The sequence below is a fragment of the Phoenix dactylifera genome, chromosome 2 (genome assembly GCF_009389715.1).
Source record: "Phoenix dactylifera cultivar Barhee BC4 chromosome 2, palm_55x_up_171113_PBpolish2nd_filt_p, whole genome shotgun sequence".
In the NCBI taxonomy this organism is placed as follows: Eukaryota; Viridiplantae; Streptophyta; class Magnoliopsida; order Arecales; family Arecaceae; genus Phoenix; species Phoenix dactylifera.
This window is the reverse complement of record NC_052393.1, coordinates 26,759,984-26,831,106: the sequence shown is the minus strand read 5'-3', so window position 1 is coordinate 26,831,106 and position 71,123 is coordinate 26,759,984. Positions and strand designations below refer to the sequence as shown.

Below are 71,123 nucleotides of genomic sequence, written 5' to 3'. Positions count from 1 at the left end.
CTAATGATGAACCATGTGAAAATCAAGGACTTAGGTACGGGTCCATATCATACAGCATTTTTTGTGAGGGTCCCTATCATCCAGTTGCATGCATGAACTGAAACATGCCATGGCACATGGTTTCTGGCATGATAGAAAGGGAGTGTATCACCACTGGTCCATATCAGAACGTACCAGCTTGTGTCTGTCACAATATCATAGAGACAGTACACTATGTTCTGATAGTAAAAGTTGAGAGATAAGACTACAAAAAGGAAAAATCAGATGTACCATACTTGGTTATTTTTCATTTTTAACCCCCTCAACTTCTTACTCTTCTTTGTTTATTCACTGTAATAATGTCAATTCACATTAAAGTATCTGTTAGAATCTTAGATATCTATGAAATGCATAGGCAATCAGCATTCATCTTCAATATGACCTAGGGTGTTAGACTCATTTCACCAGCCTTCCACCAGAGAACAAACTGTTGCCCAAATAAAGTAAATAAGTAAACTAAATCCCTGACGTGTTCTAGCATGTCAATACATATCTTTCAAGCTGGAAGTGCCTCTGTTCATGCTTATGCATGCTTAGCATTGATGCCATGCAACATGACTAACATGGCTGTGCATAACAGCTGAGACAAAATATATCATATGTTATTCCTTGGGAGAAACAACTCATTGAGCTCAAAGAAAGATAAGATTCACATGCGAAACATTTTCCAATTGTTGAGAGCATTTTATTACAACACTTAGTTGAGATCATCAAAAAATAAAAAAAAATAAATGCAACATAAGAACTAAATGATTTTTAATTTTCCTTCTTGAAGATTAGATCATCCATATTGACACCAACAATAAGGAAGTAAAAAAGAAGCCTAGCTATGAAGCTATGATAGTATAAATTATTGAAAAAAAGAGCAACCCCATAAAAAAAAAAGAGAACAAACCCATGTGCAATCATATTTTCAGAAGTGCTTAGAGAGAAATGCAACTCCAAAAGTTGCAACGGTATTTATCAATTTACAAGAGATCAGGACTCCAACTCTTTTATACAACTCCATTCCAACACCTTAGTTTCCAACTTCATACTTTCTTATATGTGTTTCCCAACACAGCATTATAATGGAAACACTTGGAATTGGGTTATGTATAGTTCAACTCCAATACCTGAAGCCACTAGGACACCATTTTTACATCTATATTTCACTTGGGGCTAAGGATTCCACCATGGGCCTCACCCCATGGTTTTACCTCTTACCTTTCCCCTAAGTTGGGAAGCCTTTCTTTTCCAACCTACTCCATCCCGCAAGACTCCAACTCTTGCCTTTTCCTTTATATTCGTCTTATAGAGTCTCTAAGACTATTATTTCCATACCCACAATTTTCGTTTGTTCCCTCCAGTAACCTCCCACACGCATTGCACGTATACAGTTTCCATTGTACTCTTTGAACCCCACAATTTAGTTGAAAATGAAAAACAAGTAAAAGGAACCATGCGGCATTGAGGTCGATAAAATGTAAAGGTGAATTTTAAGTGCTTGAGAAATATTTGCATGAACAATGAAGTATTAAAATCAGAAATTTGTAGCTTAAGATAAAATAAAAATAAACTGCGAGATTCTTTCTTTTCTGCACAACCCCAATATGAAAGACAACTGATACAGAATGTCCAAAAAGATCCACATTTTCAATAGATATTTATTACGAAATAAAGAGAACAATCTTTTTATTGATATCTCGAATGAATGGAAAAACAAGTGAAATTTTCTTTTCTTATTTTCTACAACTTGTGCATGAAATTTCAAGGTGAAGTAATTCCTTAATTACTTTGCATTGGTAAATTACTTAAAACAGGCATGATTTAGATGGAGATGTTCAAAGAACAAAAAAAGAATCTAAAGGGATTACAAATAAGAGCTGTTGGAAACAGTGCTTAAACCATTAATTTTAATTGCAAAAGTTTGGTTATTACATATGTTATACTGAGGGTAATAATATCATATACCAATACAAGCACCAATTCTAACACTTTTCTAAGTGAACAATTACAATCAAGGTCTTAAATACCACAAGATGGGGTTGTTCTGGTTTTTCTATAGAACAGGATGTCCACATCCCGATACTCAAGACGATGATCCTATCTCATCTCAATACCTTCCTGACTTGCTTGTCCCACACTCAAGATGGTGCTATGTCCCGACACTCACAAAGGTGCAAAACCATGTTATCATACCAGTATTTAGAACCTTGCTTTAAATTATACAAGATAGGAATCCAAAAGTTCTACTAACCACAACCAAAATACTCTAAGACATCCATATTTCCTAACTCTGATCCACAAGATCATGAATATTGGGAACAATGTTATGGGGATAGATGGTATTATCTATTATGTCTTGATATACGACTGCAAATATACATAATCTTGCATCAATGACATTTTTAGGATATTGTGAATTAACTCGTGTTTTCTCTTAGTTCTAGGTGACTGCTACTTAAGAGTATACAGGTCTCTGATTTATATTTTTGTAAGAAACATATAAACAGTTAATTTGGAATATAGAATTTGTGAATAAAGCCGCATACATACATATCCAGATATAATCAGTTGTCATTAGATACTATATATGAAGTTTTCAGATATAACCCCTCATACCAATATGTAACATTAACATCCTTAATAGTGTCCATGCAACATATATGAAGATGAAAGATATATCAACATATTAATATTATATAAATATGCCTTCTAATATAAATTCAATATTGTTAACTAGGCCACATGAGTTCATTGAATCCCCTATCCAACATAAATCTCAGCAGTAACAAAAACCATAATGAACCATAGTGTATCTCAAATCTCAGCAACTTGATAGTATAATTGAACAATGTGAATAAAAAGGGCCAACCCAATTTGAGCAATTGTACAGGGAAAATTATAAAAAGCGATAAGAGTAAATGGTGTTCACATTTCAGACCTATGAACTTCTATAATTCCATCAGTTCTTCATTATATTGGTGGTGAATCCTTTGTTGTCCTGTTACCTTATACAAGGACATGTTGGGAGACAAAAGTTTTTTTGGTGTCTTTGAGAGAAAGAGGTGATGATGGGAAAATAAGGAGACTAGAGAAGCTGGAATTACTCTCTTTATAAAACATCAATAAGCCCATTATTATAAATGCAAAAAATGTCCCTAAATCTCTCCAGCATGTGAAAATTATACAACATAAATATCTTTGTTCTGTCTATCTGGTTCATACATTTACTCTTAGTCAATTCTAATGTACATTGAATTCAAAATAATAGAATTAGGCATTTTCCAATTAAATTTTTACTAGGTTTTCATCATCCAATTTTTTCCACTATAACTGCAGTTTACTCCTTTGATTTAACTAGTTATTACGACTATCAAAAGTTGTCCTTCCAAATAGTATTTTTCATTTAATTGCAAAAAATAAACAGGAAATATAGGACCTGATATAAAAGAGGTCAATATAGACCCTAGTAGGACCTACCAACGTGCAGATAATTAAAACTGAAAGAACCTAGCATCCACCTCTAAAAGTCATGAAATAGTCAAAAAAATTGAAAAGAAATCTTTTACAATATAGCTTTTATGTTGTGCATGAGATACATATTTATCAAAGAGATGCAAGGTCGAATTTTTTTATGCATAAATTATGTTGGGGCTTTTGCAAGGCCTCCGCATCTACCATCCAACAGAATGTTTTCTTCAGTTTTTCGCTAACCAATTGGTGCATTAAGTTTAAAAAAATAGTACGCGTTAAAAAAAGAGCAAAAAAATATTGAAAGCGGAAAAGAAACTTGAGATATTAAATTACCGGTTTATACATCATAGAACTTATGGCAGTTGATATAATCTCATTAGTGAGGCCAACTCGCTAAATCTATATAAAGATTGCATTTGCAAACAGAAAATGACATGATTGTATACCTAAAGCAAGATTCTTGGTACCCAACCCTACACTGATGTCACTCTGTCATTATATCGGTATGCTCGGTATGAGGGTCAGTTCGGCATACTGAATATCGGTACAACTTCCGTACCGTGAACCAATACCGAACTAGTACAGTACGGTATTTTGCCGTACCGCCCAGTTCAGTACGGTACACGCCGTACCACCCAGTTCAGTACGGCGTACCTTGATCTAGAGAATACAACATGATATGGATTTCTAAAACATCTAACTACTAAGAACACAATAGTAAGCCTCTATAGATTAGATCACTTTACATACTCGAGCATCTTTGAAAGAAGATCGTATGCAGGACTCTTCTGTGCTAGATGGACATAGCTATGGAGAGCAGGGTTGTCACTGTACATGGCAAAATTGAAGTTAAAGAAACACCAATCAGCAAATTTACATAAATATTAACATTAAATTTTCTTTTAAGTCGATGATAAGACTTACTACTTATGTCCCTGTATATGTTGTTGATCATTTTGCCAATATGGAAGATTCACTAAAGTAGGCCACTTCTCAGGTGTAGGGTGCCCTGTGAAGAATGATATCTAGTAACAAATTTCTGCAAGAAGCATAGTAGAGAATATTCAAAAACTGATAGTGCATTCTTACCTAAGACCTTGAATATCTTGTCCAATTGATCAAGCTGGGAAAAAACATTTAAATTTTTGAAACAACAGTGGGCAAAATTAGATAACAATCCTTTCTGATGTCTGAGATGTTATATCAGTGAAAAACAATAAAACAAGAAAACAGCAAAATGTATGTCACTTGCAACAAAAATTACTCCTACCTGAAATGGGTTAGGGGTAGCTTTGACTTCCACCCCTTGAAACAATGGTTTCAGAGTCAGTAGCTCAGCAAAAATGCATCCAACAGCCCACATATCTATGTGTTATTAAGGTGGCATTTTTTACTAATAAGCATTGATAGGTCATAGTTGGAGAGAATTGATGAAAGGTACTAAATATTTAATCAATTAGCAATGCTAAATCAGCTTTATCTGAAGTGTCAGGATACCAACAGCACTTGTATAGTGTTTTGCTCCAAGTAGCAGCTCAGGAGCACGATACCAAATAGTTACCACAACCTGTCAATTATCAAACCCCATATATATAAGTTTGGGAGAGAGTGAACACTAACCATTACAAACCTGTGAAAAACCAGCAAATACAGAACTGAATTCCATCATACAACAAGGAAGAAGTTTGTGAATGACAACAAAAACATCAACTACAAACTCTTTAAAACGAAATCCTTAGATATTCATGCACAAAAAGCAAACAAGTACTACCTAGCTACATTCAGGAGAACAGGTTTTGCTACAAACCCCAAAATCTACATATTTGGCCTCGATTGTATTTTCTCATCTAAGAAAGCTTTTGATTATGAATTGTAACTTGTTCAACATATGATTTTTTACATCTTATTTATCAGATTTTGAACTTCTTACATCTGGTAATCCATGTAACGACACAGTTAACTTATAACTCGACCCAACAATATCTTTGTTGGGCAATATGAATTTTGATTCATCACAAACAGAAGCAATGCAGTAATTTGTTGATAACTCTTCCAAGGAGCATTGTAGTGTCTTCTGTTTCTACCAAAAGGACATCGTATATGGTTTGATTAAGGATGATACAACAAGATAAATCCAGATATTGGTGCACAAACTTTATCAAGCAACTAACGGCATATTCTACCTTTCAATCCATGATCAAAACATTATGGATCCACATTTACTCATTCAGTAGATCTAAAGAAATCAACAAGTAAGGAAAAAATATTTAAGATCTTAGGACCCAACCCAGGTTGTAATGAATTGGTGATCAAAGATCATATGCTCACCATATCGATTAATTCTACTCTGTTTGAATACCTAATGAAGGTAATATTAAAATTGCTGAGTGTCTTTGGGATGCACTCCATGATTATTGCTCTCGATACTCCAAGATGCAACATATGCAACTCATGTTTGAGTTTCACAACAGCAAGAAGCATCTCAGCAAACCTGGGACAGAGTATCTCAGCAAACTCATGAATTTCTGATCAATAAACTATAACATCCATGGTTTTCATCTCAGGCAAGATATCACTTTGCATCAGTATCAGGCACTCACTGATACAAGATAAAATATCTGCCTTTTTATTATAACAGCCATTGAAAAGGAGAGATTATGATACCAGCAGATCTGATATCAGTAAATCAGCTGCAATTTGCTAATCCTCTTTCCTCATATTATGGTCTTTTAATCACAGCCAATGACATGAGACCAATGCCTGACGGAGATCTGGCCCACAATAGGAGGGGAAAGCATGGTTAGGACCAACAGGTGGAAAAGGCAGTGGTTCTGCAATATATACGCCAGGATCAAACTCTGCTAGACACTATTAGTTGTTGTGGGGGAGGGCAGCAGATAGGCCACGGCCAGCAAGGAGAGCTTGGGCAAGGTGGGGAGATAAGCGGTTAGTGCTAGCAACAGCGAAAACCGACAAATTCGGATGACAGTGTTGGCAATTGAGACAGTGGACAACAAGTTTGCCATGGTTGGGCAGGAGAAGTCAGGTGGAGGAGAAATGGGAAAGCATAGAAGTTTGTAATCGATAATATTGCAATTAATCCTATTTTACCAAAAGGGCTGAAATTTCCTTATCTCAGTGCTAGTTTATTGATCAAGATATCCAGTAGCTTTCATATTTTGAGAACCCTTTAAATCTCCCATCATGTTCAAGACATGCCGATATCTTGGTTCATCTCTGTATTTGTCACCCACCAAGATGACTGATATCAGTAACACCTTGGTCACATCTAATTGGTAATGATAGCACAGGTCATTATGCATTTAGCATCCTCAATGAGGATTGCCATAAGTTTGTGACCTATCTGATTTTTAGCACTTCTACTTTGTGATTCACTGCCCTCAAACTATGGCCCCTTGTAATTTAGTTTCACCCTTCTGACATGAAGCCATAACCTAATATGGAAGGCATGTAATTAATTGATAAGTGAGACTTCCCATTACTTCAAAAATGATATAACTAACACATTACCTCAACTAGTTTGGTTTGTGGTTATCTTCTTCTACAAATAGAGCAGTCTATGACCAAGTTTATGAATAAATTAATTTAATTAGAAGAGACATCTTTTGAGTTCTCTCAGTTCTTAGTGTCAATCTTCTTCGACTCTCTCATGTAGTTCTTGTTCCCCTTTTTCCTTTATCAAAAGGTTCTCTATCTTTTCATTGATTTTATCTCACGGTTTCTCGTTATTTTCTTTTCTCACCCTTATTTCTTCCCCGCTAACAAGCAGGTTCCCTTCCTCCATGTCCCACAGGTTTGTCCATTTTTCACTTTCTTTCCCTCTTTCTGGGCCCTCCTCTTTCTTTTTTCTATGACTCACAACCCTCCTTTCTTTACTTCTTCACTTCAATAGCATGCCTTGTTTTTTAAATTATTCTAATCGTTGACTCATTTCTCTATCCTTCTCTTTATCAGCTAACTCTAACTTTTCCTTTGCCTTCTTCTATTCTTCACTCTTACCTCTTCCTTCTTTCTACTGTTCTTTTTCTTATACTTCATTCCCCTCTCGCCTATTCTTTTTCCCCCCACAATCCTTCCCTTCAGCTGAAGCAACAGACAAAAGTAGTTGGTAATGGTGGTGAAAACATCTATCAAAAATTCTGACAACTAATCAATCTCATACATCAAACTCTAGACCCTTTCCATGTCATGTAATGCCATAAAACCCAGCATTGCTAGTCCCTAAGTTTCTTCCACAACTGATTGGCGCTTTTACTTGGTTGCATATATTTTCATCATATTTTGAGACTGATCTAACTTGAATTTTTTATTTGCTACCTAAAATAAGTTGGACTTCTACTAACCGGCATATACATGCAAAAGTCACATCAGGAATTATAGTTAAATTCTTAAAATACATGATCTAGATCTTACAACCCGGATCAAAACAGCTCTAAATGAACCAGATCCCATCATTGGATAAGGATCACAAACTTTAGATCCATGTGATGGACTATAAATTTTTTGAATCTTAGGATATAATTTGACTATGTTATTTACATGTTAAATGAAGGTGGTAATCTGGTCAAGTTAGGTTAGATGCAGGTCAGGTCAAATGTGAGTCAAGTCAAAATTTTGTCGACCCGACCCAACCCATTTGTTAAACAGGTCAAAAATCCAAAAACATGAACATGATCTTTTTATTAAATAGGTAAACCGACCCCAAACCCACATAACTTGTTTGATAAACAGATTGAAACAGTTTAAACAGGTTAAGCGGGTCTTGAACGGATTAAATCAGTTTTAAGTGGGTTAATTGGGTCTTAAATGAATTAAATGGCTCACATCATGACCTGACTCAACTATTAAACAATCAAAACAAGTTAAACAAGTTTGAGTCAACCTGTCTAAACATGACTCAGACCCATTTTTTCAAATCTTGAACCTGCTTAATGCAGGTCAGTTGTGGATCAATTGGCAAGTCAGGTCATTACTTGCCACCCCTCATGTTAAATCATGTGTTGGCCCATTTTCTACAATTTCTTTCACTATCCGGTTCTTAACTTACATACCACTAATAAACCTCAATTAGTAAAGTAGCAAGTTTGCTACTGGAGTTCACAGAGTTAGCAATAGATGCATATATTTGTATTGTCATAGCCATATGTTAAAGTCTTGTTTATTCTAATGCATTTGACATAAAAAGACAATTAATTGATAGATAGTAAATTAACATCTTGAATAACCAAACAAAATGTTCGTTTCATTAGAAATACTATATATGCGCCTGAATTGGTCAAAACTAGATGTGTTGTATGTATGCTTTTTATTCTGATTCATCCGCTTGTGTTTATTAATTTTCACATTTCTTTTGTGTTTAGGAATCTTTGAGAGAAATCAAAAAAAAAATCTTAGGATCTATGATCTGATTCATGATCCAATCCGCTCTAGCTGTTTCTACAATTTATGACTTGATAACACAACAAAAGCACTCAGAGAGAACAAAATAGAAATAAGCTTTTGTATAAGGAGTCAACCCATGTATATAGAAACATGTTAGGTGAGAAAAGACAAGGAAATGTCCCATCCACTAGTAACATCTTTGATTTGAATGATAGAGTTTCTACCCCATTTTCATATAAAGGTTTCAATGGAGCTTGATATATTCTAGCAAGTCCAAAATCAGCAATTTTCACAACTCCATGCTCCTCGCCCTCACCCATAACCTGATTCATATCAAACTTCAACATGGAGAAAGATAAAGGCATATTTATCTTAAAACACAAGATCATTAACTTCGTTGATAATTGTACCAGAATGTTGGATGGCTTGAGGTCTCGATGTATAATCCAATTACTGCAACCAAAAAAATTCAAGGCAATTTAAGTAAGCTTATTAGAATTAATGCTAATAATGTGTATAATTGCAATGATAGCCCTAAAGCACATCAAGTTGAAAGGGAATCACAGGATACAATAGAACCATGAAACATGAAATCTAATTATCATTCATTACTATTATCTTATATATGAACCAACCTGTGAAGATAATTGAGCCCATTGAGCAGTTGCCAAAGAAGTGATTTCACCGTGTATTGATTGATCTGATGGTTAAGCTTTTCTCTATGATGTCTGATGATTTCCTACAGCGCATAAGAAATAAAGTGAAAAAGTGTTATGACTTATGACACTATAAATAACAAAAATAAATAGTGTAAACTGAAATACTGACATAGTAGACAGTAATATAGAAATTTATTTTGCCCCTCAACTGACATTTGAGCATACCTGTTGGATGCCCTTGCATTGACAAATTACACCCTAGAGCACAACCATTTTATGAGTGCCTAACAAAGAAGCTTGAACCAATATGCTTATCAGTAGCTTAAATAGTCTATTTAGGGCATCAAGCCTACTCCGGAATCTTGTTCCAACTCATTCACCAATTTTTGGCCTTTATGCCTCCTCATTGTCAAATTTAATTAATACGATGTAATATGAAGCAACCAGCTCTATGAAATTTGTAACATATGCTTTTCTTGTCATGTCTCTGAAACACAAGCAAGCAAGAAGAATTGGCTTAAACCAGTGAGAAGATCCTTAAATCAAGTAAGCCTTAATCCAAACTACTTGGGGTCAGCTACAAAAATCTTTTTCCTCCATTCTGCTAGGTTTAGGAGCCATACTTTCTGAAAGAGTTGAGAAGACTCTCCAGATACTTTTAGGTATACACATAGTTTGCAGGAAAGTTTCTTCAAGAATAAAGACAAATTCCCTTGCACACACTGCTGGTTTAGATCACTAAGATTTGTCTAACTTCATTAATATGTAAATTGAGGCCTTTATTTTGTTTGCAAAGCAAAATTCATGGATTTCAAATTTCAGCTAACTCTATTTGATAAATATGCATGAAAAAAATGTAAAAAGCCAATGGAACTGAAATTGCATGCTTATTAGAGCGAAAATGACATGCAAACAACCATTAGAAATTTGCTTCCATGCCAATGCCACCAGATAGAGAATAGTAAAATCAAGCACTCGTAAAAAATAGTCTAACTCTTAAACTTCTTTTGGCATCAGTAGATATGCATTTGCTTATGCTTCATATACTAATGAATTATTTTTTTCTGAAGCATCAAAAAAGATTCAAGATTATGAGTCGTAAGATTAGAAGTAGTAAAATAGAAACTGAACTGAAATTTGAGAGTTTCAATTGGGGATTCAAAGTACACTGACCAACAAGGAATGTCAGATTTCATGAGGTGAATCAAGTTCTACTGGCCTGAAGTTATATATTTGCTCCACTTCAGCCTACAAATAATCTTTTAGAAGCAATATGCAAATAAGCATATAGTATGGGAAGGAACCAAAGTGAGCTAGAAGGGGCCATTACTATCTTAGAAATAAAAAGTCCTATCATATTGTACAGTTATCAGTAAGAGACCACAAGAACTTATTTACAAGTAAGCATATAGCATGAGTCGGAACCAAAGTGAGCTAGAAGGGACTGTTACTATCTTAGAAATACAAAATCCTGTCATATTTCATGGCTATCAGTAAGACACCACAAGAATTTATTTTCCAAATCAAGGCAATTTCTCTATTCCACATTGAATTCAAAGTATTTATTATTATACAAATCCTATGCTTAAGAAGACAGATCTTATCAAATAAGAAAAACCATAACACCATAGGGATGGAATGCATACATCTCTTTTTTTTTGGTACAAGAATGCATACATCTTTAGAGCAAAACTATTTAGGCACAATAACTACATTTGAAGTTTGATTTTCCAGGCTCAAGATTTGACATTCAGTTTTTTTTCCTGAAAACTACACTAGCACATACAATGCACATAACAGCTATTTGAATTAAGGTTCACCGAACTGGGACCCTAGAAGGTACCAGTCGGCAACCGGTTCAGCATGATACAGGTCCGTACCATGTCATTCCAGACGCACCATCACAAGAAGAGCCAGAGAGGAAGGGGAGAGGGAGAAGGAGAGAGAAGAAAAGAAAAAAAGGGAGGGAGAGAGGGAGAGGGACGGGGAGAGAGGCCGAAAGCGGGTTGCCCCTGTTTCATTTCGAAATAGGGGACAAGCCGTATTTTTTTTCAAAATTCCAAACAATTTGCCAGCTTCAGTTCAGAATTTTAAGAAACAAATTAGCGAAGTTAGCAAAATGTTTACTAACTTCAGTTCAGAATTTTGAAAAGAAAATTAAGGCTCATCCCCTTGGCAACGAAATAAGGGCGACCCCCTACCAACGAGATAAGGGCTTTCGAGCCCTCTTTCTGGCTCTATCTTGGCCTCCCTCCCTTCCTCCCTCTTCCTCTCCCTCCCTCCCTCTTTCTCTCTTTTCATCTATCCTCTCTCCCTCCTTTTCGAATCAATAGACTGAATCATTTCGGTCCCTGGCCTCTTCGACATGATTCCACCATCCATGATTTAAATAGTTGTGACTTCCTGGTTGGAGAAACACTAATTGAGTGTGAATATTGTGATTCTGTATTTTCATTACCAATAATAGTGCATGCGCAAATCCATGTGACTACTAAAAATTTGGGATATAAAGTAATTTAATTTAATTATAAATAAAAATTTCGGATTTAAATATTAATTTTTGAAAGAAGGAATAATGGCGAACAAAGGATCATGGGTTGCTAGACCGATAAAATGAACAATTTTTAATATTAGGGTTTGTGTCCAGCGGAGAGCAATTACAAATGCCAAGCAAGAAGATTTGCAAAGAACCCTCGTAATAAAAGGTCCAGTATGAGGAAAAGTGTGAGGAGAGACCGTGTTCAATGAAGATATTTTATTGATCATTATAGCAATTGAAAAGTTGGGAATAAACAGATCTTGTATTCTCCCATTCGTCTCCACTTTTCTTCTCACAAATACACCAAGCATTCTGTCCAATTATCCCCTCTTCTTACACATTTTCCACCGAGCTATTGTACCTAACTTCTGCAGAATAGCAACTTGCATTTGGGCAACAAGTGGTCTTCATTTGTTTTAGCGAACTTTTATTGTTGTTTTGATATTTAATGCAATGTAATGACTCAAGGATGTTATGAGCCAATGTCTAGACCTGAAGGGAACCAACACAAAAAAAAAGTAAAGCAAGGCATAGAGCCATTCTATGCCAAGGTATGTTACGTCAACTCATGTTCACAGGTGAGGTGTTGGTGTGTCTACGACAGTGGAGCCACATTAATGCCAACGGGCCATGCCCCCTCCCCGTCTGATGGATACCTCTTCTCTATGACTTCCCTCTATACATATATTCACCCCAATTTTCGGCCTTGTGAGGTCCTACAATGTCAAAATCAGTTCACAATTCATTTTCTTTGACAGGCATATTTATTAGGTTCCTAATTAAAATCTAAGATTTTTTCCCTAACCAGGAAATACAGACATTGATTAGAATCCAATCTTAGCAAAAATCCTAATTAAAATCATTCTCCGATTTTCTATTTTACTATGCTAAATTCTATGGGAATTTGAAGAATGGAATCCTTTTTTTCTTAACTAAACTCTTCTACAGCCTCTCTTTCTCCCCTTGACCATCTCAGTTCTCTAACCAATGTTTGGGGCATCTCTCTTTATATGCAATTTGTTCCTCTCCAAGATCTCTATTTCACCTTCCCTTTGCATTGGCTACTTTGTTTTGTTTATAGTTCACCACAGGTCTTTCCAAGCTCTTCAAATGGTAATCACCAACTTTGACAGCAGATGTAAGTAGCTTTCTAATTCTATTGTTTTTTCAAGAAAATATATATGAACAAGCAAGATTGGCTCAATAAAGTAGCATACATTCACTTGTTTCGACAGATTTTTTGGGGCACCTAATAGCTGAAAATTGTATCATCCCTAAAAAATTCTCCATCATACCAGATAATGCATAGTTCTCCTTGAGAGTTTTTATTCCTTTCTTTAAAATCATAGAAAAAAGTAATAGTATTTTTTATGCAAATGAATAATTATGAAGTGAAATACTAAAACATCAATATATATATATATATATAGAGAGAGAGAGAGAGAGCAACTTGGGCACTCCTTTAGATGATTCCTAGTTCCGCCCATACGTGTCTAAGTAAGATCCTTCTGATACTTAAAAATTTCTTTCTACAAAACCATCTACTCTATTGTTATATAATGTTTAGGGGTGTGCACAAAACTGACCAAACCATGAAATCGGACGAACTGGTCTCTTTGGTTCCAGTTAAGCCAATTTTTCCTATAGTTGGTTTGGGTTCGGTTGAAAAATTCTAAAATCGCAAAAAACCGATTGGGTTTCAGTTTGGATTCCCAAACCAAAAAAACCAACATATATATAGCCCCTTCAATGGTTTCAGCCCTAACCCTCATCATTTTTCCTGGTTCTTCTCCCCACTCGAACAACTGCCCATCTCACCATCTCTTCTCCCACCACCATAGCCACAAGAGCCCCTCACCTAGCAGGCTGCCACAACTCTTCTTCTCTCACTGGACCTTGTCTCGTCGCAGCTTCTTCTCATTACCACCACAACCACCAGAGGCCCCTCATCCAAAGATGACGAGCCAATGGTGTCATTGCCAAGTGTGTCGAGCGACCTAGATGGGCAGGGGAGACATCTCTCTTGTGCCTCATGGGGTGTCTCACCTCTTTCAAGCCCCACTATATCCCCTCATAAAGCTCGCCGAAAACCACATTATCAAGTCCTCACCACTTTCTTTCCTCTTTATTTTTTTAATATTTTGCCCTCTCTAATTGATTGCTTCACTTCCTATCCTAATATCTTTCTTTTGATTCTTGGAAAGGGAAGTATGGAGAAAAGAAGTTTTGGAGTAAGATGTCTAGAAGGAATTGAAGCATCCAAAACCTTTCTCTAGACTACCCTGACTCTAGGTCCCATTTTCTCTCTCCACCTTTCCTCTATGATTTGTAGATTTTTCAGATGGGTTTTTTGGATAAAATCTCCAAGAAAACGCTCATGCACCGACAATGCCCTGATCTTCTCAACTTGGTACAATGAACCTAAAATTGGATCTCCTCAACCCGATAAACCGAACCAAAACTGAACCAAATTTCTCGTTTCATTTGGTTTTTATAAGCTATCAATTCGGTTTTGTTTCCATTTTAGGAAACCAATTTAAATCAATTTGGTTTCAATTTTACCCTCAAATCAACCCGACCTGACTCGTACACACCCGTACCAATGTTCATGTTCAATGACCGACACCAATACTCTAGACTAAAATGAAGGTTCTGTGTAACATAGCTACCAAGATAACACCTCACTTTGGATATAGACTAGGATCCGGTTGAGTGGGTCTCCACTCAGATCTAGTCAAATCATGATTACGTGATAGGGGTCCAACAACAATGACCCGAGACATTGGATATGATCTACTGCACTAAATTGCTTGAACACCAAAAGTCGTGTGACTTGGAGATCCCTAACCTATGCATCAAGTATTCAAAAATGTGTGTATATGTGATATACATGCATACATGCATATACATATATCTATATAGTGTTGCCGCCAAAATCCGACCCAACCTAATGGCTCTTTGAGATTAGTGTTGGATTGGTCGAAAGGAGGCAAGTCGAATCCACTAGATCAGACTAAACTCAGCTTAATGGCTGCCTGGATGAAAAGTTCTGTCAGGAACTTCAAGTCCAACTTGAAAACAAGAATAGATAATACCGAAGATCGCCAAATTTTGTTCAGTAAGGAACCCTCCAATCCCTAAGTCAGGCAAATATTTTGAAAAATAATGAAGACTTGAGATAATAGTGAGAGAATATCAACATAAGAATGAGCATACCTAGAGATCCCCCATATGCCCTTTATATAGAACAAGGATGATATCGGTTACTGAGAAAGGCAAGTGTGCGCCTTAACCACTCAATAAGCAATAACCACCCGCACATGCCATGGAACTTAACTACTCAAATCATGCAGTAACTACACCACATACGGGATGAACTGTAACCGTTCTGCAATGTGCCTCATCAGCGCGTGGGGTTGTAACCATCCCTTTAATGAGCTTTAACCGTCTTAAATGTGCTTTAATCCAGAGACATATGATTTGTTGGTGCTGGTCATCCACACAGGTCGGCAGCTCAATCAACTGCTTAGGTCAACAAATCGATCAAGACCAAAGTTAGCTTCTTAGTCCACAAATAAGGAGCTACGTGCAAGGGGCTTCCAAATTTTATAAATGGTAGAAAAGAAGGAAGCCAAACCCTTCATATAGAAGGACAGACGGTTCTGATTAACGCGCCCGTATGACTACCTAACCTAATCTACCGCTACATGTCAACTCGGCATTTGCTTCCAAGATGGTTACTTGAATCACTCTTTCAAGCGGCCTTAAGAAGCCTAATCGGTGCATGGAGAATCCCACTAAATCTAATGTCACCTCGAAAGAAACATAGAGCATTTAATGCAGTATTTCAAAAATTCTAGGCTTAACCCAAAGCAAATAGGTGTGCCCCTTTGACAGCTCAACTTGATCAATTTGGCTACTTCTGTCATCATCCAAGCTCAAGAAGATAGCTTAGACTCGAAAGTGGGAGAACAAGTGATGTAGTATAAAGTCGACCGTTTGTGACTACTACCAACCTCAGTAGCAGACCAAGGAGCTGACCTCGTTCTTAACCGACTTGGCGACCTAAGCAATTGACCGAACCGCCGACCTACACGGACGACGAGCAGCAACTAGCCACGTGTCTCCAAATTAAAGCACATTTAAGGCCATTAAAGCCCATTAAAGAGACAGTTACAACTCTATACACTAATCAGGCATATTGCAGAACGGTTACAGCTCGTCCTGCACGTGGAGCAGTTACTGTACCATCTGAATAGTTAAGTCTCACGATATATACGGGTGCTTATTGCTCACCAAGTGGTTAAGGCGCATGCCCGTCTTCCTCGATAACCGACATTAACCTCGTCCTATATAAAGAACATTCAAAAGACCTCCAGATACGCTCATTCTTATGTTGATATTCTCTCACTATTCTCACATCTCTACTATTTTTCTAAAATTCTTGTCTGACTTAGGCATCGGAGGATCCCCTGCCAAACAAAATTCGGCGACCTTCGATGTTATCTCTTCTTGTTTTCAGGTCGGACTTAAAGATGCTGATAGAATTCTTCATCCAAGCAGCCACCAAGTAAACCTCAATATAATCTAGCAGTCCAACCTACATCCTCGCTGACCAATACAGCACTAATCTCAAAGAGCCACTATGTTAGGTCAGATTTTGGCGCCAACAATCATGCTCCGTACATTTTAAATTATTATCAACCCAAAAAAATCTGAACATCATAGAATATTAATTAGGCTAATGTGACACCTCCAAAATATTTTTTTGAGTTATAAAAGTATTATATATCATCTATAATATGTCTAAATATTATTTTATTTGTTACCAATAAACATTTTCGGTACAAACATCAAATCCCTTGTTGTAGGGATGTGATCCTATTGCTTGTAAAGTGCTCTAACTAACCACTAAATTCAAAATTATTTTTATTGATAAAAGCTTACTTTATAAAAAGTACCATGGGAAAGGTGCTGCTACCTTATCCTGTTGAAATCTTATAGGCAATCTTGGCTTTTAAAATGAAAAATCTCTTCTTTTTGGCAAAAGCATTTAATGCCACGATTCTTCATGCCATGAAACTTATTGTGCCGTTAATCCCATGCTTAAGTCCAAATTAGAGGGCAAGTAATTGACAACTTCTATTTCATGAACCATAGCTAATCTTAAATCCATGCAGAGAATCCATCAAGAATTGGAGAGATGTTGACCAAACATCAAATCCTGTTTCAACATCGAACACTTTGAAGAAATCTAATAATGTCTTAATTTGTTAACTTTACTAATTTGCCATGGATAGGCATCAAATGAACCATAATACTATTGTGCTTCTTTTCAACTACTACTACTGCTGCTGCTGCTGCTACTGCTGCTGCAATATTCTTCTCTAGTATGTACTCATATTTACTTTACTAATTTGCCATGGATAGCCTCAGAACATTTATTTAAGAGATTATCTTTAACGAACAACTACATGGGAAAGTAAATGTAGAATTTCATTATTAAAGGGTCAAGATTCAAAAGTTTTGCTATTTATGACAAACATCTATGTCCATGCAAAGCCCATAAGTAGTTAGACTCTAAGAGGCAAATGGGAATGTTCCAGCCAGGCAGCGACAAAATAAATGAATTCATATTATAACACTAGACTCATGTATTGAAATTCTTGCTATATTGGGAGAAAAGGACAGATATACTTTTGGTACTAAAAAAAGAATATTTCTCTTAATCATATGAAGGTTCTGATCTCACCTCCTAAAAAGGAAGAAAGGATGAAGAAGGAAGGTTTGCTTTCTCATTGGCCCATTCCTAACTGTTGGATCCGAAAGGGAATAAAGCACGCAAAGAGGAGGCGGGGGTAAGGAATCTCTTTTCTGCAACGGATAAAAATCAGCGGAGCAGATTTGACTCGGCAAAATGTCTATCCTTCTGTATGAGTTGATGCAGAATACCACTTTTGAGTGGACAGAAAGTCCATGCTCATTTGTTTCAACAGAATAACATGCATATGCTCCTGGCCATATTTCACTAGGTTACTTAGACCCTTTGATTTAACTTAAAGTATCTGCACATAACATTTAAAATGACATTGATTTGACCCTTGGACATGGCTCTGTGACAAGAATTGTTTACATAATGAAATGGTTCGACACTTAGACACACAGACACCAAACACATGAACCCAAGTCCATGTAATGTTGATATTTCCCAATAAAACTGCTCAACTTGTTCGAACAATCATAACAAATCTTACAATTACATTAATCCTAGATTACAAGACACATGGATACACAGCATGTTCAAAAAGTTGTGAATTGTAAAAGGCACTTCCCAGAGGGTCTCAGTTCTACTTACATACAGGTCATGCTCAGCATAGTCAAATGCTAGATACAGCGACATATCAGCATGGTTGATGTGTACATTCACAAGTTTGACAACATTCTCATGAGAAATTTCCCGTAATAGCTGCATCAACAGCAATCCACCATGAGAAAATGATACATAGGCAAAAGAACTACGGCATATATTATCATGTTAAAATATTTTCATGAGGAATGGAGTCAACAACATGCGAGCAAACCAATGGGTAAACACACAGAAAAATGCAAAACAACAGAGAAAATGATGAATAATTGGAAGAAAAAAAATCAGCTGATAGATAAAGGTGTCAAAACCTATTCGGCTTCATTCTTGTGAATATGACAACCCTCCTCCTACCTAAATCACATATTACTACATTGTCCCCTACTTTATAACCTGCATCCTGCATCTGTCAACCTTTATAGAATTGTTAGATGAAATATTGATCTAGATTAGGTCACGGGTCTGGATAAAACTTTTCTTTGAGGGGAGAGGGGGAAGAGAGAGAGAGAGAGAGAAGGAAATTATCTAGTTGCTCCTACCTTTCTCTCAAAAGCAAGCTGTATAACCTTAAAACTCATTATTGAACACTAAACCCCATATTTAATTTATTAAAAAAAAACATTTCCAATAGCAAAAATTCAATCTTCCAAAGCCATCACATCACTTGGTCATAAACAATTGCAGAAGCTCAAGTAAAAGTGACCACTCTATTGGAGGACGAATGATCCAAAAATACCATTTGGATTTGGTTCGATAGAATAGATCCTTTACACCGTACTCAAAATAGCAAAATACCATAAAATCCTCCTGTTGGATCAAATAACAACCTACCATTCCCTTAGCTCACTCGCCAAATTGAACCATGACATGCTCCATTTTCACTCAGGGAATTCAGATCTCAACCAATATAGTGTAATTCACATCCAAAGAGAATCCCATCTCCCCCAATGATTTATATCGTGCACAATTTAAACAGAAAAGGTAAGTAATTATGTTCAAATCAAATCGTTGTCCCACAAGTTACAAGATCTTAGCAACAATGCCCACAAGGAAAGGCAGATTCCACGATAATTGGCAAGCATCGATGATTTCCTCTTATCTCGGATCATTATACCCAAAAAGAAAGGGGAAAAAAAATAGATGTCCTTGGTGCCCGTAAACAGCCCTTATTCAAGAATCCATCAGCATCAGGGGTTAAAAGATCATCGAACCCAAAAAACAAGAAGAATCAAACAAAGAGATAGGTTTACTGATAAACTAAGATGATTTAGAGTGACGGGATGAGGAGAAGGGCGGAGAAGGTACCATGATTTCGCGAATGGCCGTGGGGGAGACGCCATCGCCCTCTTTGGATTGCTTAAACTTCTTGATCGCGATGCAGCACCTGCGGTGTTTGGTCCGGGCCAAGAACACGAGCCCGTACGTCCCCTCCCCTATCTTCCCCACCAGATCGTACTGCTGGAGCCACGCCGGCCGGCCGCCGCCGGCACCCCGCCCATCGCCCATCTCCGGCGATCCCCTGGCCTCCCTCGCCTCCTTCCTCTCTCGGCCGCGCCCTTACCCGACTTTCCCTTCGTTTCCCCTCCGGTGGTGGCGCCGCGGGTTCTCAAGAACCAACCAGCGGCGTATTCGCCCCTATTTTTCTCACTTTCTAGGTTGGGATTTTTTTTTCTTTTCTTTTTAACCCAGTAGAATCGCAGATATACCATAGAGGGGTATTAACAATTAGACTCTGCAACGGTTCCCCCATCAGTCCGCCGAGCCTGCCGACTTCACTTTATATGCAGGAACTTAACAGCTCTGCGCGTGCCTGTCACGTGAGTAAAATACGGCAGCATTTTAATCCGATAGCGGAATCGGAAACCCGGCGATTAATCGAACTGGAACCCTGCACGTGCTTAGCACGTGAGGGAAAAATTGATACGCATGGACCGGCCCTTGCAGTGTTCTTCATCTCCCTTGCGAGAATTGGAGCCAATCCACACTATTGAATATTTTTCTTTCGTCATTAGGGATCCGAACTTTAGAGTCGTGGTAGCGGAAGGCTGTCAGTTATTTGACTGCATGGTTTCTGGTACGGAGCTGAGAGCTACCTAGGTAGGTCTTCGACATGCTCAGCGTGTGCTCTCAACTAGTTCAGTCATCTTGGAGGGTAACTCAACTACGGTCATCAGCTGGATCTAGGGAGGTCCGATGGTCGATATGCTGATCATCCCTTGATTCGCGATATCTGAATAATGATAAGAGACGGAGGGGTTGTCTAGGCAAAGCATGTGTTTAGAGAAGCCAACGGGGCTATGGATTGGGTGGCCACGTACGTGGCTAATCATGCCAATAGCACCTTGTGAATAAGGGATAGGAAGCTACCTCGGGAGCTCCGTGATATTTTGTTTTCCGACTTTATTGGATGCATTCGTACACGTGTTGTATAAATCACCCGGCCTAGCAATATATATATATATATATATATATATATATATATATATATATATATATATATATATATATATATATATATATATATATATATATATTCTCGTGTTTTGTGTTAGCAGGATTCTCCAGAAATGCAAACCGTAGTCTTTCAACAATATTGGGTATAAATAGGTTTAAAAATAAAATAATATGGATCAAGGTTCAGTAATAAAAAATATGGATGGCCAAAGTTTGAATGTCTGTATTCTTGTAAAATTTTGGCATGGTTTTAAAGTTCAGTAGCCAAATCAATGACAGATTATCCAAATTATTGAATATGATCTACATCTTTATGTCAAATTGATAAAAAAATAAAAGCTATCGATTACAGTGATACAATAAAACACATGATAAAGAAAATAAATTGAAAATTCATCTTATGAGTTGTGCTTTATACATTTTAAAACATATATGAATTTAAATCACTAAGTTTTATCCCCATAGTGCATGGATTGTGGGCAGATCAACTTAGCTGGTGTGCTCTATGGTTTGATCATATTTCTCTTCATGACATTCAACATCTAAAGGCCTAGGCACATCAACTTGGCAGAAATATCCTGCCCCTTTACATGGCCTTTGAAGCTTCGATTCCTATAAAAATTAAGGTGCTTGGTTGGAAATGGCTTTGGCTTAAATTACCTTGCAAGCATCTCTTGGTTAACAACGGTATTATTGGTCCAAACCAAATATTTTGTGATTTGCGTTCCGACCAACAAGAATATTTAGAACAAGTTTTTATTCAGTGAATTTTTGCCAAAAGCAGTTGATACATACTTCACTCTTATCTGTTTCGATGCTTACGTTTTCAGTGGTACTGAATAATTTGTTAACCAACACCATGGTAGAGAGGGGCTCTAAGGCATTAACCTTAAATACTCTCTGATTGCTGCAAAAAGCTAGGAATCAAAGACTGTTTGAATAGGATGGTCTTAGCCCAATTTAGGTGGTCAGGTCTATATTATGTTATTTTATTGATCTTCATTCACTGCTAACTCATCTAGGTTTTTTAACACATTAAGGAAACTAGGGTATTTTTTTTCTAAGCGATCTTCGTCGCCAATGTTTGTTTGTCTGATACCCCCTCCTCTAGGTGTTATTAAGGTTAATTTTGATGATGCTTTATCTAATCATCAATCTGCAGCTCCTCTTATTCTAAGAGATGCACAGGGTATCTTGCTAAAAGAATTGGACTAAGGTTGCATGCATGCATGCATAGTGCTAATGGCTAAGGTTGTGGAGGCTTGGGTCGGACTTTGAGAGGCAATACTCCATTTTCATGCAAAGCAAATCTAGCTTGAGGGCGATTCAAACGCAGTCATCATAAGCTGGATTAATAATCCTTCCTCTTCTAAATATGCAAATAGGCTACTTCTCGAAGATATTTGGCAGTGGAAAAGGAATCACCTGCTTTCATAGCAACCCATATGCATCGTGAAGCTAATCAGGTGGCTGACTGGATAACTAAGCATGCATCGGAGCTTGATATCAACTTGCAGGCTGGAGACTAGTTTCCTTGGTCACTGCAGCACATTTATGTAGCTGATGCCCAAGGTGTTTGTTTTGTAAGCATTTAATTTTCTACAGGCTATGCCTCCTTCTGTACCAAAAAAAAGAGTTATAAGGCTATGTGCTTGATTGATGTCCTGAGTGCATTTTGCTAGTTTTAAAAAAATTATAAGTTCTATCCAATTTTCATAATTAGAATAAGTGTCTCATCAAGGGTCTTCTAGTCTAGTGGCATGCTGGATTCCAGAGGCTTTGTCACATCATCCTCGCATATGTGATGCATGAAGCTTAATTAGGATGGATGTCTCTCGTTGCTTTTTAGAATTAGGATTGGAATAATTGTAGAGGCATATTTTCTCTAAAATGTGTTTAATTTATTGCATTCATGCATATCTAGAGAGCCGGTTAAAATAGAATGCAAGAAGTTTTACTTGCTATATAAAATGAAATCATATCAAGCATGACATCGATATCACTAGCATTGTAAAGTATCCGAATGGTAACTCAAAATTAGATTACTTAATTTAATTAACTAATGTATATTTACACGTACTAATTGTTCTCATGCATGGGATGTAGGAGATATTTATAAGATATAATGATGCAGGACAACGGCAGGGAGGAGAGGGAAGAGGGAAGAAGAGGAGGGGGAAGAAGAAGAGGAGGGGGAAGAAGAGGGGGAGGAAGAAGAACTAGGCTTCTCATCTGGCTCTGGCCATGGCTTCACACCAGGGCTTCAAAACAAAATAACAAAAAGACCCCTACAACGAAAACAATCCCATAAAAACCCTCAAATGACAATATGCGAACAAGACCCTAAAATAAAACAAAATGAAATAACATACAATTAATCCAAAATAAAGTCAAGCTGGCTAGACCCTCTGAACTGGCTGGACCCTGTGGCAATCGTAGACTTGAGCGCTGGATGACCTGGCACTGGTGTCTGCACCATATAATCATATCATAAATCAAATACACAATATATATAAGGTACAAAAACAATGTGATCCACATATATTGCCAGAACATTGTTAGACTAAAACTCGAATTTTAAATTTGTTTTCTAGAGAGGCTACATTGAAGGAGCATGTTTCATCTAATGATTTACAAAATGAAGAGTAAGAACGAGAAGTTAAAATAGGAAAATATAAAATGAAATGAAGAATAAAAAAGACAACGATAAGACCGGCAAGAAATGAAGTGTATGAACTTTTACTAATTTTAAAAATAAAATCATATGAGTTACGATATTATTATTTGTATCAATGTTGAGTGTCCAAAGAGTGACTCAAGTGTAAACAAAATTTTTAGATTATTTAGTTTAGTATATACTTTTACTAAGGCTGCCTTCACATTGAGATGCAGAAGATTTTTATTTGATACATTACTAATATTGAAGTAATAGTTGGGTTTAGGGGTTTTTTTGGAAGAGGGTGGAGGCACAAGATCTTATGAAAGAATCAAGGGATCATTCTTTACAGCCAATGCTTCAAATTGGTTTATTTTTGGCGGTTTATGATTTGGATTAGATGAGTTCTATGCAACCCCAAGCATCCACCTCTCCTCTCAAATTTCATATATCATCTCATCCTGTCATCATTTAGACCCTTGCATGTACTTGGTGTAGCAACCCATTGTCATCTAATAACTTGACATAAAAAGTTGTATATACCTGTTGCAGGTCCAAATCAAAGCCAAGCCAACCCAATGTCACATTCATCATTCCAATAGCCATGTTCTTTGATAAAAGTATTTTAGTAATTTGAGTCACAGATTCAACCCTACTAACTCTCAAGTGGGTAATATGATTAGAGAAATTTTTCTCAAATATGTTTCGGTAAACAAACTATAAAAATAAACTTGACCTACGTTGAATACCAAACTTCACTTCTAACCGCACTCTATAACAATGCCTCCTCAGCCTTCAAACTTTTAAGATCTATAAAGGTGGAAAAACCAAAAGAATGAGCTTAGCAGTCCATTGAGTAAGAATTTATCCCAATTAATTGATAAAATAATGATAAAACATTAATTAAACATGATTTTATGAAATCAATTAAAAGTATATAGCAATTTTAATCCAAATTTTGCAAGCCGTCGATAATTTCAACTCCTTAACAAATAATGATTTGTAAAAGTGACAGAATATCTTGATGGTAATAAAACCATTCCTAAGCATCACTGATGAGTTTTGCAAATGTAAAAAATTACAAATCATTAACTCTTTACTAATCTTTATAAATATGAGCATAACTAACCCCTTGACAAAATTGGAATTATATTTAACCCTATGGCGCAAGTCCAAAATCATATTCAATCATATTGTAGGCTTAGAAGAAAACTAAATCCTACGTGTAAGCAATGCCAACAATTAGCCCTGCTAGTGAGGCCCAGATCAGAGTGACTTTAAGAGTCCAATACCACGAATTTTATGAATCGCATCTTCAAACAATTCTATTTCAGTATTTCCAATAGTCCATGGATTGTATGTAAAATTGAACCATTCCAAGTATAAATCAAAGAATTGTTTCAGGATCACAACCGTTCACCTCTCCTCTCAAGTCTGACCTATCATCACAACCGTTCATCCTTCGGACCCCTTTGCACGTGCCCGTTATGGCAACCCAGGATACGGTGATCGCAATACGACCTGGTTAAAGATTCACCCCTCCAACGGCTGTATTCCCGACGAAGCGTTTGGGAAGAGAGAGTACCAGAAAAAAAAATAAAACTAGCCGTTGCGGCTTTACACCGTCCTCCATTCATAAAAAGGGGATCGCCACATCCCAAACCTTTCAGTCTCAGCAAAAAGAAAAAACTCTCAGGAGAAGGAGAAAGGGCTCTAATCTCGAACTTCTCCCCCTGCAACGATCTCGATCAGTTCTCCCTCAAAGAAAAGCTTCCGTTTTGCGTTCTTCTTCTTCATTCTTAGTCCTTTAGTTTCATTGTTCTCTAACGTTTTCTTTGGTGCAGGGTTTCTCTTTATCTTAGTTTTAATCTCTGTAATTATTTATTTATTTTGTGTTCTAGTCTTTGTTTTCTTGTATTTTTTGTTTTCTGCTAGCAATGGATGCCGGAAGTTTCTCTTCTTCCATCCCTTCCGAGAAGGCCCGGCCTGCATCCCGCCACCCTCTTCGAGAAGTCGGTTCAAGGCCTTACATGCCTTCTCTCCGCTCCTCATCGAAGGATTTTTCTTCCCGGCAGAGCGTAGGCATCATCTTTCTTTTAAAGAATATTTGTGATCCTCAGTAATTAGTTCTTTCCGTACATATGGGTTTTGTCTCGTTGTTTGTCACTCAGATGTTTGTTAAAAGTTCTATGTGAATTCAAGAGAATTTTTTTGTTTTGCCCCTTTTTCTGATCCTCAGACGTTTTCTTTCCTGATTTTTGTGGAAAATTACTGGTTCATGTTTGATTTCTTGGCTTTGGATTTATTTTAGGGCTATGCTGATGATATTACGAGTCCTTTTGAAAGAATTCCTTTTGCCTCTTTTCTGTCCCTAAGACATTCTCTTTCCTGATCTCTGTGGAAAATTACTGGTTCATATTTGACTTCATGGAGAAAACATTTGTTTTTAGGGCTATATTGATGTTTCTGTGCTCTGCATTTGATTTCTTGGCTTGCTGATATTACGAGTCCTTTTGAAGATTGCTTTCTTTATTTGATTTCATCTTCTCCGTATCATCTAAACATTCTTTGCAGTCTGTGAACAAATGTTTTCTCCCGGTCACCGTCCCTCTCTTGGATGTATGCTTTTCTTGCAATCTCTTGAAAGTTCTATTCCGTTATGGAATTTAATACTACCTTCTTTAGGTATTCCAGTTTCTATGTGAAAGTACTGCTTTCTTGGGCTTAATTTTCCTTTTTGGTCAATTGAAGGGAGGAGATAGATTCATTCCGGACCGGTCTGCCATGGATTTTGACATGGCCTACTACCTGCTAACAGAGACAAGGAAAGAGAAGGAGAGCGCTGCAGCTGCATCCCCGTCCAAAGAGACATACAGAAGGCTTCTTGCCGAGAATCTTCTGAATAATAGAACTCGAATTCTTGCTTTCAAGAGTAAGCCCCCGGCACCTGCAGAAGGTTTCCTCCAAGAAGCCCACTCCAATGTCTCTTCCCATCAGGCCAAGCCAGCAAAGCCACGGAGATACATTCCCCAGGTGAGTTTTCTACTTCTTCTGCAACATCTTGTTGTCTATATTTCGTTCTTCTTGGCCAAACACTGTTGTTTCTGTTCTCAAATTTCTTGGGTTTTCTTGATCTTTGGCAGTCTGCTGAGAGGACTCTTGATGCACCAGACCTTGTTGATGACTACTATCTGAATCTGCTGGATTGGGGAAGCAGCAATGTTCTGTCGATCGCCCTTGGGAACACGGTGTATCTTTGGGATGCTTCAGATGGTTCTACATCCGAGCTTGTCACCGTGGATGAAGATGTCGGTCCTGTCACTAGTGTCAGTTGGGCTCCTGATGGCCGGCATATTGCTGTTGGTTTGAACTCCTCCGACATCCAATTGTGGGACTCGAGCTCCAGCAACCTGGTTAGTGTCATTTCTCTGCCCCCTTATTTTTGTTTGCCTATTCTTTGGGTTCCTGTGAAATTTGAATTTGTGGGATTCGGGATGATTGATGAATCCAGGCAAAGATATAATTTTTATTTAGCCTGCATTTGCATTACTTCTGAAAATATTCTTATCTATTCTTGTTGGCCTTGGTTGATGAATGCAATCGAAAAAGTTCTATGGGGCTTGCTCAGGAAGTACTAAAATTATTACATATCAAATACGAAGCTTCTATTCCCTTACTGAAAGAACTTCTTAGGATTTTTTTTCTTTTGCTAATTGTGAATCTGAAGCACTTGTGGTTCTAGATAGTGTACTATGCAGTAGTTCTTGATTCCTTGTTGCATCCAAAGTGATAGCTCTTGTGGTTTCTGAATACTTGTTTCTTATAAATTTGCAGTTGAGAACTTTGAGAGGAGTCCATGGATCTCGAGTTGGATCTCTTGCTTGGAACAACAACATACTCACAACAGGGGGGATGGATGGAAAGATCGTCAATAATGATGTGAGAATAAGGTCGCACATTGTGCAGACCTACCGAGGACACCAGCAAGAGGTCTGCGGGTTGAAGTGGTCTGGCTCGGGACAACAGTTGGCGAGTGGAGGCAATGACAACCTGCTTCACATATGGGACCTATCCATGGCCTCTTCAAATCCATCTCCAGGCCAGAATCAATGGCTCCACAGGTTGGAGGACCACATGGCTGCAGTTAAGGCCCTCGCGTGGTGTCCCTTCCAGAGCAACTTGCTCGCATCCGGTGGTGGTGGTGGTGACCGATGCATCAAATTTTGGAACACCCATACCGGGGCCCGCTTGAATTCAGTGGACACTGGCTCCCAGGTGTGCTCCCTATTGTGGAATAAGAACGAGCGCGAACTGTTGAGCTCTCATGGCTTTACTCAGAACCAATTGACTCTTTGGAAGTACCCTTCAATGGTGAAGATTGCGGAGCTCACAGGCCATACCTCTCGGGTTCTCTTCATGGCTCAAGTATGTTTGATATTTTTTTCAGACTTAACATGGCCATAGATTTTTGATAACTTTATTTATATGTTATAAATTTGATTGTTGATGGGGTCTACTTTTATTGGAATTTGCAGAGTCCAGATGGGTGCACAGTGGCATCTATGGCGGGAGATGAAACGCTGAGATTTTGGAATGTATTTGGAACTCCTGAAGCACCAAAGCCTACTGCTAAGACAGCTAGTACCGGACCCTTTACCAGTTTTAATCACATTAGGTGAGAAAGGAGGTGGAAGAAGGGGATGGGTCTCTCCATATGATCCTTGAAAGCATGGCGTGATGAAAAGAATTGGGATGGGAAGACGTAACCTGCTGTAAGGTAGTTGAAGTTTAAACATTTTGAAATTTAATGCCATCAGATTTTTATCGCAATCTATATGTATTAATCTTAAGTTTTCTCATGTATTTTTTTGCAGATCATATTACTGGCAGACCAATTTCTCTAGAAAGGTGAATAATTTTAAAAACCTCATAATTTGCTGAAGCAATTTTGATTTTAAACTAAGATACAAATGATAAAAACTGATCTCATCAAGACTTGAAATTTATTCTGAATTTGTGATATCAAATTTGTATAAATCTTGTGTTGCATGTGCTTTAGATTTTCAACTTAGATTGAATTTAGTGTTAGTAAAAAGTAAAGAAAAAAAAGAACATCCTATCTTTTGTTCTTAGGTTTTGGCCACTAAATCATCTAATTATAGTAATTTAAGCAAGGTCCGCCGTACCGGTACCGGTCGGCGTACCGGTGGCGACCCGGACCGGTACGAAACCGGTCCCGTACCGGTCCGAACCGGCCCCGTACCGGTCCGTACCGGTTCTTCAACAATAAATTACCGGTACCGGATTTTACGCTGATCCGGTACCGGTCCCAGGCCGGACCGGTACGTACCGGCCCGTACCGGCCGGTACGGATCGGTACGGCAGACCATGAATTTAAGAATGGATAGGCATAGATAGTAATCATCAAATTTACACATAAATTTGATTTTTTTTTTGAAATGATTAATACTTGTGGTTAAGTTTTGCTAAAGTCTAAACTTGTGGGAGCGGCCCTTGGGAGCAATCCCTTTTTCTCATCCCATAAAAAAAATTTAGAAAAGAAAGAAGATAAAAGAAAATTTTAGAGCTACTTTCTTTATATATTTTGCAATGTTTTTTTCTCTTTTTTTTTTTGCGTTTGACTGTCTTTTCACATTTTTGTGTACTAGCAAAACAAAGACTACGACTTGCGTCTAAAAAGCTCACAAATTGGTTTGGATCTTCTAGTGTTTCTCTATAAGGAGAAATTATTAGGTGGACTAGGTCCACCGTAGACCTATGATGAAAATTCATCCTAGCATATATTGCTATTACACATAAAAAGAAGAAAGATGTGGGAAAGAGGGTTGAATTTCATACTAGGTCATAATTAAATTTTCGATAAAGTCATCTAAAAGGCTTACAGATTGGTTTGAATCTTTTTGTGTTTCTCTGTAAGGAGAAATTACTAGGTGGACTAGGTCCACCATAGACCTATGATGAATTTCATCCTAACATATATTGCTATTACACATAAAAAGAAGAAAGATGTGGGAAAGGGGGATGAATTTCATCCTAGGTCACAATTAAATTTCCTATAAAGTCATCTAAAAGGCTCACAAATTGGTTTGGATCTTCTAGGAAGGAGAAATTACCTTCTAGTGTTTGGATCATCTAAAAGACAAGTAGGGGGCATCAACAACATAGAAAATATCTCAATAACTGTTTATAAAAAGAGCGGTTTCTTTAAATTCATCATCTTGAAAGATCCATAGAAGCTAATATCACCTTCTAAACTATATTGTTTACTTGCCTCCTCAGTGCATCCATTTGAAGGTCCAATCTCACCTAGCAAGTGTTTATAAAATATCTCAATAACTGTTTATAAAAAGAACGGTTTCTTTAAATTCATCATCTTGAAAGATCCATAGAAGCTAATATCACCTTCTAAACTATATTGTTTACTTGCCTCTTCAGTGCATCCATTTGAAGGTCCAATCTCACCTAGCAAGTGTTCTATTTCTTAACAATTTTGGAGAGCCAGCTGTTGCTTATGAAATCTGCTCTTTAGCCCTTCTAACTTCATGACAACTTCTTTCATGGTTGGCCTTTCTTATCTTTTCAAATTTAAACATCTCTTGGCAAGTTGTGCAACCACAAAGAGTTGCTCTATTTCAGCTTGCTATACAATTTGAAGCTCTACTAACTAAAGAAGGCTTTACTCATCAAACATCAATGCAAAATACATAGCTAAATTTCTCTGATCTTCCAATCTTGAAAAAGATACTGGCATCTCTCTAGTTAATAGCTCTACAAAAACTACCTCAAAGCTATAGACATCGCTCTTTTCTGTTAGCTTGCTTGTGTGAAAGTACTCTATATCTAAGTATCCAAATGTTCCTTACATGAAAGTGGTTATATGTGTTTGATCAAATCGGACTGACCTCGAGGCTCCAAAGTCTGATACTTTAGCTATATAGTTTTCATCTAACAGTATGTTTGAGGACTTGACATCTCTGTGAATGATTGGTGCTAAGCAGCTGAATCCAGATATGCCAACGCTCCGACGACTTCTGCAGCTATCCTTAAACGAACTTTTCATGGCATTGAGAAATCATGACTCTCGCCATGGATATGGTGGAATAGAGTCCCGTTAGATATGAACTCGTACACAAGTAATGAAACTTGGGTCTCTAAACAGCAACCCAAGAGTCTTACAACATTTATATGATTGATTTGAGAAAGGATGATGATCTCATTGATCTCATTGATAAACTTCCAATGACTAGAATAAACAAGACGCTTGACCCTACATCTGTATTTTGTAGCAGATACTCTAGTTTCAACAATTCTCAGTTGATGATAGTTTTTTCTGCTTGATATATCACATTTCTATAGGACCAATTAAATTCTGTTCATGTAAAGATTAAGAACATATTTGAAACATCTCTACATCTCATTAGACTTGTTTTCGAGAAGAAATATAAAAAAATGACAACTTTTAGGAAAATTAAATAATTTGTTTGTGAGGCACTTCCTTTCAGAAAGAACTATCATCAACTGAGAATTTTTGAAACTAAAGTTCCTGCTGCTTATATACAGGTGTGGGGTCAAGCGTCTTGTTTATTCTAGTCATTGGAAGTTTGCTATCGTACTGGGTCTCAAAGAAAAGAAAACTAAGAAAGATAAAAGCCAAGTTCTTTCAGCAAAATGGAGGCTTGTTTCTACAACAACAAAACTTAAGTCAAGGTTCTAATGCAATAGTGAAGATCTTTAGTATAAAGGAACTAGAAAAAGCAACCAACAACTTCAGTGAGACCCAAATTCTTGGTCACAATGGTTATGGTACTGTATTCAAAGGTGTTTTGCCAGGCTAGAATGTTGTTGCCATGAAGAAGTCCAAATTTGTTGATAAGAGCCAGATCAAGCAATTTATCAATGAGATCATCATCTTTTTTTAAATCAATCATAAGAATGTTGTCAGACTCTTGGGCTGTTTAGAGATCCAAGTTTCATTACTTGTGTACGATTTCATATCCAACGAAAATCTGACCATATCCATGGTGAGAGTCATGATTTCTTAATGTCATAAAAAGTTTGTTTAAGAATAGCTGCAGAAGTCGCCGGAGTGATGGCATATCTGCACTCAGCTGCTTAACACCAATCATTTACAGAGATGTCAAGTCCTCAAACATACCATTAGTTGAAAATTATATGGCTAAAGTATTAGACTTTGGAGCCTCGAGGTCAGTCCGATTTAATCAAACACATATAACCTCCCTCATACAAGGAACATTTGGACACTTAGATCTAGAGTACTTCCACACAAGCAAGCTAACATTGAATATCCAACGAAAATCTGACCATATCCATGGTGAGAGTCATGATTTCTTAATGTCATAAAAAGTTTGTTTAAGAATAGCTGCAGAAGTCGCCGGAGTGATGGCATATCTGCACTCAGCTGCTTAACACCAATCATTTACAGAGATGTCAAGTCCTCAAACATACCATTAGTTGAAAATTATATGGCTAAAGTATTAGACTTTGGAGCCTCGAGGTCAGTCCGATTTAATCAAACACATATAACCTCCCTCGTACAAGGAACATTTAGACACTTAGATCTAGAGTACTTCCACACAAGCAAGCTAACATTGAAAAGCGTTGTCTATAGCTTTGGGATAGTTCTTGTAGAGCTATTAACTAGAGAGATACTAGTATCTCTTTCAAGATCGGAAGAGCAGAGGAATCTAGCTACGTATTTTGCATTGATATTTGATGAGCAACGCCTTCTTCAGCTAATAGAGCCTCAAATTGTAGAGGAAGCTAGAATGGAGCAACTCTTTGTGGTTGCATAACTTACCAAGAGATGTTTAAATTTGAAAGGAGAAGAAAGGCCAGCCATGAAAGAAGTTACTATGGAGTTAGAAAGGCTAAAGAGCAGGTTTCATAAGCAGTAGCCGGCTTCTCAAAATCGTTAAGAAATAAAACACTTGCTAGGTAAGATTGGACCTTCAAATGGATGCACTAAGAAGGCAAGCAGACAATATAGTTTAAAATGTGATATGTTAGCTTTCATGGATCTCCCAAGATGATGAATTTATGAGAAACCGCTCTTTTTATAGAGAGTTGTTGAGATATTTTCTATATTATTGATGCTCCCTACTTTTCTAGGCAGATATTGATTAAATTAATCTTCGAACTTTGCATTTTGCTGCTCTCTCTAATTTACATATCTGGAGATCTATGTGATAAAAACTAGTGATCCAGCTATATACTTATTGATGCAATTATCTCATATTGTACTACTGAGTGTTTAAATTTATCCATGAAATACTATTTGGTGACATGTACTAAATACTATAGTTCTTAGTAAAATTTATCCTACTTGTATGAGTTGTAAGTGCTAAATACTATGGGTTGCTTCTAGAGTTATTAGTGTTTGAAGATTAATTACATATTTGCACATACTTCTATAGGATAGTTTGAGTTAAACATTTGATAGCATGAATGGAACAAAACAAATAAAATATACTAAAGTAATACACTTAAATAATTTAGGATTTTACATATATACACTTGGAGATATGACTTACTATCTATTTACCCTTCAAAATTTACTATTTGCAAATATATCCTCAAATCTTTCTATTTTTGAGGGGACAGTGCTTTAAGTATAAAATGAATTTATTATGATTTCGCGTCAGTACCCCTAAAAAGTTATAAAAAAATGGCTCTTTATGATATAAATTAAATGTTAAATTTTAAAAGTATTAATGCAAAAGTGTAATAATATCTTTTAGATTTAAAATGATAATTTATAATACTATTAGTTGAAAATCTAATAGGAGATGTGTCGTTGCAAAAATAAGATGGTCTAACAGCTAAATATACAAATTGTGATTTTTGGAGAGTAAACACATAATAAATCATATTTATTGGGTTATGTACGTAAAAGTCCTAACAATTTATTAAAAAAATTATATAAATATGAACTACTACAGTTAATGAAATAAATCTCATGGTTGACTACTAAAATCAACAAGTTGCAATTCTTTTAAAAAAAAATGATCCGCTAATTCGTGCAGATTAGAGAACCTTCTTAATTATAGTAATAGATTTGACTAGAATCCTGAAAAATAATAAATATTTACAGAATAAAAAAAAAGGGGGAAATTGCCCCTTCTCACATTTGTGTCTTTGTTCAACCTAAGATTGCCACTGTCAAAAATATACAGGTGCGGCAGAGGATGGCTACTTTTGCAAATTCAACTTCTTTTCTATGGTGGCATATTTACGTCCAGCCATGACACATTCTAATGTGGTAGTTGACACCCTAGCTTATCTCCACATAATATATTGAAGAAACATAGTATGTCTGCCCCCATGCATTGATCCTAAATAGGTAATAGCATTGAATTCACCTATTTAAGTAATGGTTTTGGATTAAGTTTGGAAGTCCGAAATTTCATGAAAACATCATAGATTGAGAACTATGAAGTCCTAAAATCGGGGCTATGTTCATCCAACTAAGAATACTTTCCTTGTTTGTTTGGGTTGAAGGCAACCACTACAAGATCCAGATTCCACATGCTCTTCTTTTCGTCCATACTCCACCTTGGAAGACGGGAAAAAAGAGAAACAAAACAAATAGATAGATCATGGAGTTTCATTGCATTAGATCCATGGAAGGAGAGACAGGAGAAAAAAAGGCCAAAAGAAAGGATTGCTTGTTTTGAGACTGTAGCCTGAAAATAGACTCATATAGGAGGATATACAAGGCCAATTAGATAACAATGCCCAATTGTTTGAATCAGTCAGTACAGCATAACTCAATCCATCTGATCAAGAAATATATATCCAATCAAGGTAATAGATCAGAATTATCAATTATGGGTCCAACAGTAGCTGACAATAGTTGGGTGAAGGACGGATAGGATCGACCAGGAGCAACATCCGACAATCCGAGTCGGTCTGCTCTAGCCAATCCAACCAGTCAAATCTTCAAACACGCATCAAACCACGGTACATGTAACATAATAGAGATTCATAATGATAGAGTCCAGCAGTGCTCGACAATGGTCGAGATAAGCGCGACAGATGGTCACTGCGACATTAGATCAGAAAACTCTACTAGGGTCAACCAGGTAGTAACATCTGGGTGCTCGAATTGATCAAATCCAGTTAGTCTAACAAGTCGATTCAGGAATCAGGCTATAGTATAGATAGCTTAATAAAGATTGATAATTACTTAATTTAAAAAATGTATATTTGTACGTACTAAATTGTTCTCATACATGAGATGTAGGAGAGATTTGTAAGGTATCATCATGTCATAAATCAAGTACACCACATATATATGGTACAAAACAATGTGATCCACATATATTGCCTGAACATTGTCAAGACTAAACCTTAAATTGTGAATTTGTTTTCTAGAGCATATTTCCTCTAATGATTTACGAAATGAAGAGTAAAAAAAAAAGAGTAAAAAGAAGTTCAAATAGGAAAATATAAAGTGAACGAGTCGGACTGAAATGAAGAGCAAAAAAAGACAACAATATGACCGCAAGAAATGAAGTGTATGAAGTTTTACTAATATTAAAAATAAAATGATATGATTTACAATATTGATATTTGTATCATTGTTGAGTATAAGTCGTGTGTAAACAAAATTTTTAGATTATTTAGTTTAGTTTATACTTTTACTACAACTGTCTTCACACTGAGATGCAGAAGATTTTGTTTGATACATTACTATCGTAGAAGTTATAGTTGGATTTAGGGGTTTATTTGGAAGAGGGTGGAGGCACAAGATCTTATAAAAAAATTATTTCTAGCTAATGCTTCAATTCGGTTAATTTTTGGTGGTCTATGATTTGGATAGATGAGTTCTATGCAATCCCAACCATCTTGAATTAGCGGATCACAAGGCTAAGTCGAAGCATGCCTGAACCTTCTTTAGTAGTGAGCCATACCGAGTAGCTCCTAGCAAGGGCTTCAAGATCACAGTAATGCCTGCCAAAACTTTCCTTGTGTACAAATGTCATGTTCAAAGCTAGTTTCTTTAGACACCATGAAAAAGATCACTAACGAGCTCAATCTCTAAGTGTCCCATGAAAAAGATCACTAACGAGCTCAATCTCTAAGTGTGAAATTGTCAGTTTCCTCCTCTTTCTCTCCTCTCAAATTTCATCTATCATCACATCTAATAACTTGACATGAAAATTTGCAAGTACCTGTTGCAAGTCCAAATCCCAGCCAAGCCAGTGTCACATTGATCATTCCAACATCTATGTTCTTTGATAAAAACATTTTAGTATTTTGAATCACAGAATTCAACCCTACTAACTCTCTAGTGGTTAATATGACTAGAGAAAATTTTCTCAAGTATGTTTCGGTACCAAACTCTCTAGAGAAAATAAGTCTGACCTACGTTGAATACCAAACTTCACTTCTAATCACACTCTGTATCAATGCCTCCTCAGCCTTTAAACTTTTAAGATCTGTAAAGGTGGGAAAACCAAAAGAATGAGCTTAGCAGTCCAATGAGTAAGAATTTACCCCAATTAGTTGATAAAATATTGATAAAACAATAATTAAACATGATTATATGAAATCAATCAAAAGTATATAGCAATTTTAATCCAAATTTTGCAAGCCGTCGATAATTTCAACTACTTAACAAATAATGATTTTGTAAAAAAGATAGAATATCTTGATAGTAATAAAACCATTCCTAGGCATCACCAATGAGTTTTTCAAATGTAAAAAATTACAAATCATTGACTTTTTACTAATCTTTATCAATATGACCATAATTAAGCCCATGAAAAGGCCAGAATATTTAGCCTTATGGTGCAGGTCCAAAATCACATTCAATCATGTTGTAGGCCTAGGAGAAAACTAGATACTAAATATAAGCAATGCCAACAATTAGCTGCTAGTGAGGCCTGGATCATAGTGAGACATGAATTTTATGAATCATATCTGCAAACTATTCTATGAATGCATGCGAAATTGAACCTTTCTTCTATTCCAGTATTTCCCGACGAAGCGTTTGGGGAGAGAGAGTACCAAGCAAAAAAAAAAAAAAACTAGCCGTTGTGGGTTCAGATACCCCAACACCGTCCTGCATAAAATGGGGATCACCACATCACAATCCTTTCAGTCTCAGCAAAAAGATATAACTCTTGGGAGAAGGAGAAAGGGCTCTTTTCTCAAACTTCTCCCTGCAACGATCTCAATCAGTTCACCCTCAAAGAAAAGCTCTCGTTTTGTGTTCTTCTTCTTCATTCTCAGTCCTTTAGTTTCTTTGTTTTGTAATTGTTCTGCTCACTAACGTTTTCTTTGGTGCAGGGTTTCTCTTTATCTTAGTTTTAATCTGTGTAATTATTTTTGTGTTCTAGTGTTTGTTTTCTTGTATTTTTTGTTTGCTGCTAACAATGGATGCCGGAAGTTTCTCTTCTTCCAAAGGCCTGGCCTGCATCTCGCCCCTCTCTTCAGGAAGTCAGTTCAAGGCCCTTACATGCCTTCTCTCTGCTCCTCATCGATGGATCTTTCTTCCCAGCAGAGCGTAAGAATCATCTTTCCCGTACATATGTGTTTTGTCTTGTTATCCTATGATTTATGCATATATGTTCTTTGTCACTCAGATGTTTGTTAAAAGTTCTGTGTGACTTCAGGAGATTTTTTTTTGCCGCTTTTTCTGTTCCTCGGACGTTTTCTTTCCAGATTTTTGTTGAAAATTACTGGTTTTTGACTTCTTGGCTTTGGATTTATTTCAGGGCTATGCTGATGTTTCCATGCTTTGGATTCGATTTCATGGCTTCCTGATATTATGAGTCCTTTTGAAAGAATCCTTTTTGCCTCTTTTCTGTCCCTAAGACATTCTCTTTCCTGATCTCTGTGGAAAATTGCTAGTTCATATTTGACTTCATGGAGAAAACATCTGTTTTTAGGGCTAAATTGATGTTTCTGTGCTCTGCATTTGATTTCTAGGCTTGCTGATATTACGAGTCCTTTTGAAGATTGCTTTCTTTACTTGATTTCATCTTCTCCTGGTCTAAACATTCTTCGCAGTCTGTGAACAAATCATGTCTCCTGGTCTCCGTCCCTCTCTTGGATGTATGCTTTTCTTGCAATCTCTTGAAAGTTCTATTCCGTTATGGAATTTAATAGTACCTTCTTTAGGTGTTCCAGTTTTTGTGTGAAAGTACTGCTTTCTTGGGCTTAATTTTTCTTTTTGGTCAATTGAAGGGAGGAGATAGATTCATTCTCTAAAAAGGTGAATAATTTCAAAAACCTCAATAATTTACTCAAACAATTTTGATTTTAAATTAGTACAACAGATAAAACTGATCTCATCAAGACTTGAAATTTATTCCGAAATGCTAAGCTTTCTGGAAGTACCCTTCAATGGTGAAGATGGCGGAGCTCACAGGCCATACCTCTTGGGTTCTCTTCATGGCTTATGTATATTTGATATTTTCTTTAGACTTAACATGGCCATAGGTTTAGACTTAACATGGCCATAGGTTTCTGATGATTTTATTTATATGTAATAAATTTGATTGTTGATAGGGTTCGTTTCTATTGAAATTTGTAGAGTCCAGATGGATGCACAGTGGCATATGCGGCAGGAGATGAAATACTGAGATTTTGGAATGTATTTTGGAATGTATAGGGTCCTTCACCAGTTTTAATCACATTAGTGAGAAAGGAGGTGGAGGAAGGGGATGGGTCTCTATCTGATCCGTGAAAGCATGGCATGATTGAAAGAATTGGGTTGGAAGACGTAGCCTGCTTTTTGGTCACACTGAGGTAGTTGAAGTTTTGATCTGATTTTAGTCATTTTGAAATTTAATATCATCATATTTTTATCGCAATATGTACGTATTCTTTGGTTTTCTCATGTGTTTTGTTGCAGATCATATTACTAGCGGACTAATTTCTCTAGAAAGGTGAATAATTTTAAAAACCTCATAATTTACTCAAGCAATTTTTATTTTAAATTAACATACAATAGATAAAAACTAATCTCATCAAGACTTAAAATTTATTCTGAATTGGTGATATTCATCAAGACTTGAAATTTATTCCAAATTTGTGATATCAAATTTATAATATTAATTTGAATTTAGTGTTGGTAAAAAGTAAATAAAGCCAAAGAACATCCTATCTTTTGTTCTTTTGTTTTGGCCACTAAATCATCTAGTAATATTAATTTAAGAAAGGAAAAGCATAGATAGTAATCATCAAATTTACACAGAAATTTGATTTTTTTAAACGATCAATAATTGTGGTTAAGTTTTGCAGCTGAAGTTTAAACTTGTGGGAGCGGCCCCTAGGAGTAGTCTTGATGCAGAACAATTGCAGGAAGAAGAGAGAAGGGGAAAGAAGAGGAGGGGGAAGAAGAAGAGAAAGGGGAAGAAGAAGACAAGGAGGCTAATTTTCATTCATCGTTCATCAAAACCCTAAACATGAGGATGGACCCATATATATAGGGTCACAAAATAACAAATAAACCCCTACAAGTAAAACAATTCCAAAAAGACCCTAAAATGACAATATACAAATAAACCCAAATGATATATGCAAACAAACCCGATCAATATAAAATAAATTCAACTAAAATAAATCAATCTAAAATAAAATCAGGCTGGTTGAATCGGCTTGGACCTGCTGAGCTGGCTGGATCCTGTGGCGACCGGCTGACCTGGCACTGGTGTCTGCACCAAGTCTTTTTTCTCATCTCATAAAAAAATTTGGAAAAGAAAAGAAAAGAGAATAAAAAAAATTCAGTGATTTTTTTTGGGGAGCGGCCCGGTTCATTGCCTTTTTCATATTTTTGTATACTCAATTTGATAAGAAAGACTAAGTAGGACTGGGCACAATTAAATTTCCTGAAGTTTAAGCTCGTGGGAGCGGCCCCTGGGAGTGGTCCTTTTTCTCATCTCATAAAAAAATTTGGAAAAGAAAAGAAAAGAGAATAAAAAAAATTCAGTGATTTTTTTGGGGGGAGCGGTCCCGTTCACTGCCTTTTCATATTTTTGTATACTCAATTTGGTAAGAAAGACTAAGTGGGACTATGCACAATTAAATTTCCTATAAAGTCGTCCAAAAGGCTCACAGATTGGTTTGGATCTTGTACTGTTTCTCTATAAGAAGGAGAAATTATTAGGTGGACTAGGTCCTCCGTAGACCAATAATGAAATTCATCCTAGAAATACATTGCTATTACACATAAAAAGAAGAAAGATGTGGGAAAAGGGGATGAATTTCATCCTATGTCCATAGTGAATCTGGTCTATGTACGTGACTATATCAATAGTGGGTGGTGTGGAAACATTTTAACTATGTACCTGACTATATCAATAAGAACCAAAATGGTTCGTTACTTGTATCATAAACTCGTAAAATGGAATTTCTCTCCGCTCTCTGTGGATGTAGGCACCTTGCCGAACCACGTAAATTGCTTGTGTCTCTTCATTCATCTTCTAATATTTATGGTGTGGTCTTTCTAGGCTTTTACTACTTTGTGCCAGTATTACCATGCATTGTTGTATTCCTATATTGATATGGCCTAGCTAACATAACTTGATTGTGTTACATATGCCACATATTGTGGCTTAATCAGCAGCTTAATAGTTCGAATTCGTATATACTGTTTCAGTTCCAGTGCTTGGAGAGTTTAAGAAGTCTACATTCATATTTCAAACTCTATTCTGAGCAGTAACTAAATGTGAGATTTGTAAACTTGTCCTAATTTGTTGGACTTGGAGAGTTAAAATGTTGAAGTTTGTAGTCCCCTTCAACTGCACCCATGGCCCTTGGCGAATTAGATGATTTGTGGCCACCAAAGTATTCGTATGGAAATGAGAAAAAAGTGGGAGTAAGAAACAAGGAGAGAGATGTTAGAAGAAAAGAAAAGAGAGTTTCTCTTTTCAAAACTAGTCATAACATTATCAAATAAATGTCCTATTACAAAACTGATGATGACATTGATTAAAACTTAAAAAGTTAAATTATCTGCAATGATAATAAGCCTAATTTCGTCAATTAGAAGAGAAGAAAAGAGAGTTTCTTTTTTCAAAACTAATCATAACATAATCAAATAAATGTCCTATTACAAAATTGATGATTAAATTGGTTAAAACTTAAGTTAAATTATCTGCAATGATAATAAGCACAATTTCGTCGAATTAGGCTTCCCTATGGCGATGCTGGATGTCCGCGAACTGGATCAGTCAGTCGCTATATTACTTGTTAGCATTTAATCATCGAGCTACCTTGTCTCGCTGGAAAAGTATTTTCCCATTGACTTCGCATAAATGTTGGCTCGGACCAACAAATACGCCAACGCTGAGGACATCATGGCTTTCCTCTACGAGTCCGCTAATAGGAGACCCACTCAAGGAAGCAAGGGCTTACCTGTACAGACCCCTACCAATGTTCTTGTTCAAAAATGAAGGTTTTGTCTAACATAACTAGCAAGATAACACCTCACTTTGGATATAGACTTGGATTCGTTTGAGTGGAGACCCACTCAGATCTAGTCAAATCATAAATTGGATGATGGGGGTCCAACAACAACGACCTAAGAAATCAAATGTGATCTACCGCTCCAAATTGCTTGAACACCAAAAATTGTGAGACATGGAAATTCTTGACCTATGCATCAAGTATTCAAAAAATGTGTGTTTATGTGATATACATGCACGCATACATGCATATACATGTATATATACACACACACATAGTGTTGCCGCCAAAATCCGACCCAACCTAATGGCTTTTTGATATTAGTGCTGGATTGAGAGACAGTTACCAAAGATCATCAAATTTTGTTCAGCAAGAAATCCTTCGATGTCTAAGTCAGACAAGAATTTTAAAAAAATAGTAGAGACTTATCCTACTAAATGTGCAGATAAGCTACTTCCCGAGGATATTTGGCTGTGGAAAAGGACTTATCCTGCTTTCATAGCAACCCATATACATCGTGAAGCTAACCAGGTGGCTGATTGGATAGCTAAGCATGAATTGGATCTTGATATCAACTTACAGGCTGGAGACTAGTTTCCTTTGTTTTGTAGAAATTTAATTTTCTACAGGCCATGCCTCCTTCTGTACCAAAAAGTTACCGGACTATGTGCTTGATTGATGTCCTGAGTGCATTTTGCTAGTTTTAAAAAAATTATAAGTTCTATCCAATTTTCATAATTAGAATAAGTGTCTCATCAAGGGTCTTCTAGTCTAGTGGCATGTTGGATTCCAGAGGCTTTGTCACATCATCCTCGCATATGTGATGCATGAAGCTTAGGATGGATGTCTCTAGTTGCTTTTTAGAATTAGGATTGGAATAATTGTAGAGGCATATTTTCTCTAAAATGTGTTTAATTTATTGCATTCATGCATATCAAGAGAGCCTTTTAAAATAGAATGCAAGAAGTTCTACTTGCTATATAAAATGAAATCATATCAAGAATGATATCTATACCACTAGTATTGTAAAGTATCCAAATGGTAACTCAAAATTATATTACATAATTTAACTAATGTATATTTGTATGTACTAAATGGTTCTCATACAGGAGATGTAGGAGAGATTTGTAAGGTATAATCATGTCATAAATCAAGTACACAACAAATATATGGTACAAAAACAATGTGATCCACATATTCCTAGAACATTGTTAGACTAAAACTCAAATTATGAATTTGTTTTCTGGAGAGGCTAGATTCAAAGAGCATATTTCCTTCAATGAGTTACGAAATGAAGAGTCAAAAAGAGTAAAGAGAAGTTCAAATAAGAAAATATAAAGTGAACGAGTGAGACTGAAATGAAGAGCAAAAAAAAAAAGACAATAAGATTGGTAAGAAATGAAGTGTATGAACTTTTACTAAATTTAAAAATAAAATCATATGATTTATGATATTGATATTTGAATCAATGTTGGGTGTCCAAAGAGTAACTCATGTGCAAATAAAATTTTTAGATTATTTAGTTTAGTATATACTTTTACTAAAGCTGTCTTCACACTGAGATGCAGAAGATTTTTGTTTGATATATTACTATTATAGAAGTAATGGTTGGGTTCTATGGAAGTGGGTGGAGGCACAAGAACTAATGGAAGAATCCAAGGATCATTCTTTACAGGTAATGCTTCAAATTGGTTTATTTTTGGTAGTCTATGATTTGGATAGATGAGTTCTATGCAATCACAACCACCCACTTCTCATCTCAATTTCATCTATCATCATATCATGTCATCATTTAGGCCCTTGCATGTACTTGGTGCGGCAACCCAGTGTCACTACCACATTGCATCTAATAACTTGACATAAAAAATTTGCATGAACATGCTGCAGGTCCAAATCAAACCCAAACCAACCCAATGTCACATTTATCATTCCACCAACTATGTTCTTTGATAAAGTATTTTGGTAATTTGAATCACAGATTCAACCCTACTAACTCTCTAGTGAGTAATATGATTAGAGAAAATTTTCTCAATTATATTTTGGTAAACAAACCATAAAAATAAGTCTGACGTGCATTAAATCCCAAACTTCACTTCTAATCATACTCTGTAATAATGCCTCCTCAGCCTTTAGACTTTTAAGATCTACAAAGATGGAAAAACCAAAAAAATGATATTAGCAGTCCAATGGTAAGAATTTACCCCAATTAGTTGATAAAATATTGATAAAACATTAATTAAACATGATTATATGAAATCAATCAAAAGTATATTGCAATTTTAATCCAAATTTTGGAAGCCGTCGATAGTTTCAACTACTTAACAAATAATGATTTGTAAAAGAGACAAATATCTAAATAGTAATAAAACAATTCCTAAGCATCACAAATGAGTTTTTCCAATGCAAAAAATTACAAATCATTAACTCTTTACTACTCTTTATAAATATGACCATAACTAACCCTATAAAAAGGCAGGAACTATATTTAGCCCTATGGTGTAGGTCCAAAATTGCATTAAATCATGTTGTAGGCTCAGAAGAAAACTAGATCTTACATATAAGTAATGCCAATAATTAGCTCTGCCAGTGAGGCCCAATTCATAGTCGGACTTTAAGAGTCCAATACTATGAATTTTATGAATCACATCTTCAAACCATTCTATTCCAGTATTTTCAATGGCAAATGGGATGTATATGAAATCAAACCATTCCATGTGCAAATCAAAGAATTGTTGCAATTCATGGTGGGTTTTGGCTGGCTCCTCATCTCTTATCCGTCGTTGTAAAACATGCTATAATCTAAACTTAAAAGACAATCAAATTGCTTTCCACAAATTTGATTCGCATTTATGTTGATTTTGGAAGTTCGATGCTCCTGATAGATCACAACCATCCACCTATTTTCTCTAATCTCACCTGCCATCACAACCATTAATCCTATGGACCCTTTATTTTTTTGTGGCAGTCCTTCCTTGACTAAATTCAGCGCATATTCTAGGCCAGCTAGACCTAAAGGTGGAGATTACAAATATTGGGCTAGCTATTAGGATAGCCCAGGCCCAGTTATAAACAAAACTAAGCCGGAGGCTGAGCAGTTTCAGGATCACAACCGTTCAACTATCCTCTCAAATCTAACCTATCATCACAACCGTTCATCCTTCGGACCCCTTTTCACGTGCGCGTTATGGCAATCCAGGATACGGTAATCGTAATGCGACCTGGTTAAATTTAGATTCACCCCTCCAACGGCTATATTCCGGACGAAGCGTTAGGGGAGAGAGATTACCAAAAAACAAAAAAAACTAGCCGTTGCGGCTTTAGAAAAGGCAGAAACCCCAACACCCATAAAAAGGGATCGCCACATCCAAGCCTTCACTCTCAGCAAAAAGAAAAAAACTCTCAGGAGAAGGAGAAAGGACTCTTTTCTCGAACTTCTCCTCCTGCAACGATCTCGATCTGTTCTCCCTCAAAGAAAAGCTCCCGTTTTGCGTTCTTCTTCATTCTTAGTCCTTTAGTTTCATTGTTCGCTAACGTTTTCTTTGGTGCAGGGTTTCTCTTTATCTTAGTTTTAATCTCTGTAATTAGTCATTTATTTTGTGTTCTAGTCTTTGTTTTCTTGTATTTTTTGTTTTCTGCTAGCAATGGATGCCGGAAGTTTCTCTTCTTCCATCCCTTCCGAGAAGGCCCGGCCTGCATCTCGCCACCCTCTTCGAGAAGTCGGTTCAAGGCCTTACATGCCTTCTCTCCGCTCCTCATCGAAGGATTTTTCTTCCCGGCAGAGCGTAAGCATCATCTTTCTTTTAAAGAATATTTGTGATCCTCAGTAATTAGTTCTTTCCCGTACATATGGGTTTTGTCTCGTTCTTTGTCACTCAGATGTTTGTTAAAAGTTCTATGTGATTTCAAGAGAAATTTTTTGTTTTGCTCCTTTTTCTGATCCTCAGACGTTTTCTTTCCTGATTTTTGTGGAAAATTACTGGTTCATGTTTGATTTCTTGGCTTTGGATTTATTTTAGGGCTATGCTGATGATATTACGAGTCCTTTTGAAAGAATTCCTTTTGCCTCTTTTCCGTCCCTAAGACATTCTCTTTCCTGATCTCTGTGGAAAATTACTGGTTCATATTTGACTTCATGGAGAAAACATTTGTTTTTAGGGCTATATTGATGTTTCTGTGCTCTGCATTTGATTTCTTGGCTTGCTGATATTACGAGTCCTTTTGAAGATTTCTTTCTTTATTTGATTTCATCTTCTCCGTATCATCTAAACATTCTTTGCAGTCTGTGAACAAATCTTTTCTCCTGGTCACCATCCCCCTCTCTTGGATGTATGCTTTTCTTGCAATCTCTTGAAAGTTCTATTCCTTTACGGAATTCTTAATACTATCTTCTTTAGGTGTTCCAGTTTTTGGTTTCTGTGTGAAAATGCTGCTTTCTTGGGCTTAATTTTCCTTTTTGGTCAATTGAAGGGAGGAGATAGATTCATTCCGGACCGGTCTGCCATGGATTTTGACATGGCCTACTACCTGCTAACAGAGACAAGGAAAGAGAAGGAGAGCGCTGCAGCTGCATCCCCATCCAAAGAGGCATACAGAAGGCTTCTTGCCGAGAATCTTCTGAATAATAGAACTCGAATTCTTGCTTTCAAGAGTAAGCCCCCGGCACCTACAGAAGGTTTCCTCCAAGAAGCCCACTCCAATGTCTCTTCCCATCAGGCCAAGTCGGCAAAGGCACGGAGATACATTCCCCAGGTGAGTTTTCTACTTCTTCTGCAACATCTTGTTGTCTATATTTTGTTCTTCTTGGCCAAATGCTGTTGTTTCTGTTCTCAACTTTCTTGGGTTTTCTTGATCTTTGGCAGTCTGCTGAGAGGACTCTTGATGCACCAGACCTTGTTGATGACTACTATCTGAATCTGCTGGATTGGGGAAGCAGCAATGTTCTGTCGATCGCCCTTGGGAACACGGTGTATCTTTGGAATGCTTCAGATGGTTCTACATCCGAGCTTGTCACCGTGGACGAAGATGTCGGTCCTGTCACTAGTGTCAGTTGGGCTCCTGATGGCCGGCATATTGCTGTTGGTTTGAACTCCTCTGATATCCAATTGTGGGACTCAAGCTCCAGCAACCTGGTTAGTGTCATTTCTCTGCCCCCTTGTTTTTGTTTGCCTATTCTTTAGGTTCCTGTGAAATTTGAATTTGTGGGATTTAGGTTGATTGATGAATCCAAGCAAAGATATAATTTTTATTTGGCCTGCATTTGCATTCATTCTGAAAATATTCTTATCTATTCTTGTTGGCCTGGGTTGATGAATGCAATCAAAAAAGTTCTATGGGGGTTGCTCAGGAACTACTAAAATTATTACATATCAAATACGAAGCTTCTATTCACTTACTGAAAGAACTTCTCAGGGTTCTTTTTCTTTTGCAAATTGTGAATCTGAAGCACTTGTGGTTCTAGATAGTCTACTACACAGTAGTTCTTGATTCCTTGCTGTATCCAAAGTGATGGTTTTTGTGGTTTCTGATTACTTGTTTCTTATAAATTTGCAGTTGAGAACTTTGAGAGGAGTCCATGGATCTCGAGTTGGATCTCTTGCTTGGAACAACAACATACTCACAACAGGGGGGATGGATGGAAAGATTGTCAATAATGATGTGAGAATAAGGTCGCACATTGTGCAGACCTACCGAGGACACCAGCAAGAGGTCTGTGGGTTGAAGTGGTCAGGCTCAGGACAGCAGCTGGCGAGCGGAGGCAACGACAACTTGCTTCACATATGGGACCTATCCATGGCCTCTTCAAATCCATCTCCAGGCCAGAATCAGTGGCTCCACAGGTTGGAGGACCACATGGCTGCGGTTAAGTCCCTCGCTTGGTGTCCCTTCCAGAGCAACTTGCTCGCATCCGGTGGCGGCGGCGGCGACCGGTGCATCAAGTTTTGGAACACTCATACCGGGGCCCGCTTGAATTCAGTGGACACTGGCTCCCAGGTGTGCTCCCTATTGTGGAATAAAAACGAGCGCGAACTGCTGAGCTCTCATGGCTTTACTCAGAACCAACTGACTCTCTGGAAGTACCCTTCGATGGTGAAGATTGCAGAGCTCATGGGCCATACCTCTCGGGTTCTCTTCATGGCTCAGGTATGTTCGATATTTTCTTCAGACTTAACATGGCCATAGATTTCTAATGACTTTATTTATATGTTATAAATTTAATTATTGATGTGCCTGTTTCTATTGAAATTTACAGAGTCCAGATGGGTGCACAGTGGCATCTGCGGCGGGGGATGAAACACTGAGATTTTGGAATGTATTTGGGACTCCTGATGCACCAAAGCCTGCTGCCAAGATAGCTAGTACAGGACCCTTCACCAGTTATCACATTAGGTGAGAAAGGAGGGGTAGGAACGGGATGGGTCTCCGTCTAATCCTTGAAAGCATGGTGCGATGGAAAGAATTGGGATGGAAAACATAGCCTACTTCAAGGTAGTTGAAAGTTTTGAACTGATTTTGGTCATTTTGAAATTTAATTTTGTCGGATTTTTATCGCAGTCTATACGTATTAATCTTAGGTTTTCTCATGGATTTTGTTGCAGATCATATTACTGGCACACCAATTTCTCTAAAAAGGTGAATAATTTCAAAAATCTCATAATTTACTCAAACAATTTTAATTTTAAATTAAGATACCATAGATAAAAACTAATCTCATGAAGACTTGAAATTTATTCCAAATTGGTGGTATCAAATTTGTATAAATCTTGTGCTAGCATGAATTTAGTGTTAGTGTTGCATGAATTAATTTATAACTTAGATTTAATTTAGTGTTAGTGAATATAAAACACCCCCCTCTATAAAAAGAAAAAGAACATCTTATCTTTTGTTCTTAGGTTTTGGCCACTAAATAATCCAATAATAGTAATTTAAGAAAGGATAGGTATAGATAGTAATCATCAAATTTACACAGAAATTTGATTTTTTTTAAATGATAAATAATTGTGGTTAATTATTGCAACTGAAGTTTAAACCCCTAGGATATCGGCCCTTGGACGCAGTCCCTTTTTCTCATCCCATAAAAAATAGAAAATAAAAGAAAATTTTAGAGCTATTGTCTGTAAATATTTTGCATTGTTTTTTTTTTCTTTCGATTTCTTTTTTTTGAGTTTGACTGCCTTTTTTCACATTTCAGTGTACTCAATTTGGTAAGAAAGACTACGGTTGGTTTGGATCTTCTAGGGTTTCTTTGTAAGAAGGAGAAATTATTAGGTGGGCTAGGTCCACCGTAGACTTATGATGAAATTCATCCTAGCGTACATTGCTATTACACATAAAAAGAAAGACGTAGGAAATGGGGATGAATTTCATCTTAGGTCCACGGTGAATCTGGTCCACCTAATAATTTTGTGGTAAAGAAGATTCTTGGGTCCAGGGAGAGTGGGCAGTATGGAAACATTTTAACTATGTACGGAACTATATCAACAAGAACCAAATTGGTTCATTACTTGTATCATAAACTCGTATAATGAAATTTCTCTCCCATTCTCCCCGTGGATGTAGGCATCTTGCCGAACCACGTAAATTACTTGTGTCTCTTCGTTTATCTTCTAATATTTATTGTCTGGTATTTCTAGGCTTGCTATAGCCAACATAGCTTGATTGTGTTACTTATGCCACATGTTGTGGCTTAATCAACAGCTTAATAATTCAAATCCTTGTATATTGTTTCAGTTGCAGTGCTAGGAGAGTTTCTGACTGTGGATTAGGTTTGGATCCATTGAATCCATTTCATTGAAGGTAGTCATGCTCCTTGTCCACAGTCTAGTACTCTGGCCAACATAATTTAAAATTGAACTAAATAAACCCAGCCATAAAGAATTATGATTCCATGACTTCATGGTTGGTACCCATAGATTTGCAATTCAGCCTGCATAGAATCATAATCCGCTAGCTTCCGAGTGCTGAGGTGTCACATGATGATTAGTTGGGTTCTTGACCATGTACTTGCACAGAAAGAGTAATGTGGACTAGATGGCCCAATTTGCAAGCATTCTGACATTTCACAGAACCCATTCGAGTCCTGTGGCAGAAATTTTCCACCATGTTTATTTCAGCTCAGTAGCCGTTGATAACTTGTATTCAACCATGATTTAAAATAAAGTTATAGCAATGCTTTGACAAAGACAATGTGAAATTTTTCTTCTTCTTCTTCTTCTTGGGTAAATAAGTACGCTATTTACTCCATCTCTCCTATTGGGTGAATAAGTAATTTTAGAAACTTGGAGGTGTAATACAAGCATGAGAATTATAAAAAAAGAAAAAATCAATATGCCCCTCTAGTTTTAAATCAAATAAAAAAATCATGCATTCAGATGGATTCGAATTGTTTATTCTTTATAATGCTTAAGGATCTATACAAATATCTGTTTTGTTCCGCATCAACTTTGTATTTCGTAGATCTGAAATATTTATATTGACGCAAGGAATCCAAATAACATCTTTCAGCTGAATTTGTGGGTTATCCTAATAAGTAAAACATAATTTTTTATACATATTCTATAATGGATTTATTTATAGTAAGTTATGGTGTCTTTTTCATATCTTTGCCATAATGCGGGGAAAAAATTAGCTAAAAAATTATTACATTTTATACCATAGAAGATTGAGCATAGAAATTTTGGTGTTGCTTCTCTGATTTCCAATGAAGTATGAATCTTGACCCACTACCATGGCTATAAGGAAACTTGTCATCATTGTCAATGGAAATATCAAGTAGAGCTCCGATGCTTGGAAGGGACAACACTGGTTTTGATATTCATCAAAGATGACAAAACAATAACAAACATAGTTGTCATCAGAGCCATGATGCCAACATTTGAGCACGCAAAGTTTGGACCCGGCAATGCTGAAAGTTTCCACTAAATTGAATGGACTTGTGCGGACCCAACCGATCATAAATCAAATATCTAGGTCTAGTGCTTTGAACTTAGATTCCACATGGACCTAACTCAAAAAAAACCTAATTTATTCAACTAAGTGGGTTCAGAAAACGTCTAAAATCTAACCCAAGACCTTGGCTTTGGTCAGACTTGACATTAGGTTTTCTTTAAGTTGCACTCAAGGATTAGGTAGCTTATATATAATCTCTTGTTAAGGATTTACATAATGTACCAAAAAAATATATATTATAGAAAAAAAAGTAAGTTGGGTAGTGCCTCAATGCTCATATCTTTCCTCACTTTAGGAGATGTTCCAAGTTGAAGTCTTGGAAGGTACATCTCTAAGTATCAGTTTTCCAGTAATCTACCTTTAGCCGACACAATGGGCATAGGCATTAGATTATACCATAGAAATGGAGAAAATAATGTAGGATGGATGTTGGATTCCATTGAGAAAAGTGTGCCCTCCAATCTCAGCTCCAAATAATTAAAACCTATGATGAGATCCTACTCAAGGGTTGGAAGGCATTTCAAGGCATAATTGTTGTGTTGCTTTCCAACATAACTAGATTTCGCACTGGGCTCTTCATTATTTTGGGATGTTAATTACGTGGAGAGCATGTTATTTCTTTTATTGTAATAAAGAAAACAATCCAGCTAGATGGTGATGTCATTGACCAAAGCTTTGTCCAAATGCCAAAAGAGAGCGTTTGAGACATGGCAATCAATAGACACCCATTAAAGAGCATGATGTAAAACCCAGGGGTGCAAATAATTTGAGCCAAGTCAAGTCCTAGGCTACTAAATTTCAACTTGTTATATGTTACTTATGAAAAAACTATTTAAGCTAATTAACTTATTACTTAATTAAGCAAGTTTATTATTGAGCCAAGCTCAGAAGCCTCACCTTGGATTTTTTTAAATCCTATGGTGTTTGTGCTTGGTTTGTTTAGAAGTCAATTTGAGTTTAGCTTGTTTCCTAATTAAACGTGCTCGAGACTTGAGCAGAATATCGTCAGCTCAACAAAGAGATCATGAATCATTCTCTTTCTCTTCTTTGAAATCAAGAGAGGTTAATCCCTAGTTGTTACGCTACACCGATCTCATTTAGGATGGAGGCTAGATTCCGGGGCAAACCATTTCCAAAACTTCGATTTTTTGTCTTCTTTTTCAATTGATAATTGGTGATATCATCGAAGCAAGCGCTGCATAGGCAGAGCATGGATGTATCGATTCATTTGTAGCTTATCAAATCTTATTTAAGTTGGAGCTCAACAAAGAGATGAATGCTTCATGGCTGCCACATACAGAGAGAGATGAATGCTCATCTTTCAATTTTCATGGCTAGTAGAACACCAAACTTGTCAACAAGGAAAAGGTAGAGCTATGCAAGGCAAGGGACAGCTAGGGTCGAGACGGCGGTCCCATATATATATGGTCCAAACTTTTAAGAAAGTTGCACCCAACGAACACTGAAGATTCCCTGTACGGCGTTGGGTTCTGCGTTAGATTCGCACGTAAATCTCGAAACAGCGGGCCCCTTTTTGGGAAAACAAACAAAAGTGGACGGTTGGAGGTTCCCGTCCGTCCTAAAATTCCCTGGGTTTCTCGCTTTTTGCACGGAATTGTTCAATCATCCTCCTATTCTACCTTTTTCTTTCTATTTATTCTTTCCTTCGAGACAATACCGAAACGAATACTCATCCTCTGGTATTTTTTTTAGCTAGATCAGATTCACTATTGAAGTAACACATACAAAAGCATGTGAATTATGCTCTTTTTCGATTCATCCATCATTGTACGAGTTGCTTCGTGGTTGATTTGATCCACTAATTAAGCGGTAGATTTGATCCAACTAATAATCACTCCATCCTCTCGATTAGCTAGATTTTTGGTTTAAATTAGGTTAAATTCTAATTATTTAACTCAAACTTAAAACCAGCCCCATGCAATATCCTTATGTGGCACAAATCTTTGAAATTAGATTAGATTTATAAGTTGGTTGACAAGTTTTTCTTTTATTTTAATAAGAAAATAATAAAAAAAAGAGAGAAGCAGTCTCTCTCTTTTTTCTTTTTTCTTTTTGCTACGACGGATAATTCATACAATACATGTACGAATACACCCAATAAAGTCAAAAAATAAAATATCACGGAGCTCCCGAGGCAGCTCCTCATCCCTTGTCCACACAATACTGCCGGCGTGATTAGCCACGTGGGTAGCTACCCAATCCGCAGCGCCATTGGCTTCTCTAAACATATGCTTAGTTAGAACAACACCTCCATCCCTCATTATCATTCAGATGTCACGAAACAATGGATGGTCACCAGTAGCGTCCTTAGAACCCCCTGGACTCAATTGATAACCGTGGCCAAGTCACCCTCCAAGATAACTGACCTAGCTGATAGCACGCGCTGAGCATGCCGAAGATCCGCCCAGGCCATCCTCAGCTCTGCACCAAAAACCGTGCAATCGAATAACTGACAGAAATGCAGTCCTTTTCTAGATAATTCGAGTACCAGAACTTAGAGGAAGGCATGACTCAATCACAGATCACTTGATTTAATTACCAATTGCCAAAAACTTCATTAATTTGATTAGATGAATGGATCATTTAAGCTTCATTAGTTATTCTACTACTGTTTTGTTCTTTTCCAAATTTTGAAGTTTTTTGATCTGCTCTGATCAAGTCAAGTCAGATAGACCACATTTTTGACCATGCAAAGTAGAGCAAGGCAGAAGTGCATCGGGTCAGACTGGGTTTTTTGAGACAATAGTTAGCAGGTAAGGATTCAGGACCCCCAAGCCAATGTTGTGCAGGTGTCAAAGGTCTCGAAGCTAGACCCTAGTAGCCGGACCCTCCTGTCACTTGGATAAACTAGAAGGACTTCGGCCGGTTTAATGTCCTACATAGACCGGGTTTTCTTCTACAGCTCGCACTTTAATCCGGTTTAGGATGAGGTCCAATCAAAGGAGAGACAAGTCGGTGAGTGTTCCCTTGATCCCACCGGGAGTGCTCGCACGCTGAAAGCGGCGAAAAGGGCTGGGTGGCGAACGGCGACGGAGAGGGCGGCCCCTCCTCACCTCGTTCCGCTGCAATTTTAGCAACACCGAACAGCTATCTTTGCGTCCGATCCCCTCACACCAAACAAGCACCCTCTGGGCCCCACTCTCTTGTGCATGACGTGGCGGAATTTAATTAGATGAAGCAGCGTCCGCAATTCGCACCGAGCGCGCCAGACCGAGCCGGAGATAAAGGGAAGAGACAAGCCAGCGGAGAACAAGAAACAGCGACCCGCTCTTCTTCTGTATGCTGTACAACGCCAAACAGCCTTTCTCACGCAAACGGCCCCGATGATGCACAAACGCCGGAGGGTCCCACCCCTATTTGGATGACGTGGATGAATATGAATGGGTTAAAATGCTGTTTGCGTGATGGTCGAAGTTTTGGCATGAGCGAGGCGGTGAGATAAGACTTTAAGAGATAGGGGGGTTGGGGGCGGGAGAAGAAGACAAGCGCGGGGAGGAGAATATTCCTTCCCGTCATCACCGCCAACGTCCGAGACGAAACGTGTCGGACGGTGGGCCCCAAGCGCACGTCCGCCGACGTGGCACGTGGCCGGAGGGAATATCCCACAAAGCTGGCGCCCACGCGGCAGCCGGCCCACATGCCCCCATTTCCCCTCCCCCGCGGCGCACCATTATCGGCGTTACCGCAGCCGTGATGCATCTCTCGAGTCTCTCATCAGACGGTGGAAGGTAAAATAGAGATGTATGTCGTCTTGATTTAACGTGCATCGAGGCGCAACAGAACGGTGTTCCCGCGTTGTATACGTGGACGGTATCGATTGGTTGGCCCGCTCAATTTTTCTTTCTTTTCCTCCGCTCTCACGCTTTCCGAGCTTTCTAAGATTCGTCGCCGAGAATCCTCTTCCTCCCTCTCCCCTCCTAACTCCTTCTTCTCTCCGTTCCTTTATTAAAAGCCTCCTCGATTCCTCCTTTTCTCCCTCCCTCTCTCTGGCTGAAATTTCTGGGTCTCCGATGCCTCTAATTCGAGTATTTATTTGACTTTGACATCCCTATTGGGAAATAAGTGCAATTTTTTCTAATTATTCTTCGATTTATTCGGTAGATCTTTATTCCGTTGTTAAGTCTAGGGTTTGTCTTCAGATCATGGCTGCTTCTGTTTCGATCTTAGTTTTCTAATTAATCGAATTGAGGTCGAAATAAAGGGATGATTTTTTCTTTTTGAAAAAGCTGTTGGTCTCTCTCCGATCGGGAGTTCGTTTGCCCTTTTCGTGGTTCTCGGTTTCGAAGAAATCTTTGGTTTGGTTTGAGAACGAAAGAATGCGAATCCGAATCGCTGGCGCCTTTAGCTTTTGGGCATTCGTGGAACGCTCTTAAATAGAGGGGGAGCGAAGGCCAAAAGCAGCGACGAGGGAGGAGAGCAGGGAGGAATAAAAAAAGGAGCGAGCTTTACCACTATTACTTGAAGCTCTAGGGTTAGGGATGGAGAGGGGCTACGGATCGGCGTACGAGGCGGCGGCTGGGGGAGGAGGAGGTGGAGTGGTGCTGTCGAGAGACCCCAAGCCGAGGCTCCGGTGGACGCCGGATCTCCACGACCGGTTCGTCGACGCCGTCGCTAAACTCGGCGGACCCGAGAGTAAGCCTTACCACCTCTCTCTCTCTCTCTCTCTCTCTCTCTCATCATTTTGGGCAATTGATCCTCTGCAGTCCGCGCTGCAGGAGTGTCTGTACAATTCAGGTACGTGGCAGATCGTCGCAGGGCGAACTTTAAATTCGTGAATTTTCAAAGGTCTGCCACGTAACTTAGTTGCAGGAATTTCCCTTCGACCAGGGTTGCAGGGGATCTGCATTTAAATTCGCTTTCTTCTCTGGTCTATTTGATCGGACGGCTACTATTAGATGTTGATGGAGCGAAGGTTGGGTAGTGAAGTGGAATGGGGATCGGCCATGCTGCCGAAACTAGAAACCAGCTTACTCCGCGAATTGGCACTTGACGCGTGGAAATGCCAGGTGGGCCTTGTGGTGTGTCGCCACCTGGCGGTGAGAACGCGTCGGTTCTTTTTCGCGTGGTTCGCTGTACGTGGATTGGCATTCTGGTGGATGCTAGGTTGATATTACTCACGGAGATTAAAATAAAGATTATTATTTGAAGCACGTCATGTTGCTTCATGGATTGGTTATTTTAATAATGAAGCCATTAAAGAACACTGATGATCAAAAAGACCTCAATGCATCATATCATGGTTATATGATATGCATCATAATGTATTTCCACTGACTTTTTTATTATTTTTTTTAAATTTAAGATCATAAAAGTGAAATCATATAATCTATACGTGGAACTTGCATTATCTTGTTGGCAGTCCCCTCCTCAATGCATGCAATGGAGAAAGGTTCGTGATTAGAACCAGAAGAAAAGAAAAAGGAGATAGAAATGGATGGCATACATTAGAATTTGACGCAAGTCTTGGAAGACATGGCATTTCATGTTGCCTTTTGACTTTGCCTTTTCATTGAGTCACTGAATCACATGACTGGTGGTGATTGGTAGTCCACATGTATCTTAAAGACGTGTTAATCAATTCTGTAGAGATGATGATGACAATTTTAATCTTTTTTCTGGATTAATTTCTTTATATTATCATGGATAATTGTCCTTGAAAATAGAGACATGCTCCATAACTGGTCTGCCTTTGTCTTGTTGACCTCATGCAGAACACACATCTGAATTCTTGTTGTGAATGTAAATTGACAGAAAATGCGACTTAACACAGGATTTGTTCCCAGAAACCAAGGCAGAGTTTGTGGATGAGTGGTGAAAATCCTCATGCAACCTCAAAACAATTTCATGGGTTATCTCTAGATCTTTGTTTTATGTGATGTCTCTAGTTATCTCAGCTAATCTAGTTGCATGCAACTGTATACTGAGGTTAGATGCTGCTGGCTAATTATTTCTCAACGAAGAGATCAAGATTACATGTGCTATCTTCATTTGTGCTATCTTCTCATCGGTATCTTAGAGTCGTTCATAAGAACTCTAGTCCTTGGTACTATCTTTGTTCCGTCACAATTGATGTCAGATATAAAGCTTTGATGATATAAGCAAATGATTTCCAATATCCAAGATAGTGATTGAGTATAATTACCTCCCTGTCTTAACAATTTATTGTGACATCTACTTCAATTGTATAAATTTACTGTTGGTGACTTGCTTGTATTGAGATTATTGTGTTTTCTGTGAGTTTTATTGAAACACATCGTACATAATCTGATTTAACTTTTTCTTTGATCAAAATGAGGGAACTAGTTTAGCTGGCATCACAGGGTGTTCAGATGCTGATGGATGTCATGGAAGATCCAATGGCCATTATGACTTGTCCCTATCGCAAGCTTGATTCAGAGGGACTGTCATATTTCATACTGCACCCATTTGGCATCCATCTACATCGATGAAGCAGCCTCCTCTAGTGTGAGCAAAACCTTAATTTTCATAAATACAGGTTTTAGAAAGAATAACCAGACAAAACTTGCTAATTTGAACTATCTAACCCAATCTAAATTTTATTTGTACCAAAGGTTATTGAACTTGGGTTGGATATCCATTTGTAAGGTTGCTTTTTGAGTTTCTTAGAGTTAGACATTGAAATTTCTAACTGTAATTTAGTTCTGAGGTTTTCAATTGGCTTGCGCTGCAACCTTGAGAACTTCCCTTTTGTTGGTGTAAATGTTGAAATTGCTAAGCTTTTATGAAGAATAATACATTAGACATTTAAACACCTCCCCCCTTTGTGGTCATCCTGATCATTTTTGGTGATGGTGTGGCAAATCGGCAGAGGCAACACCAAAGTCGGTGCTGAGAGTGATGGGCATGAAGGGATTAACGCTATACCATCTGAAGAGCCATCTTCAGGTCCTATTTTTTTCTCATGATGTTGTCTCTTCCTCCTACTTTCAGTTTCTTTCTTGGCCCTGAGCTATATTTTTTTCCTGTCTCTGTAGAAGTATAGACTTGGAAAGCAAGCTCGGAAGGAGACACGAGTAGAATCAAAAAAAGATGGTATGTAAGATTAAGAGCCTGTTTCCCCTTTAAACTATAATTGGTGGGAGTGTAAAGTACTCTGATCTTTAGTTATGATAGGTTGGGCATTGGGCATTATGTATAATCTTGTCTGGACCACAATTTCTCCTTATGCTGACATTGATATTTCAACATACAGGAAATAATTCAAGTGGGATCAGCTATTCCTCTGCGACCAGTGGCAATCTCCCCAGAGGAAACCATGCTGGGTATGTTTCTCAACAGCTGTCCCCATACTCCATTGCAGTTTCTAAATTTAGAGAATTAGGTATTTTCTGGACTTTCAAATCCTGATACCGACTGATCAACTAGCTCAAATGCTTTTTTTTCAGAGAAAGAGACAGAGAGATGTTGTGTCAGGATAGTAACATGATGTTAATATCTGTCTATTGACGTGATGTTTTTCCTCGTCATTTGTTTTTGGTGTTGGGATTGGCACAGGAGCTCATTCATAGGTTAAAAGTGAAAAAAAAGTCTCCTTGTCTAGGAAAAAGAAGGCTCCAATCTCACTCTGGTTTCTGATTTCCAATCCTTCTCCGGACTTCCATTTTAGCTCCAGATCCTTCTTAATTTGTGTCATGTCTAGCCAGTTCTGTGCAATCAGAAAGTTCGTTACTTTGGGGTTTTGTTTTTCTTTTTCCTCCTTTTTTTTATTGAGAAAAGGAAGACTCCACCCAACTTCATTAAGAAAATGAAGGGAAAGGGAAAAATAAAGTACACCAAATCTTGAATGGGGTTTTCTTTTTGAGCAATAGATCTTGAAGGTCATGCTTGAATGTTCATATGTTGTGGTACCCCCCTAAGAGGATTTATTCTTGAATGAGGGTAACATTAACAATTCACTAATAAGCATAAGGTTCCATCTGGGAAACTAAGACCACGATGGTTAAGTAGTATTAAAAATTTAGCCTCATATATGCAAGGATTATCTCCAAAGCAAGAACTACAATGAGGTTTTGGTCAATGATTAGTATTCTTTTCCCAAGTGATCTTGATTGTAAGATAACTAGTCAAAGACAGTACTGGCATATAGCAACCAAGATATTGTTACAAAGCATGTAGTAAGAATAGATGTAGTAAGATATGGTGTTTTCAATTATTTTGTATTTATTGGCCAGGCCAGCAACTGAACTGGTACACTAGGAAGGCCGCTATACACGCACACACACTACAGTTCAAATAGGAAGGACAGACAGTTCAAATTAAAGGAGGAAAAGAAGATGGATTGTGTCTTCACTCAAAATAAGAGGAGGAAAAGATGAATTGAGACTAAAGAAAGGAGACAGGAGACTGATTTGGATCTGAAATTTATCAGTGACATGTTAATCTCATATCGTACTCAATGTATTCTTGTATCCTACTTCCAGTCACCTCATGAACTAAAGACTGCTGCCCAGGTAAGTGGTGGGATCATGCTACGATAACATTAGGTATGACACCACCTCATGCATTTAAGACATTCGTGCTGGTGTTGTGACCTAAATCATGTCTTGACTGACTGATATATGATCATTACCATCATAAACTTTAATATGAGAGAGAGAGAGATGGCAATAACTCTAGTTATAGGTAACTGATGATGTGGCATTTCATCTTAAGAAACTATTGGAAATCATAGAATTAAGGTCTAATTTTTGTTTGTCTTAACATGAAGCGGCCAGATAGAGAATGAGAGCTCAACCAATCAAAACTTTAGACCGGGATCAATCATTTCAACCATGAAGGAGATAAATAAAGAAAGAAAGTCATTTGATTCCCAATGAGCAGATGAGCCTTGACTTTTTGCCACAGTGCAAACAAAGATTTTTTTTTTTTTAACCTGTTCCTAAAAGGGGATATACTTCTGCGGCTCTGCCTCATCATGCCAGCAATCTTCTGGCTAGTCTGTACGGTCAGATATTGAAAAATTATCTTTAATTTTCTTTTATTGATGTTTCAGAATTCTGGGCTGTAGATCATGGGCACATGCCTAAGGAATCACAGGAATCATATAAACTGACTTTTAGATGGAAGGCTTTGGTCAGATACTGAGCATTACGCCCAGTAAGAGGCAATCTGTGCTGTCATCCTGCATTCCTGCTCTTGTATAACCAGAGAGACAACCTATTAACAACAAAATGCTTTTCTAAGCTGAGACTAGAAGTAATAAACTCTATTGAAGCCTCTCTTGGAAAGTAAAAGGATTTAGTCCTCCAGGATATCTGTAAGTGAGAATACATCCACCGGCTTGTCTCATCAATCACTTGGTACCCAGCTTATCTCATGGTTGAGTTTTGCTCTTTAGTGGATAAGTGTAAGAATTCATTAGTTAGACTTATCTAATATCTTAAGATGTTATAAGCTTCTAACCTGAGTTGTTTTACATGGTTGATTGGTGGAAGCTATGTTTTATGGGTGAACCTCTTTCATCTCGGTCAAATTCAATGCTGTGTGATGTCGTAATAGATATTTAAAGGTTGATTAGTAGGAAGCCTACAAGAAGAGCAGCAGGGTAACTACAACAGCTGCTTAAATTTAACTGGTCTAACTGGTGGTGCTTGTCGGTCCCATCTTGTGCAGTAGCTGGATCCAAATCATCTGATTGATGCTTGTTTTAGTATGATTGTTTTAATCATTCTCCACTCATTTTGATAGGTGGGTCAATTGACGGACAGAATAAAATTAATTACAATTCAAAATAAGCTAGCTCCTTCTTACCTGATCTCGCACGCAAGGCGTGCTTACATACAAGAGCTTCTGTGCAAGGATGATCTCTGAAGGCGAAGAAACTTGAAGTTCACTAGCTAATGACATCCTTGCCATGAAGAGCGCTAAATATGAACCTTGAATGGCATTTAGTACTCACTGCGGAGGAAACTCTTCATATGGAGAAGTTACAGGAGCCTGGGGGAGACAAACACTAGTGCAGCCTTCCTATGGTCCCTTGATCTAGCAGTTCTTGCTGATGTTGCTCGGGTACTAGTGGTGCATCAGGCTTTGGCATTAAAATTATTTTTGATTTTCCAACCTCGAGTAAGAACGATATGATGACATGAGTGTAGATTTGGATGTCTATGCATGCTTGTGTACGATATTTGAATTCAAAGAAACTTTCATTCAACATCTACTGTGCCGGTACCGGGCCCCAGACTGGTTGTCCGGCGGCACGGATCGGTACGGCCCTGTGCCGTGCCGTGCTAACCCTGTACCGACACAGTAGAAGAGGAGGGGGGGGGGAGGGAGAACGGGAGAGAAGAAAAGAGAGAGAGAGAGAAGGGGGAGGCCGAGAGAGGCCGGCGGAGAGCTAGTGGAGGGTCGGGGAGCCACCGCGCGGAGGAGGCGGAGGCCGGGCGGTTCGGGATGGTTCCGCCAATCAAGCTTTCAGTATTAATATGCTTATAAGACATAATAGTACACTGAGAGATGAATTACTTATACTTTATAAAAAATATTTTTAAGATCAATTTAGCCAAAGCATAATATAATCAAGACATGGAAGAAATGTGTCTTATATATATTATTGGTCTATCAGATTATAACTCTGTACAGTCCCAAGTTAAATCATCTAGTTCTCATAAATAAGTCCTGTTGTTTCTTAAATTTTCTCTTCTTAACATTACTCAAATTTGTTACACTAATGTTGCGGGGAGTGTCAAGGAAAAAAAAAGACTAGTAAGAAATCACATTGTCGTGGTAATTGTTTTTCAAGATCCTAGGTCTTTTTCTAATAAAATTAGGCTTCTTCTTTTATAAAAATCTATTAGAATTTTAGTAGTGCTAGTGTAGGAACATGCTCTGATATGTGCCTTACATCTCAGGCAGGTTAAGTTATAGAGGTTGCATTTATTGCTACGTCATAATTTTCACTGTTTCTAATTTGGGATTATGGCATACTAACATTGCTTAAAATTTTGTTTTGGCTGCATTTCTAATATTGATCTTATCATTGTTTTGCAACATTGCACAGTGAAATGCCACTTGCTGAGGCACTAAGGTATCAAATTGAAGTGCAAAGGAAACTCCATGAGCAACTTGAGGTACCACTATCACTCCTGCTAGGTCATATTTTCCTTGCCCTTTCTTTTGAGAAAAAAAAAAAAAAACTGAAATGGTTGACTTGTCCAGGTTCAAAAGAAGTTACAGATGAGGATTGAGGCTCAAGGGAAGTACTTGCAAGCAATACTAGAGAAAGCACAGAAAAGCCTCTCCTTTGACATGAACAACTCTGGGAGTTTGGAAGCAACCAGAGCACAGCTTACAGATTTCAACCTTGCACTCTCAGGCCTGATGGACAACGTAAATCAAGTGTGCGAAGAAAAGAATGAAGATCTGGGAAAATTTATATCACAAGACAACCTTAAAAGAACTCAAAATTCAGGTTTCCAACTTTACCAGAAGCAACAAGAAGATAGGGAGGATATCAAGCTTGCACCAAATGGAGGTTTGCTCCTACTGGATTTGAATGTGAAAGGAAATTATGAGCTATTTGGTGGGCCAAGAGGAAGCGAACTGGATCTACGGATACATTCTCCGAGAGGATAGATCATCTTGGCTGGTCTTGTTTGAGCTGTGATTCTGTAGAAGTTCTTATCGAGAATTTTGGTTGTGAATATGGTAAACTTCAACTTCTGCATTGGCTGCTTGTTTGCAGGATGGATGGCTGTCCTGCTGTAAATTTTACTCAGCACAGATGTGATAGAACTTTGAATAAGTGGCAACATTTGTCGACGGTGTAATAGCTCTTCATAATGATGCACAACTTCGATATGATATGCAAGTGCAAGATAAAGCTCTATGCTGTGAACTTGGACCTGTTTTACCTCCTGTATGTTACAGGGCTAGTACTAATAATGATTGAGATTTTGGAGCTGTGTGGATGCTCCGATTTGCTATAAAAGCTAAGAAAGAAGAGCAACAAGAAAGTAATTGGCTGAAAAGTTGAAAACCATGTTCTTTGTTCTCTGAATGCTATTAAGAATCGTGGATTCTTCTACTTGGAATCATGATTCATGGTTCTAGAAAACCATGTCTTCCCCCACCATTACAATCTCATCACATTTTCAACTCCTGTGCAGCTATGTCTCCGGGAATCAGAAAGTTGGTATGGTTCAAGATTGCTTATACTTGCTATAGTAGGATGTTCTAGGAATTCAGAAGGTGAGACATGTATAACTAGTGTTTGGCACGTGCGATTCAATGCCCGTGGAAGCCTTTGAGTGAAGAAGAGAAGGGCCATGGTGAAGGAACCAAAGAGATGTTCCCTTTTCTGTACATATGTCACTTGTGCTTTGGAGTGTTTTCTGTTGAACTCTTCACACAGTCAATTCTATTTTCTTTTGGACTCCCATATGAGGCTGCAAACCTTTTGAATATCTGAAGATTGTTTGGTGTTCAAATCATATAATAATAGTAATAACAATATATATATAGGAAGAGATAACATTCAAGACACCAAACACTCTCCACTTGAGGTAAGTCTTTTTTGGATTCCTCTTTTACTTTTCAGTCCTGTTAGGGGCCACATTCTCTGCTAGTTTGGTTTGTCTCTTTTTTTTCTCGCCTCCAGTTCAAATGTAAACTGTAATTGAAGATGTTGCAGTTGGAATTGCAGTTGCAAAAACTATATCTATTTGGTTGTCAGTAATTGAAAACCGCAAGTGTAATTGTAGTTGTTAGATTGAATGATGCTGAAAGAGATATGGTAGCCTTGCAAATGATTGGTATATTTGTCCTCTTTGAAATAGTGAACTATTATTTTTCTACTATAACATAATAATTATATCACAGTGAAATAATCTGATGCTATAATAGTCAAATGCTATGAGACTACTATTATAATCATTATGATCATATTATAAAATAATTAATAATTATATACAGTAATATAATATTATAATAATTATAATCATCAAGTGGATACCTAAATGTATAGCTAAATAGTATGAGTATGTTTTGCTATAATCTAAACATTGAAACTTATTCATTTTCCAGTCTCCACCACTATGGGAGCAAGGGTCCACGACCAATCCTGCCCCTCCACTAGCACCGGCTCTGAGAACCTACAGCTCGCCTCCACGTGGCCGATTCGCCTGCAGCCAAAACAGAACTCCGGCACATTTTCATAGACGAAGGGCTGCCACAACATTCTCATCTTTTTCTTGATATGAATGCAAATTTGAATTTTTAGAAGAATATTCATGCAAAAAATTTTAAAAAATATTCTATTACGAGATAAAATTTTTGGACGTGAGAGCAACTCGTCGCTTGTATAAAGTCAAATAAAAAAAACTAATAGTGCAACAGACGATAGCATCATATGTTGCAAATTATATAGGATCTACTTTATGGATGGCTGTGATAGATATTTTGTTTCTAAGTTATTAGATTTTTTATTTTTAAATAATTATAAGTTTATTTATTTTAAATTAATTTATTAAATTTGATTTACCAAAATAATATTTTATCATAAAATAAAAATATTTCTAGGTGAACAGTCCAATCCAACACAAACCTGCTCAATAGGCACGCCACTGAATTCTAGACTAATTGCTGTGGGAGGGAGGCACATCTGTGACACGGCAGTCATGGGAGTGGAGCTCGGAACGGCATAGAAGGATACCACCTATGCGAGGAGTGTTCTAGAAGCTAGCGAGATCATCTTAGAAAGAGACTTTGCTATGGTGATTGATTGGATTCAGAATGCTGAGTGACAAGTCGACAACCATTCTCTCCTCAGCAATTTACAGAGGATGATGAGAGACTATGACTCCTTTCAGGTTGCTCATATGTATCGAAAGGTAAACAAGACAGCAGATTGGGGTGTCTCGTTTGCCATCCATTACTCCCAAGAGGTCTCATGGACATGGGCAGATATTGTATTCCCATTTTTATGCCATGCATTATATCTCGACTCAACTGGTTTTTACTCACGTTAGGTTAATGTGGGCGGCTGTATGTAAAAATAAAAATAAAAATAAAAATAAAAATAAAAATAAAAAAAGGGTCAAGCCCCACCTAGTTGAGAATCGGACGGTCAGGATATATTCATGCGTCCGAAACTCTGAAAAGCTATAAGATTAAGAGGCGTCTCATTTTCTGCCGGTCTGGGGGCCCTTCTTCCACCAAAACCCGAGGGGTGGAAGACCACGAAGAAGAGAGAGAAAACCAAGGCAAAAGAAGGATTCCAATAAAACCTGGAGAGGTCGGTTTTGCCCATCAAATTCCTTATTTTTCCCAACATTTTTGTCATTCTTCTAGGGTTTTAATTTTTTTCCTCCCCGTGATTCCTTTCCATCCGATAGTTAGATTCAAACAGTTAGTTTCGTTTCTTCCTGAGTTTTTGATCGTAAAGGAGGAGTTATTTTGGCTCAGAACCAGCCCAATAAGGTCAGAATCCCCCTCGGTAGGGTTTTTCTTTTCCTTTAACCTGATGTAAACCCACCTTATGGTTGAATTGATTTTTAGCAAAAAAAAAAAATGTTGTTTCTCTAAGTTTTGGATCGGAAAAGGGGTAAAAATCTTTGTTTGAAACGCGCGCAGTAAGCTGAATTCCTGGGATTGATTCCGGTCTTTGTGATTTCTACTCAGAACATAGAGATTTGGGATTAATGAGCAGTAGCAGAGTGAAGAATTTCCGCCGCCGTTCCGATGACAGAGATGCTAATGGAGAGGAGAAGACCACCACAGCCCCTGCCGCCTCCACCGCCACAACCTCCACATCTACCACCAGCAGGAGCCAAACCTTGAGCCTCACAAAGCCCAAAAGCTCGAAACCTGAGGGACCGAAGCGCCTTAGCTTCGCAGATGACGAGGAGGAGGAGGGGGTGGCCACTGCAGCCCCTCGCCAGCCCTCCAAACCCGTTCCCTCCATCCATAAGCTCTCCTCTGCCAAGGAACGCTCAAAAACCTCAACTTTGGCCCCTTCCATCCCTTCCAATGTTCAGCCGCAGACTGGTGAGTATACCAAGGAGAGGCTCTTTGAGCTTCAGAAAAATGCCCGCCCTCTGGGGAGCATGCCCCGGCCTAAGCCGGCCCCCTCCTTCTCTGAGCCGCCCAAACCCCAGAAGACTAACCCTCCTCCAGCCGAACCTGTTATCATCCTTAAAGGCCTCGTGAAGCCAGCATCCACTACAACCCCTGGGCAGGAAGGTGAGAAGGGAGCTGCATCGAAGAGGCAGGAAGAGGAAGAGGAAGAGGAGGATGGGGTGGATGATGGGGAAGAGGAGGAAGATGAACAGAGGGGCCATGCAGAGAAGGGGAGAAAGTTGCTGGTGATACCTGATCGGGCAACAATCGATGCTATCCGGGCCAAGAGGGCACACCTCCAACAGCCACGTCACTCTGCTCCAGATTACATTTCGCTTGATGGCGGGATGATGAGTGGCCACCCTACAGCAGTTGGATCTAGTGATGAAGAGGAGAATGATTTCCAGGGCAGGGTTGCTTTGTTTGGAGGCAAGATGGATGGTAGGCCTAAGAGGGGTGTTCTGGAGATTAAGGAGGAGAGGGTTGCTGTAGCTGAGGCAAAGGTTGTTGATAGTGGATATAGAGATGTGGCTGATGATGAGGATGAGGAGGAGAGGAAATGGGAAGAGGAGCAGTTCAGAAAGGGTTTAGGAAGGAAAATTGATGAGGCATCAACTCAGAGAGGGGTTAATAGCATTCCAACAATTCCACCCATCCAGCCACAGGTTTCTATTTACTTGGGGGCTGCTCTTCAGTCTTCAATGAGCAATGTGTCTCTTGGACCAGCTTCTATTGTGGTCTCACAGAGTGCAGAGGTCATGTCCATTCCCCAACAGGCTGAGGTTGCCACCCGAGCTCTGCAAGAGAACATCAGTAAGCTAAAGGAAACCCACAACATAACACTGAATTCATTGGTTAGGACTGATACACATCTCTCTGAGGCGCTCTCTGAAATCACCTCTTTGGAGAAGTCTCTGAAATCTGCTGATGAGAAGTATGTCTTCATGCAGCAGCTCCGTGACTTCATTTCAGTGATGTGTGATTTCTTACATGACAAGGCCTATTTCATTGAAGAGCTCGAAGAGCAGATGCAGAAGCTTCATGAGCAGCGGGCTTTAGCTGTTGTAGAAAGAAGAACTTTTGATATTGCTGATGAAGCTAATGAATTGGATGCTGCTGTAAATGCAGCGATATCAGTTCTTAATAAAGGCACTTCACCTGCTCATATTTCTGTAGCAACAACTGCAGCACAAGCTGCTGCTGCTGCTGCTCGAGAAAGTTCCAGTTTATCAGCTGAATTGGATGAGTTTGGTAGGGATGTCAACCTCAAGAAGCGCATGGAATTTACACAGAGGGCTGAAGCCAGAAAGAGAAGGAAAGTTCGGTCTGAATCAAAAAGAATGTCATCAATTGGGAAGGATATTGCATTGGAGCAAATTGAAGGAGAGGTGAGCACCGATGAGAGTGACAGCGAGAGTAGTGCATATGAGTCTAGCCGCAATGAGTTGCTACGAACTGCTGAACAGATTTTTAGTGATGCATCTGAGGAGTACTCCAACCTTAAAATTGTCAAGGAAAGGTTTGAAAGATGGAAGAATCAGTTTTCCTTGACTTACCGAGATGCTTATGTCTCTCTAAGTGCGCCTGCAGTATTCTCCCCATATGTGAGATTGGAACTTCTGAAGTGGGACCCTCTCTATGACACAACTGATTTCTTTGACATGGAGTGGCATAAGCTGTTATTTAATTATGGTTTGCCAGGGAAAGATCGCGATTTTGATCCTGATGATGCCGATGCTAATCTTATTCCGGAACTAGTTGAAAAGGTAGCGCTTCCCATTTTACACCATGAAATTGCACACTGTTGGGACATGTTTAGCACCCAAATGACGAAAAATGTAGTCTTTGCCACAAATATGGCCATTAACTATGTTCCAGCTTCTAGTAAGGCACTACATGAATTGTTGGCTGTTGTTCGTAGTCGTTTGACGGAGGCCATCACTGGCCTCAGCTTGCCTGCTTGGGGTACAGTGTTGACGAATGCTGTGCCAGGTGCTGCACAACTTATGGCGTATAGGTTTGGTATGTCTGTTCGTTTGCTCAGAAATATTTGCTTATGGAAAAATATCCTTGCACTGCCAGTCTTGGAGAAGCTTGCTCTTGAAGAGCTCTTGAGGGGGAAACTTGTGCCTCATGTTCGAAGTATCATGTCCAATATTCATGATGCTATTACAAGAACAGAAAGGATAGTTGCATCATTATCGGGGGTTTGGACAGGTCTTGAGATTACTATAGAACCCAGTCAGAAGCTGTGGCCTTTGGTGGATTGCATTTCAGAGTTAGGAAACAAGTTGGAGAAGCGGCATGCATTGGGTGTGAGCAAGGAAGATACCCGTGGGCTTGCTCGTCGTTTAAAGAATATGCTGGTTGCTCTTCATGAGTATGACAAAGCTAGAGCTATGTTGAGAACATTTCAGCTCAAAGAAGCACTCTGAGGCTGATCTGATATTCTTGACCTTTTAAACCAAGCTTTTGCTTTCAGAAAGCTGAAGCTTGGGTTCCGAAGCTTTGGTTTTTAGAACAACATTGTACTTTACAGAGAAGGTGCTGATTGTATTCGGTTCCATCCTATTCTTTCTATCCTATGTCTTATCACGGAATTGCATTCTATCATACCGGTCATACTGGTGGTACTTCTTGTTGAATTAAAGGGTTGGATAAGTCTTTCTGTACCCACCCAAAATATGCCAACTCCAATTTTGCAGTGCATGTGTAGGCCATATCAACCATAGATTTTATTTTTTGGTGCTCGATAGTGCTCCGGACAGGCATCATGGAAACCTGATTTTAGGGATTTTTTTTAAAAAAAAATCACTAAAATCAGGTTTCCATGATGCCTGTGTGTATCTTTTACTGTTATCAACTTTGCCTTAATGAACATGCTGTTTGCAATCATGTGGCCCTAAGGTTTTAGTTTTCTTTCTCTTCCTTTGTGATTGAGCTATGTTTCTGAAACTGAGCGCGTAATTATGGTCACTTCAACAGGTTTCTATTTTTCTTTTCGAAAATATTGGCATGTTACTCCAATGTCATGTTTGCTTGTTTGACTTGATTGACTTAATTGTTATTCATCTCGTTTTTGTTATCATGTGTATCGATTGCTCTGTGATATATAATTTTATTATGATGATTGAATTCAGGTTGGTTTCTTCAGCTTCAGGTTGTAAATTTTCTGTCAGTTAACCTGAATGGGGAGTTTCTTTGATGTTAGAAAATTAATGGATGCAGTATATTCCTTATTCTCACTCAATGAGCAGCCATAATATATAGCCATTTTACTGTTCAATTGATGAATTGGAATGAGCATTTTCATTAATGCCGTTATTTATATATGCCAGACAAAGTATTATATATTTGTCAAATGGGTGACCAACAGCAGCTATTCTGAAGTTGTATGCATTTGTTTCATGCATTACTTTTCATATCATGGTTAGTTGATTCTGAATATTTGTCATCCATAGTCTAATGTGCTGGAGAGTCATAGGCTTCCAGTTATGGTTGTGGTTCATGTAACATTACCGACATTTCACCAAACACTTGTATCTAGGATGGAGCATCTGTAATCACTAAACACTTGTATCTGAACTCCATCTAAGTGTGACATGTTGGATGTTAACATGTTGCATGTCATCCCAAAATGTCACTGGTCATTGAACCTTCATCATGGATCCAGATGATGGACAAAATAACTTGCATATCCGATTTAACATTGATAGTAAGCAAATGACAATACGACAAAGTATAATTTCAGTGATGGCCACATGAAATTGACACCAAAAGCCTTTCTCAGTGGTGGCCAACCCTTGCTTGTTGGGGTATTTTTAATAGCCAGGGTTTACAAGCCACCCCTAGTAGTATACTTCTTGAATAGCCATAGCTTAACTAAGCATTTGTCATCCCAGGTGAGAAGTTAATTATGGGTCCATCTGCTAGTTCTTGCCCTGACAGTTGCTTGTCACTGTCCTGTTGTTATCCTTGTTTGCTTTCTGCAAGCTTTTGTTTCTGATGGTTTCTGTTGTTCAGTGTATTGTTAGGTTTACATAACTGAAAAATAAGTATGACTAACAGTTCAAGAAACCTCAGCGGGCAAGTTTCGGTTGACATGTTAGCGGATGTAGCACATTTAGATGCACCAACAGGAGCGAAAGTTTGAATTGGTCTACTAAATTGTTTTGTTATGTTGGCTGAATGTATGCCACCTTATATCCTACGTCATCAATATGAGGGCAGAATGTTCTTATTTTATTTCCTTTTATCTCATACGCTGATAGGAAAGAAAACTCAAAAACCTAATGACTTCTTTTACAATTCTGTTAATATCATATATGTCACATTTATCATGGACAAAATTTTCTATAGATTGGATTCCTATATGTTTGATAGGACGGAGATTTGTTTTCATTCTATATTTAAGTTGTACTGATTGACGAGTATTGTGCTGGCTAGATTGGTACTGTTTTGGGTTAAATTCATATAAGATGTTCTGCTTGCCTCATTAAAGGCAAATAACAATGCTGAACTTCATGAAAGAAAAAGCTGAACTTCAAAGTTCAAACCCCTCAACTTTTTTTCTTTTTTCTTCCTGGCTGTTTTGTTTCTAATCGTTTTCAAAGATTCTTAAAATCAGGCAGCACATTGACAAGAAGTTCAAGCCATTACATCGGTCTTATTATTGGTTATCATATAAGGTGTTTACTGATCTTTGTAATATGAGATGTGAATTCAATGCAAATTCACCACTCATTTTTTTCTGTCAGTCAACATAATTATGATGAGGCATATGCATCTACTTCTAAGAAAATTTGTTTCTTATCGTTGTCCGTCGTCCTGTTTAACTTGCAGTGAATCAGGTTCAGACGCAGCAGAGCCAGCCTGTCAGCTGGGGGATGTATTTGAGGCCTGGGGGTCTTTCATTTCCGTCTCTTTTTTTGGGATCTTCTGTGAGGTCACCACCTTCAATCAAATCCTGCCAGAATTTGAGTCCAGGAAATTGCTTTTTGAGTTTATGAAAACCTATCATCTATATATGAAATGAACTGAGCACAACATTACAAGCTGATGTATGGGCATTATACAAGGATACTAAAGTTAGTTTTCCAGACTATGTTCTGTTTTCTTTTCACCATTCTACTCGTTTGCAATGAACTTCATAACAGTGATGGTGTCCTGACTAAAGGGTGCCAAAAAATAGCACTTCTGTAATTGCTGGGCACATTTAATTGCGGTTCAGAATGCACATGGATTCGAACAAGGTAGTGGCATTTTAAATCATCTCTTTTCTGGCTGAGTTTGATTGGCATATATCTATTATTTAGTTATATACTTTTATTTCTCATGTGTTCAATAGCTTGTCTGTCGAGCAAAAGGGCTTTTATTGACTACTGCACTTGTAGAGGTGCAATGTTTGTCACCCATTGGAAGGGAAGCTGGAAATTTGTTGCCTCATCAACTGTAGTAATGGTGTCTCTCATTACCTAAAGAATGGTATGTTCAAGGAGATCTAAGGCGATTTTGCTTTGTTGGGTTGGAGAACAATTTGTAGATACTTTCTTGTGGCTTAGGAATGTCCAGGTGGTTTGTTTTGGTTAAACTGGCTATTATAGAAGAGAAAAATTAAACATTAGAAATCCTGAGAAATGGTACACACCTCAACTTTTAATGGTAACTTTGCTGTTGAAAGATCATTCAAAGTAGATAATTGTGAGGCCCAATAGTCCCACATCGGAAAGACTCGTTCTAGAGCCTGGGCATATGAGGCGGGTGTCTCCAAATCCTGCAGACGCGTTTTGGGTGGAAAACAAAACCGGGGAGGGGTGAAGGACGCTTGCGTGAAGCCTCGAAACCGGACAATATCTGGTAGGGGAGCTTCGTATTTTCTCCCTCATGTGGCCCCCACGTGGGCACTGGGTGCCTCACGTGTTCCGCGGAGGTGTGACATTTGGTATCAGAGCCGAGGACGGCTCTTGTCCGATGGTGGGAAGGGTGTGAGGCCTAATAGTCCCATATCGGAAAGACTCGTTCTAGAGCCTGGGCATATGAGGCGGG

General features: G+C 38.0%; 5 protein-coding genes across 18 annotated transcripts in view; 4 read left to right on the top strand and 1 right to left on the bottom strand.

Annotated features, from left to right (window-relative positions):
* The window catches only part of LOC103714524 (cyclin-dependent kinase E-1), a 27,886-nt gene extending 7,751 nt beyond the window's left edge, over positions 1–20,135 (bottom strand). The window contains exons 1-10 of the mRNA XM_008801802.2: positions 19,769–20,135; positions 18,455–18,565; positions 9,537–9,640; positions 9,312–9,354; positions 9,126–9,224; positions 4,996–5,065; positions 4,769–4,863; positions 4,588–4,621; positions 4,423–4,507; positions 4,249–4,326 (exon numbers count right to left, since the gene is read on the bottom strand). Coding sequence (XP_008800024.1) covers positions 4,249–4,326; positions 4,423–4,507; positions 4,588–4,621; positions 4,769–4,863; positions 4,996–5,065; positions 9,126–9,224; positions 9,312–9,354; positions 9,537–9,640; positions 18,455–18,565; positions 19,769–19,969 — 920 coding nt within the window. The 5' untranslated portion in view covers positions 19,970–20,135. The remainder of the gene's footprint in view (positions 1–4,248; positions 4,327–4,422; positions 4,508–4,587; positions 4,622–4,768; positions 4,864–4,995; positions 5,066–9,125; positions 9,225–9,311; positions 9,355–9,536; positions 9,641–18,454; positions 18,566–19,768) is intronic.
* Positions 20,136–25,164: 5,029 nt separating this feature from the next.
* Positions 25,165–39,890, top strand: LOC103714521 (cell division cycle 20.2, cofactor of APC complex-like). 9 transcript variants are annotated; one of them, XM_039123813.1, is made up of 10 exons: positions 25,165–25,651; positions 26,325–26,606; positions 26,717–26,986; positions 27,408–27,998; positions 28,109–28,350; positions 28,448–28,481; positions 36,592–37,125; positions 37,337–37,836; positions 37,921–38,024; positions 38,158–39,890. In XM_039123813.1, exons 1-5 carry the CDS (start codon positions 25,511–25,513, stop codon positions 28,250–28,252), a joined length of 1,428 nt encoding a protein of 475 aa, XP_038979741.1. In that variant the 5' UTR covers positions 25,165–25,510; the 3' UTR covers positions 28,253–28,350; positions 28,448–28,481; positions 36,592–37,125; positions 37,337–37,836; positions 37,921–38,024; positions 38,158–39,890. The 9 variants fall into 9 exon arrangements, with proteins under 9 accessions (XP_038979741.1, XP_038979737.1, XP_038979738.1 ...); XM_039123809.1 differs by lacking the exons at positions 37,337–37,836; positions 37,921–38,024 and having other exon boundaries at positions 38,158–38,372; positions 38,868–39,890; XM_039123810.1 differs by having other exon boundaries at positions 37,337–38,024.
* A 4,451-nt stretch (positions 39,891–44,341) lies between these two features.
* On the top strand, positions 44,342–48,622 carry LOC103714523 (cell division cycle 20.2, cofactor of APC complex-like). Of its 3 annotated transcripts, XR_003387056.2 has the most exons (7): positions 44,342–44,815; positions 45,501–45,782; positions 45,893–46,162; positions 46,584–47,174; positions 47,284–47,519; positions 47,630–47,663; positions 48,223–48,622. XR_003387056.2 is itself a non-coding variant. In XM_026807448.2 (5 exons), exons 1-5 carry the CDS (start codon positions 44,675–44,677, stop codon positions 47,422–47,424), a joined length of 1,425 nt encoding a protein of 474 aa, XP_026663249.2. In that variant the 5' UTR covers positions 44,342–44,674; the 3' UTR covers positions 47,425–48,615. The 3 variants fall into 3 exon arrangements, 1 of the variants encoding a protein (XP_026663249.2); XR_003387057.2 differs by lacking the exon at positions 47,630–47,663; XM_026807448.2 differs by having other exon boundaries at positions 47,284–48,615.
* Positions 48,623–53,884: 5,262 nt separating this feature from the next.
* On the top strand, positions 53,885–61,990 carry LOC103714520 (myb family transcription factor PHL11). Its single transcript, XM_008801794.4, has 6 exons — positions 53,885–54,632; positions 56,830–56,906; positions 56,996–57,053; positions 57,214–57,283; positions 61,021–61,090; positions 61,179–61,990. Exons 1-6 carry the CDS (start codon positions 54,479–54,481, stop codon positions 61,593–61,595), a joined length of 846 nt encoding a protein of 281 aa, XP_008800016.1. The 5' UTR covers positions 53,885–54,478; the 3' UTR covers positions 61,596–61,990.
* A 2,151-nt stretch (positions 61,991–64,141) lies between these two features.
* On the top strand, positions 64,142–70,365 carry LOC103714519 (transcriptional repressor ILP1-like). Of its 4 annotated transcripts, none has more exons than XM_008801791.4 (3): positions 64,142–64,254; positions 64,641–69,766; positions 69,921–70,349. In XM_008801791.4, the coding sequence occupies exon 2, from the start codon at positions 64,661–64,663 to the stop codon at positions 67,511–67,513; it is 2,853 nt and encodes a 950-aa protein (XP_008800013.2). In that variant the 5' UTR covers positions 64,142–64,254; positions 64,641–64,660; the 3' UTR covers positions 67,514–69,766; positions 69,921–70,349. The 4 variants fall into 4 exon arrangements, with proteins under 4 accessions (XP_008800013.2, XP_026663247.2, XP_026663246.2 ...); XM_026807446.2 differs by lacking the exon at positions 64,142–64,254 and adding an exon at positions 64,261–64,439; XM_026807445.2 differs by lacking the exon at positions 64,142–64,254 and adding an exon at positions 64,261–64,455.
* The last annotated feature ends 758 nt before the right edge of the window (positions 70,366–71,123 follow it).

Excerpts from the sequence above, each read along its gene's own strand:
- LOC103714523 (XM_026807448.2), top strand. The coding sequence starts at position 44,675 with ATGGATGCCGGAAGTTTCTCTTCTTCCATCCCTTCCGAGAAGGCCCGG. Across the intron at positions 44,816-45,500 it reads ATTTTTCTTCCCGGCAGAGC|GGAGGAGATAGATTCATTCC; the intron begins GTAAGCATCATC and ends GGTCAATTGAAG. Across the intron at positions 46,163-46,583 it reads ACTCAAGCTCCAGCAACCTG|TTGAGAACTTTGAGAGGAGT; the intron begins GTTAGTGTCATT and ends ATAAATTTGCAG.
- LOC103714520 (XM_008801794.4), top strand. The coding sequence starts at position 54,479 with ATGGAGAGGGGCTACGGATCGGCGTACGAGGCGGCGGCTGGGGGAGGA. Across the intron at positions 56,907-56,995 it reads ATCTGAAGAGCCATCTTCAG|AAGTATAGACTTGGAAAGCA; the intron begins GTCCTATTTTTT and ends CTGTCTCTGTAG. Across the intron at positions 61,091-61,178 it reads AACTCCATGAGCAACTTGAG|GTTCAAAAGAAGTTACAGAT; the intron begins GTACCACTATCA and ends TGACTTGTCCAG.
- LOC103714521 (XM_039123816.1), top strand. The coding sequence starts at position 25,511 with ATGGATGCCGGAAGTTTCTCTTCTTCCATCCCTTCCGAGAAGGCCCGG. Across the intron at positions 26,607-26,716 it reads CACGGAGATACATTCCCCAG|TCTGCTGAGAGGACTCTTGA; the intron begins GTGAGTTTTCTA and ends GATCTTTGGCAG. Across the intron at positions 27,999-28,108 it reads GGGTTCTCTTCATGGCTCAA|AGTCCAGATGGGTGCACAGT; the intron begins GTATGTTTGATA and ends TGGAATTTGCAG.
- LOC103714519 (XM_039123807.1), top strand. The coding sequence starts at position 64,661 with ATGAGCAGTAGCAGAGTGAAGAATTTCCGCCGCCGTTCCGATGACAGA.